At 44.2% G+C, this 72089-nt stretch overlaps 1 protein-coding gene across 1 annotated transcript; it reads right to left on the bottom strand.

Moving 5' to 3' along the window:
* Positions 1-28857: 28857 nt before the first annotated feature.
* Positions 28858-62015, bottom strand: LOC309543318 (receptor-interacting serine/threonine-protein kinase 3-like). The gene is made up of 10 exons (XM_082242776.1): positions 61838-62015; positions 50750-51077; positions 50441-50580; positions 48715-48764; positions 42909-43067; positions 41135-41241; positions 38118-38172; positions 34491-34570; positions 29615-29669; positions 28858-29104 (listed from the first exon to the last, which is right to left on the bottom strand). The coding sequence occupies exons 1-10, from the start codon at positions 61969-61971 to the stop codon at positions 28878-28880; spliced, it is 1335 nt and encodes a 444-aa protein (XP_082098902.1). The 5' UTR covers positions 61972-62015; the 3' UTR covers positions 28858-28877.
* Between the last annotated feature and the right edge of the window lie 10074 nt (positions 62016-72089).

Raw genomic sequence — 72089 nt, 5'->3', positions numbered from 1 at the left:
GGTTTTTGACCTTCACCTTGCATAGAATGCATGAAGGTAAAAAACCTTGTGCCTTTACAACCACTTTAAAGTAATCTCAGCAAACACCAGGGCTGTGTAAATAATCCCCTTAATAAAGTTAAATATGTCACTAATGAAGACCAGTTCGGACAGGGGTGACATATATCCCTGTAAAAAATGTATAAAGTGCAGTGCTGATAGAAAAAACTATAAAAAAGTGCATATATATATAGTGCAATACTAAATAATGTCTATATGGCCAATAGGAGTATTTGTACAATGCACATAAAATAATATAGCCAATAGAATGAATATACTTAAATGTCAACAGCTACAAATACTGTAGCTGCCGAATTTTAATAAAAGGACACTTACCTGTCCAGGGGTCTAGCAATGTCCTCACCTGGGCTGATTCTTCATTGGTCTTCAGGTCCCCAGCGGCGCTATGTCTAGTGTGGGAACCCAGCTGTGACTCCTTGCGTCCTCACAGCCGCCCTCGCACTGTGCATGCGTGAACCCCATTGCACTTTAGTGAATGGTCCCTCAGCCTTCAGGGGCCTGTGATGTGTCCCAGAAGACTGTGGGGAAGGAGAAGGGGCAAAGTACTGCTGTGATCGCCTAGAAGTGGGAGCAGGTAATTATCACAACTAGGTACCAGATGCCCCCCCCCCCCCAAAAAAAATGGGAAAGGAGGCAGAAAAGCAGAAGTTCCCCTTTTGGGTGAAGTTCTGCTTAAGGCACAATACAATTAACATTCCCCAGTAAACTATTTTGTCAGGAAGTGGTTCACCTGCTGGTAGCATTGTGGTCCTCAGACTCGAAGGTTGTAGTTCCAGTGTCCACCAGCAGGTGCCTCCCAGCTGCCAGCAGTTCCTAGCAATTGGTCCTGGTTTACACCTACGCAGTCTGCTATTGATCTGTTTCTGCAGTGCTTTTTGCGATGCAATGTGCATTTTTATGTTTTTTTTGTTTTCATTTTTGGCAAATTTGTTAAGCAGATAAAACAATGCAAATGGCATAAAAAAAACGCATCAAAAATGCACTATATGCTTTTTTGCATCTCCATTGAATTCCATTGAAACAAAAAGCACCGTTTTGTATTTAAAAAAGTCCCGTACCCTTTTAAAAAATGCAGCAGCTGAAAAAAGCAATGATGTGAACGTGTCCCATAGGAAACCATGTTAAATGGATTGTAGTGCGTTTCTGAAAAAAGCACCGAAAAACATGACACAGGCCTTAGCTTCACCTGATGCTGGCTGCTGGGAGGGTATTTAGTCCCTCCTCTGTTAATTAATTTTACTTCAGCTGACTTATCCTGTACCTTGTATCCAGTAACCTGTATCCTGTTATCCTCATCTCCACTGCCCTTGTTTCCAGTCCTAGTACTGCTTATGCTCTGTTTATGTCAGCTCCTCTCTATTTGTAAATAATGTATATAGTTAGATTGTTGGTTTGGGTGTGTTTCACCATCACATTCATTCTTCACTTTTGCTTTGTTTATGATCTGTTGATGTGGGATTGGTGTTGTGTTCATTAATAAACCTCAGGGCCGGTGCAAGGATATTTGTCTACACAGGCAAAGGTGCATTTTGTCACCCACCCCCCCCCCCCACCCCCACTTGAGTCCTAAAACCACTTTTTAAGTTTTTGGGGTGTGGGGGGAAGGGGGCTCTAAAATTTTTACATAAAAAAAAAATGATGTGTCTCTTTATATGCTTAAAACTTTTTTTTGCCATCACTTGTATTGCTATCATATAGGGGGCCAATAGCCTCCTATGTGATAGCATATAGGTGACAGGTTCTCTTTATGGAGACACCTAAGGTCTATAAGACCCTGGATGTCTTCTCTTTACTCCACTGCAGCTGTTGGAACACAAACCGCATTCCCTCAGCTGCTTCCTACAGCACTGATTCTGGAGAATGACAGCTTAGGACCAGGAAGTGACGTCATACACGTCAATTCCTGGTCTGTGTAGAGGAGGTCGGCTGAGCTCCCGCTGCCCATCTCAGCGACAACCGCCATGACAGCACCGGGCCGACAGATGGGACAGCGGAGCCCGGTAAACATGGTGGTGGTGTTGCACATGGCAGCGGTGGTTGTGGAAGTGATAGGTGGCTTCACAGCCACTTGGCACCGGCCCTGCTAACCACACTCTGATTTCAATGATTCAAGTACAGCTACACTGAACTGGCCATCTTTGCTGCTTAATACGTGCATTCAGTATCCCTTACATATTTGTTAAGAATCTTTCCACAGCACTAGCAGGTTACAATTTACAATGCTTCTGGCACTTTCTTTCAGTGCTGCTTCCCTGAACTTCCAATCAAAGTTTGAAACAGTTTAACAGTGGACAGTGCAGTCTCTAGTCAGTCTGTTAGCTTAGAGAGGGAAAGAGGGAAAAACAGGGTTGTGCCTTGCCATCCTAGGTGATGGGGCTTTGTGTTTCTATTAATGCTCACAGTGTACAGAGATACAACTCTAGTCCCTGCGTGTGATGTTGACTCCATAATCACTGAATGGCATTGATAGGCTGCGCTGATGGGCATTGATGAGGCTTCACTGATAGGCACTGATAAGCTGCACTGATGGGCACAGGTAAGGCTTCACTGATGGGCACAGATAAGCTGCACTGATGGGCACAGATAAGGCTTCACTGATGGGCACAGATAAGGCTTCACTGATGGGCACAGATAAGGCTGCACTGATGGGCACAGATATGCTGTGTTGATGGGCACTGATGAGGCTGCACTACTGAGTACTGATGAGGCTGCACTGTTGGGCACTGATGAGGCTGAATTTATGGCCACTGATAGGCTGCACTGATGGGCAGTGATGAAACTGCACTGATGGGCACTGATGAGGCTGCACTGATGACCACTGATGAGGCGGCAATGATGGGCAGTAATAACCTGCACTGATGTATACTCATATGCTTTATGTTAATATTGTTAAAGTTGTTGTTAATATTTATTTTTGTAACTTAATTCTGCATAAAACATTTAACAGTGTAATTTCATGAGATAATTTACAATACTGTGTTTAGGGGTGGAATTAGGGGTGGGGTGGGGCAGGGTAGGGATTGGGTGAGGCAACTGGTGGCTAGTAGCTCAGGACTTGAAATTTTGAGCCCTGGTATATATACGTATAGCAGACGACAAGTAGGTATCTAGTAAACTAGATACAGTACAATATATTATAATTTGGTAATTTCCTTTACCTTTTAGGAGTCACAGTTAGGCATCGGGTGACCATTGTAACAGAACCGCAACCCCACAACGGGTTTGTGAGCTTCAGTCAGTATACGGCTTTCTCCAGTCTTGAACATAGATATCAGATATTACAGCCGCCCCCCATGCAAAACTAGCCTGAACTTAGCTTGTATAGAACTGGAACCTTTATTGAACAACACACACCGAATATATACAGGATGGACATCCCCCCACCTGATCAGATTACCCCACCAGATCAGGTGCCTGATTACATGTGAACAAGGGGCCATTGAAATTAATAGGATTTTGCTTGTTGGGCGTTTTGAGACTTCAGAATGTTTTACAGGCTGAAAAAAGCTCAGGTGTGAACAGGGCATACAAAGGAGATACAGTACAAAACCTGACATATACTTGGTACAGAACAATATATAGATACGCACCTGAAGAGATATTTCAATTCTGTCCACCAAAATATTACACAGGGTCAGGTCGATGGTGAGCTAACAGAATTATTGTCTATTTTAGAAGAACTCCAATCCAAACAAAAAATGTCTTCTATATTTTCTTATGGCATGCTAGACTTGTAAATGTAGCTGTAGAGAAGTAGAGATGTATAGAACTGTTCGCCGGCGAACAGTTCCCGGCGAACTTAGCATGTTCGCGTTCGCCGCTGCCGGCGAACATATGCGATGTTCGGTCCGCCCCCCATAAGACATCATTGAGGCAAACTTTGACCCTGAACTTTACAGTCAGCAGACACATTTCCAGCCAATCAGCGTACCTCCCTCCCACACCCTCCCACCTCCTATAAATAAGCAAGGGCAGCATCCATCTTAGATCATTCTGAAGCAGTGTGTGTAGTGAGAGTAGGGAGAGCTGCTGCTGCTGCTGCTGCTGCTGTTAAGCTAGGGACAGTTAGTCAGTGTTCCTGGTCTTGCAGTGTTCTTGGTCCACTACTGCTGTAATATCAGCACCCCAAAAAGCCCTTCTAAGGGCTGGTATTTGTGGTTTTTTTTTTTTTTTTTTTATATATATATATATATACAGTGGGTACGGAAAGTATTCAGACCCCCTTACATTTTTCACTCTTTGTTATATTGCAGCCATTTGCTAAAATCATTTAAGTTCATTCTTCTTCCTCATAAATGTACACATAGCACCCCATACTGACAGAAAAACACAGAATTGTTGACATTGTTGCAGATTTATTAAAAAAGAAAAACTGAAATATCACATGGTCCTAAGTATTCAGACCCTTTGCTCAGTATTTAGTAGAAGCTCCCTTTTGATCTAATACAGCCAGGAGTCTTTTTGGGAAAGATGCAACAAGTCTTTCACACCTGGATTTGGGGATCCTCTGCCATTCCTCCTTGCAGATCCTCTCCAGTTCTGTCAGGTTGGATGGTAAACGTTGGTGGACAGCCATTTTTAGGTCTCTCCAGGGATGCTCAATTGGGTTTAAGTCAGGGCTCTGGCTGGGCCATTCAAGAACAGTGACGGAGTTGTTGTGAAGCCACTCCTTTGTTATTTTAGCTGTGTGCTAAGGGTCATTGTCTTGTTGGAAGGTAAACTTTCGGCCCAGTCTGAGGTCCAGAGCACTCTGGAGAAGGTTTTTGTCCAGGATATCCCTGTACTTGGCCGCATTCATCTTTCCCTCGATTGCAGCCAGTCATCCTGTCCCTGCAGCTGAAAAACACCCCCACAGCATGATGCTGCCACCACCATGCTTCACTGTTGGGACTGTATTGGACAGGTGATGAGCAGTGCCTGGTTTTCTCCACACATACCGCTTAGAATTAAGGCCAAAAAGTTCTATTTTGGTCTCATCAGACCAGAGAATCTTATTTCTCACCATCTTGGAGTCCTTCAGGTGTTTTTTAGCAAACTCCATGCGGGCTTTCATGTGTCTTACACTGAGGAGAGGCTTCCGTCGGGCCACTCTGCCATAAAGCCCCGACTGGTGGAGGGCTGCAGTGATGGTTGACTTTCTACAACTTTCTCCCATCTCCTGACTGCATCTCTGGAGCTCAGCCACAGTGATCTTTGGGTTCTTCTTTACCTCTCTCACCAAGGCTCTTCTCCCCCAATAGCTCAGTTTGGCCGGACGGCCAGCTCTAGGAAGGGTTCTGGTCGTCCCAAACGTCTTCCATTTGAGGATTTTGGAGGCCACTGTGCTCTTAGGAACCTTAAGTGCAGCAGAAATCTTTTTTTAACCTTGGCCAGATCTGTGCCTTGCCACAATTCTGTCTCTGAGCTCTTCAGGCAGTTCCTTTGACCTCATGATTCTCATTTGCGCTGACATGCATTGTGATCTGGAAGGTCTTATATAGACAGGTGTGTGGCTTTCCTAATCAAGTCCAATCAGTATAATCAAACACAGCTGGACTCAAATGAAGGTGTAGAATCATCTCAAGGATGATCAGAAGAAATGGAAAGCACCTGAGTTAAATATATGAGTGTCACAGCAAAGGGTCTGAATACTTAGGACCATGTGATATTTCAGTTTTTCTTTTTTAATAAATCTGCAACAATGTCAACAATTCTGTGTTTTTCTGTCAGTATGGGGTGCTATGTGTACATTCATGAGGAAGAAGAATGAACCTAAAGGATTTTAGCAAATGGCTGCAATATAACAAAGAGTGAAAAATGTAAGGGGGTCTGAATACTTTCCGTACCCACTGTATATATATATATACCTAGCGTCCCCAAAAGCCCTTTTAAGGGCTGGTAATTGAGTTGTTTCTTCATATATATATATATCTATATCTATCTAGTGTCCCCAAAAGCCCTTTTAAGGGCTGGTAATTGAGGATTTTTTTATTTATATATATACATATATATATATATATATACAGTGTCCCCAAAAGCCCTTTCAAGGGCTGGTAAGGTAATAGATTTTTTTCTTTATATATATATATATATATATATATATATCTATTGTACACTGCAGTTGCCTGCCCGCTGTGTGTGAGAGGCCACAGACCTACCACAGACTGTACTGTGTGCACACCACACTCATTTCGGGTGGCACAGGCACAGTACCTGGCATTTTAAAAAATATTTTTTTTTCCTCTGTCATAATTGCAGTGAGTGCTGTGTCAGGTCCACAGAGTGCACTGTACCCACTGCAGTGCACTGCCCACCACTGATATATATACGTTGGCACAGCATCTTGTTGCAATAAATTGAAAAAAAAAATATTTTTTATTATTGCAGTTGCCTGGGCTGCCAGTGACTGTCAGGTCCACAGAGTGTACTGTGCCCACTGCAGTGCCACTGTGTGCCCACCCACCACTGATATATAAGGTGGCACAGCAGCTTGCAAAGTAAAAAAAATATATATATTTTTTTAAATTGCAGTTGCCTGGGTGCCAGTGACTGCTGTCAGGTCCACAGAGAGTGTACTGTGCCACTGCCCACCCACCACTGATATATAAGGTGGCACAGCAGCTTGCAAAGTAAAAAAAATATATATATTTTTTTAAATTGCAGTTGCCTGGGTGCCAGTGACTGCTGTCAGGTCCACAGAGAGTGTACTGTGCCACTGCACACCCACCACTGATATATAAGGTGGCACAGCAGCTTGCAAAGTAAAAAAATATATATATATTTTTTAAATTGCAGTTGTCTGGGTGCCAGTGACTGCTGTCAGGTCCACAGAGAGTGTACTGTGCCACTGCCCACCCACCACTGATATATAAGGTGGCACAGCAGCTTGCACTCATAGTACAACAGTAACAACACATTAAAAAAAAAATGACAGGCAGAGGCAGGCCACCCCGCAAGGGCCGTCGTGGTCGTGGTGCTGTGATTTCCTTAGGCCCTAGAATAATGCCCAGTGTTCAGAGGCCACCACAGACCCTGAACTCAAAAAATTCTGAGGCCATAGTTGACTGGCTTACACAGGACACCCAATCGTCTACAGCTTCCGCTCGGAACCTTAATGCACCATCCTCCTCCAGCTCAGCTTCGGGCACCTCTCAATTTACCACTCGCCAGCCCGCCGGCACCACCACCAACACTAGCACCACAGCCGCTTCACTTGATCCGTCAGAGGAGTTATTTTCACATCAGTTTGAAGAAATAAGTGATGCGCAACTATTAGTGCCAGAGGATGTAGATAACGGGGATATGTCTCAGTCAGGCAGCATTATACACATGGACGTACATTGTGATGATGATGATGTTGTACCTGCTGCTGCTGCCTTTGCTGAGTTGTCAAGTGAAGCGGCTGATGATGACGATGTGTCTGTGGATGTCACCTGGGTGCCTGCTCGAAGAGCAGAAGAAGAGGGGGAAAGTTCAGATGGGGAGACAGAGAGGAGGAGGAGACGAGTTGGAAGCAGGGGGAGGAGGTCATCGCAAGGAGCTAGTGGCGCAGTCAGACAGCATGTAGATTCGGCACCCGGGGTCAGCCAGACAGCACGCCAATCAACGCAAGCTGTTGCCACCACCAGAATGCCGTCCTTGCAAAGCTCAGCAGTGTGGCATTTTTTTTGTGTGTCTGCCTCTGATATCAGCGATGCCATTTGTAACCTGTGCCAAAAGAAACTGAGTCGTGGGAAGTCCAACACCCACCTAGGTACAACTGCTTTGCGAAGGCACATGATCTCACATCACAAACGCCTATGGGATCAACACATGAGTAAAAGCAGCACACAAACTGAAAGCCACCATCCTCCTCCTGGTCCAGCATCTTCAGCCACGTCAACCACTGCTGTCCTCCATGCCCCCTATCAACAACCCGCCCCTCCGCCTCTCACCTTCAGCAGTTCCTGCTCGTCACCTGCCCACAGTCAGGTGTCTGTGAAGGAAATGTTTGAGCGCAAAAAGCCAATCTCGCAGAGTCACCCCCTTGCCCGGCGTCTGACAGCTGGCTTGTCGGAACTCTTAGCCCGCCAGCTTTTACCATACAAGCTGGTGGAGTCTGAGGCCTTCAAAAAATTTGTCGCTATTGGGACACCGCAGTGGAAGGTACCCGGCCGAAATTATTTTTCACAAAAGGCAATCCCCAACCTGTACTCTATTGTGGAAAAGGAAATCATGTCACGTCTGGCACACAGTGTTGGGGCAAGGGTCCATCTGACCACTGATAGCTGGTCTGCAAAGCACGGTCAGGGCAGGTATATAACGTACACTGCGCATTGGGTAAACCCGCTGGCGGCTGCCAAGCATGGAATGCGTGGCTCTGCTGCAGAGGAGTTGGTGACACCGCCACGACTTGCAGGCAGGCCTGCTGCCACCTCCTCTACTCCTCCTACTCCATCCTCTTTGCTAACCTCCTCGGCTGAGTCCTCTTCTGCTGTTGCGTCTTGCTCCACACCAACTGCACCCCCCCAGCTCCCCAGGGGCTATTCCACATGCCGGATACGACAGTGTCACGCTGTCTTGGGGTTGACTTGCCTGAAAGCAGAGAGTCACACCGGACCAGCACTACTGTCCGCCCTGAATGCACAGGTGGATCAGTGGCTGACCCCGCACCAACTGGAGATCGGCAAAGTGGTGTGTGACAACGGGAGCAATTTGTTGGCGGCATTGAATTTGGGCAAGTTGACACATGTGCCGTGCATGGCACATGTGTTGAATCTGATTGTGCAACGTTTTGTGCAGAAGTACCCAGGCTTACAGGACGTCCTCAAGCAGGCCAGGAAGGTGTGTGGCCATTTCAGGCGTTCCTACACGGCCATGGCGCACTTTGCAGATATTCAGCGGCGAAACAACATGCCAGTGAGGCGCTTGATTTGCGACAGCCCGACACGTTGGAATTCAACACTGCTAATGTTCGACCGCCTGCTCCAACAAGAAAAAGCGGTCAACGAGTATTTGTATGACCGGGGTGCTAGGACAGCCTCTGCGGAGCTGGGTATTTTTTTGCCACGCTACTGGACGCTCATGCGCAATGCCTGTAGGCTCATGCGTCCTTTTGAGGAGGTGACAAACCTAGTGAGTCGCACTGAAGGCACCATCAGCGACATCATCCCATATGTTTTTTTCCTGGAGCGTGCCCTGCGAAGAGTGCTGGATCAGGCCGTAGATGAGCGTGAAGAGGAAGAGGAAGAGTTGTGGTCACCATCACCACCACCAGAAACAGCCTTACCATCGATTGCTGGACCTGCGGCAACACTGGAAGAGGAGTGTGAGGAAGAGGAGTCAGAGGAGGAATGTGGCTTTGAGGAGGAGGAACACCAACCACAGCAGGCATCCCAGGGTGCTAGTTGTCACCTATCTGGTACCCGTGGTGTTGTACGTGGCTGGGGGGAAGAACACACCTTCAATGACATCAGTGAGGACGAGGAATTGGACATGAGTAGCTCGGCATCCAACCTTGTGCAAATGGGGTCTTTCATGCTGTCATGCCTGTTGAGAGACCCTCGTATAAAAAGGCTGAAGGAGAACGACCTGTACTGGGTGGCCACGCTACTAGACCCCCGGTATAAGCAGAAAGTCTGTGACATGTTACCCAATTACCGGCAGTCGCAAAGGATGCAGCAGCTACAAAATAAGTTAAAAACTATGCTCTACACAGCGTATAAGGGTGATGTCACAGCACAACGGGAATCCAACAGGGGAAGAGGTGAAAGTAATCCTCCTCCTACCACCACAACCACGCCGGCAAGGACAGGACGCTTTACAGACGTCTTGTTGATGGAGGACATGCGGAGCTTTTTTAGTCCTATGCATCGCCACAGCCCTTCGGGGTCCACCCTCAGAGAACGACTCGACCGACAGGTAGCAGACTACCTTGCCTTAACTGCAGATATCGACACTCTGAGGAGCGATGAACCCCTTGACTACTGGGTGTGCAGGCTTGACCTGTGGCCTGAGCTATCCCAGTTTGCCATTGAACTTCTGGCCTGCCCCGCTTCAAGTGTGCTGTCAGAAAGGACCTTCAGCGCAGCAGGAGGTATTGTCACTGAGAAGAGAAGTCGTCTAGGTCAAAAAAGTCTTGATTACCTCACGTTTATTAAGATGAATGAGGCATGGATCCCGAAGGGACTGACAGTGGGGGATGCATTTGACTAAAAAAGGCCTGGTGATGACTGAGATGCCTTGGCCTAAAAATGGTCCACACGCTGCTGTATATAATCATTCTCTGCATGCCGGATGACTTACGTGACGTCTCCGCCACCAACTACGGTTCAAGCAGCAATGTTTTAGTGCACTTTCTGCCTTAAAACCTCAATTTTTCAGGCCGCTGCTACAGCAGCGGCTGCAACAATACCTGCTTTTTCATGCATGTGTACATGCCTAATTTTTCTGGCCTCTGGTGCTACACTGTGGCTGCAAAAAAACAAAAAACAAAAAAAAAGGCACATACATGTGTCAATTCCCCTTCGTGATCGTTACCTTGTCGTGGTGAAGGGGCTTGCGTATCACAATGAAGCGATCACCTCTAGGATTGTGTTGGCACACCCCAGATGATAAGGTCGTTGCTTCATTGTGTACAGACCAAAAGCGATCCGCAGGATAATTTTTCATAAAAAAAAACATTCATTTTCTTTCATTCTTTCTGCGGAGCTGGGTATTTTTTGGCCGCGTTACTGAATGCTCATGAACAATGGCTGTAGGCTCATGCGTCCTTTTGCAGAGATGACAACCCTGGTGGTCAGTCGAACCCAAGGCAACATCATCGACCTCATCCCATATGCGTTTTTTCTGGAGCGTGCCCTGCGAAGAGTACTGGATCAGGCTGTAGATGAGCATGAAGAGGAAGAGTTGTGGTCCTCATCACCACCAGAAGCAGCCTTGTCGTTGTCAATTGCTGGACCTGTGGCAACGCAGAGAGAGGAGTCTGAAGAAGAGAAGTCAGAGGAGGAAGGTGGCTTTGAGGAGGTGGAATACCAGCCACAGCAGGCGTCCCAGGGGGCTTGTTCTCACCTTTCGGGGACCCTTGGTGTTGTATGTGGCTGGGTGGAGGAAGAGACCTTCAATGATGTCAGTGAGGACAAGGAACGGGACATGGCTAGCTTGGTATCCAACCTTGTGCAAATTGGGAGTTTGCGGTTGTGCAAATGGACTGACTGACTGTTAAACGGGGAGTTTGGTCTGTCAGAGTTTGGTCTGTCACTGTGAAGCGGGCGACGGGCGTAACCCTTACACTACTTGACCGATAAAACATCATACCTGATCGTATTCACACACTGGATGTTTTAGTGCTGGTTTACACTGCCGCTACCACTAAAGTAGCGTCGCTTCCAGTGCGACTTTGGCGCGACTTAGCGCGACTTTGGCGCGACCTCATCGCGAGGTGACTTTTTATTTGGCCAATCACAATATCATGTTTTGTGACCGTCACCTAATTTCCTTTTCCTGTTTTTTGTTTTACATATTTCCCCATGTGTGCAGTGTTGTCTGTGTCATAGCTCAACTGATAGGCATGTTTGCCTTGGCATATCATATTTCAGCTTGCCAGAAAGAAAAAAAGACAGCTGGAAAGACACTGCATTAGTTTTCTACTAAAAATCATAAGAAAAATGCTGTTTTTTTTGGGTTGTGGACATACTACAGAGCTGAAACTTGACAGGTACACTTTTTAGACCCCCCAGACACTAAATACAAAAAATGACATGCCTGCCTAAAAAAATGCCCGATAAATGCCTGAAAGAGAAAAAGACAGCCGCAGAGAAGCCGTATTCCTGAAAATATAAGAAAAATGCTGTTTTTTAGGGGTTCTGGACATGCTACAGAGCTGAAACTTGACAGGTACACTTTTTAGACCCCCCAGACACTAAATACAAAAAATGACATGCCTGCCTAAAAAAATGCCCGATAAATGCCTGCAAGAGAAAAAGCCAGCCGCAGAGAAGCCGTATTCCTGAAAATATAAGAAAAATGCTGTTTTTTAGGGGTTCTGGACATGCTACAGAGCTGAAACTTGACAGGTACACTTTTGTGACCCCCCAGACACTAAATACAAAAAATGACATGCCTGCCTAAAAAAATGCCCGATAAATGCCTGCAAGAGAAAAAGACAGCCGCAGAGAAGCCGTATTCCTGAAAATATAAGAAAAATGCTGTTTTTTAGGGGTTCTGGACATGCTACAGAGCTGAAACTTGACAGGTACACTTTTGTGACCCCCCAGACACTAAATACAAAAAATGACATGCCTGCCTAAAAAAATGCCCGATAAATGCCTGCAAGAGAAAAAGACAGCCGCAGAGAAGCCGTATTCCTGAAAATATAAGAAAAATGCTGTTTTTTAGGGGTTCTGGACATGCTACAGAGCTGAAACTTGACAGGTACACTTTTGTGACCCCCCAGACACTAAATACAAAAAATGACATGCCTGCCTAAAAAAATGCCCGCTAAATGCCTGCAAGAGAAAAAGCCAGCCGCAGAGAAGCCATATTCCTGAAAATATAAGAAAAATGCTGTTTTTTAGGGGTTCTGGACATGCTACAGAGCTGAAAATTGACAGGTACACTTTTTAGACCCCCCAGACACTAAATACAAAAAATGACATGCCTGCCTAAAAAAATGCCCGCTAAATGCCTGCAAGAGAAAAAGCCAGCCGCAGAGAAGCCATATTCCTGAAAATATAAGAAAAATGCTGTTTTTTAGGGGTTCTGGACATGCTACAGAGCTGAAACTTCACAGGTACACTTTTTAGACCCCCCAGATGCTAAATCCAAAGAAATTTTTTATTTTTATTTTTTTTTAATTTTTTCAATAATTGGCTCTCTATCAAAAAATTATAATTTTTAAGAACTTTTTTTTGCGTGATCCCTCTCCGGCATGCCACAGTCCAGGTGTTAGTCCCCTTGAAACAACTTTTCCATCACTATTGTGGCCAGAAAGAGTCCCTGTGTGTTTTAAAATTCGCCTGCCTATTGAAGTCTATGGCGGTTCGCCCGGTTCGCCGGTTCGCGAACATTTGCCGATGTTCGCGTTCGCCGTTCGCGAACCGCGAATTTTAGGTTCGCGACATCACTATAGAGAAGTAGTTTTTTTTTTTTTTTTTTTTTTTTTTTACACACACTTTTTTTTTTCTGCAAGGAGAGGGAGAGATCTCTCGCCTCCATTCACAGAGGAAGAAAACACCGGGGAGGGCTTCACAGTAACTGATCACTGAGATAGCTAATCAGAGGCTATCCCAGCGATCAGGTGACCCAGTTGTTAGTACGGGGTCCGGGGCTCTCAGTGAGACCCCAGTCTCTGTGCTGAGAGCGCGACCCCATCACAAAGGGAGATACGCAAATATGCGGCCCCACAGAAAAAAAGCCCAGTCCAGTGGGGCCGCAAATTTGCGTACGGTCGACATGAAGGGGTTAAACTTAATCCCATCAGAGTCCACCATCCCCCTTGCATCTGAGTCCCCTTTACATTAACAGGAGTTAATGCTTACATTAGAGGGCCAGGTAAAATCTTGCAGTGTGCCATAGTTTGGGGACCCCTGTTCAATGTGAATGAAGCACCCCCCAGTTGGTTTCGCCCCAAAACTCCTAAACAGAGAAAAAGTTCTGCTCTGAAAAGCGAACCCCTTTGAAGTCTATGGCAGCCGAACTTGAAAAATCAAAAGTCCCCATTTTGAAGGCTTATTTACAAGTAATTGGCCATAAAAAGTGTTAGGCGGTCTGCCGGGTACTGCCCTGGGGTATCAATGCAAAAAATCCTTTAAAAAAAAAAGATTGTTTTTACAGGAGCAATGATTTTAATGATGCTTAAAGTGCAACAATAAAAATGAAAAATTCCTTTAAATATAGTGTCTCGGGGCACCCCCTTAGTCTGCCCTTAAAGTGGTGCATCTGTACCATGTATAGAACATGGTAAAAATGACATTTCTAAAGAAAAAACAAAATGCATGAAATTACATTTAAATTGCTGGCAATACGTTACCATTGCCGGCAATAGAAAAATGTAAAAAAAAAAACAGCGTGGGGTCCCCCCCAGTCCATACCAGGTCCTTATCTGAGTACGCAGCTTGGCAGGCCAGGAAGGGGGGGGGGAGCGAGAGCCCTCTCCTCCTGAACCATACCAGGTTACATGTCCTCAACATGGGGGGTGGATGCTTTGGGGCAGGGGGGCAGAGTTGTTGATGGGGACAAGGGTGTCTTCCCAACAACCCTGGGCTGTGGGGGTCTGCAAGCAGAGGGCTTATTAGAATCTGGAAGCCCCCTTTAACAAGGGGCCCCCAGATCCCGCCCCCCCCCCCATGTGAATGAGTATGGGGTGCATAGTACCCCTACCCATTCACCAAAAAAGTGTCAAAAGTAAAAAAAACCCACAGAGACAGTTTTTTGACAATTCCTTTATTAGAAGATAAAAAAAAAACAGTATCCCCTGATGTAAATCCATCGTCAATCCTTACCTATATAAGAACTGCCAAACGGCAGGACAGCCATTCGGTAGTTTGCCATCACGGCGGACAGAGCAATTTTTTTTCTTTTATTGGGTCGGCGGTGCGGCGGGCATCATGATTGATGATGGATCTACATCGGAGGACATTGTTTTTTTTATTTTTAATAAATGATTTGTCAAAAACCTGTGTACTGTTTTATTTATTTTGCCCCCTTTTTTTGGTGAATGGGTAGGGGTACAATGTACCCCATACTCATTCACATAAGGGGGGATCAGGACCCCTCCCCAAAGCACCCCCCCCCCGGGGCACGTGGCCTGATATGGTTCAGGAGGGGGGGAGCTCGCTTGCCCCCCCCCCTTCCTGACCTGCCAGGCTGCATGCTCAGATAAGGAGACGTTTTTCCAAAGGGTCTGGTTTGGATAGGGGGGGACCCCCACGCTGTTTTTTTTTTTTTTTAAACTGTTTTTTTACTGGCAAATGTTTTTTTTTATTCAGCTGTCAGCGGGGAAGCCCATTGATAGCTGATGACTCATCAGTTGTTAAAGACGCCACGACCAGCTTCCCGGCCCCTCTCCTTACAACCATCTTTTACTGTGCCCTGATTGGGCAAAGCTATGCCCAATTAGGGCTTAGATTTCACTGTGCAGTGAACACCCGCCAAATACCCTGAAATTTCAGGGGTTCGCCGAACACCCAATGTTCAGCCTTAACTTATGCTCCGGCCAAACTGTTCGCCCAACACTATGAATAAAACTGAGCAGTGGGTGTTGCAAATATAATATGAGACAGCTGCTTGGGTGGTGGTCAGAGAATGTGGTAGCTCATAAGCAGCTTTCAGCATCAGAAGATTGTTACAGTAGTCTTTGTCTCTGACACAAAGAGCCAAGTCCCATACTAAGGCCCCCCCCCCCCCCACAGTTATTTTACTTATATTTCTTACATATAAACATCTTTGTTTCCCCCGGATCCACAGAACTGAAGAATCTTCCTAACTTTCTTTTGCTAAAAGAGGGGTTCCTCCTTGTTTTGCCACATGCAGTGCATGCTGTGCTGTTCTGAAAGAAAGCCCAGCACTAGCTCTGCACTTGTTGACTGCTTCTACAGACTGAAGATCTGGGGGGATTGTATCCCTCTTCTGGGTCATTCAGCTGTCTCATTCAGGTGTGTGTGTACCAACTCACACTTGCCCCTTGCTAACACCAAAAGGATAAATGTAAAGCAGCAGAGGCACTCTTGGTTCTTGAGCAGGTGTACTGTATGTGCCACAGTAAGAGGAGTTTATTCTTTCCAATGTTTTGATTGATCATAGTCCAATTTTGTCAACACCTTAACATGTTACTTTGGTAAAGCACAACCAGGCAGATACCAGAACGGTGTGCAAGGCCTAGACATGGATGGACTGCAATTTATTAAATTGAGCTTCCTAGAAAGGTGGGGGGTATTTGAGAAATGACTAGTAAATAAAACATTTACATAAAATCCTATCCCGGTGGAACGGAACCCCAACAATACTCAACAAGTACGACCCTTCCATCTCCTCTATATGCTGGCGCTGCAACAAAGACCATGCTGCACATTTGGTGGTCCTGTCCATTAGTCCAGCTCTTCTGGGCACAAGTATGTGAACTAACTACTTTGATTTCTACATACTCTTTGAACTACACACCAGCCCAATTTCTTTTACACCATTCCGGAACATCAATACCGTAAAACCCTGATCATACCCTTGATTACCGCGGCTAAATTGTGCATTCCTCTATACTGGAGGACAACTCAAATCCCGACTATCCAGGAATGGCTCAATCGAATCTGGAAGATTGCAGAGATGGAAGAGTTAATTTCAATGGCCTGAGATTCACCAGCCAAATTCTCATACACCTGGGCATGCTGGACCAACTTCCAAACTTCAGATAGATATTCATCTCTGATGAAACAAACCTAACTTGAAGAATTTTTACTATCATAGAATTGGCTCTTTACTCACTACATACATAATCCTCTTTGGTAATGAAGGAAACATTCTTCTAAGGATAAGTAATACACCAACTGTTGATCCAATGAGGAATCAGGCCCCTTAGTTTGGAATTGATCCAAGGATGGATCAGAATTCTCCGCAATTATTACAGTGCATTGCGTATTCGGCCCCCTTGAACTTTTTGACCTTTTGCCACATTTCAGGCTTCAAACAAAGATATAAAACTGTAATTTTTTGTGAAGAATCAACAACAAGTGGGACACAATCATGAAGTGGAACGAAATTTATTGGATATTTCAAACTTTTTTAACAAATAAAAAACTGAAAAATTGGGCGTGCAAAATTATTCAGCCCCTTTACTTTCAGTGCAGCAAACTCTCTCCAGAAGTTCAGTGAGGATCTCTGAATGATCCAATTTTGCCCTAAATGACTAATGATGATAAATAGAATCCACCTGTGTGTAATCAAGTCTCCGTATAAATGCACCTGCACTGTGATAGTCTCAGAGGTCCGTTTAAAGCGCAGAGAGCATCATGAGGAACAAGGAACACAACAGGCAGGTCCGAGATACTGTTGTGGAGAATTTTAAAGCCGGATTTGGATACAAAAAGATTTCATAAGCATTAAACATCCCAAGGAGCACTGTGCAAGCGATAATATTGAAATGGAAGGAGTATCAGACCACTGCAAATCTACGAAGACCTGGCCGTCCCTCTAAACTTTCAGCTCATACAAGGAGAAGACTGATCAGAGATGCAGCCAAGAGGCCCATGATCACTCTGGATGAACTGCAGAGATCTACAGCTGAGGTGGGAGACTCTGTCCATAGGACAACAATCGGTCGTATACTGCACAAATCTGGCCTTTATGGAAGAGTGGCAAGAAGAAAGCCATTTCTTAAAGATATCCATAAAAAGTGTCATTTAAAGTTTGCCACAAGCCACCTGGGAGACACACCAAACATGTGGAAGAAGGTGCTCTGGTCAGATGAAACCAAAATCAAACTTTTTAGCAACAATGCAAAACGTTATGTTTGGCGTAAAAGCAACACAGCTCATCACCCTGAACACATCATCCCCACTGTCAAACATGGTGGTGGCAGCATCATGGTTTGGGCCTGCTTTTCTTCAGCAGGGACAGGGAAGATGGTTAAAATTGATGGGAAGATGGATGGAGCCAAATACAGGACCATTCTGGAGGAAAACCTGATGGAGTCTGCAAAAGACCTGAGACTGGGATGGAGATTTGTCTCCCAACAAGACAATGATCTAAAACATAAAGCAAAATCTACAATGGAATGGTTCACAAATAAACATATCCAGGTGTTAGAATGGCCAAGTCAAAGTCCAGACCTGAATCCAATCGAGAATCTGTGGAAAGAACTGAAAACTGCTGTTCACAAACGCTCTCCATCCAACCTCACTGAGCTCGAGCTGTTTTGCAAGGAGGAATGGGCAAAAATTTCAGTGTCTCGATGTGCAAAACTCATAGAGACATACCCCAAGCGACTTACAGCTGTAATCGCAGCAAAAGGTGGCACTACAAATTATTAACTTAAGGGGGCTGAATAATTTTGCACGCCCAATTTTTCAGTTTTTAATTTGTTAAAAAAGTTTGAAATATCCAATAAATTTCGTTCCACTTCATGATTGTGTCCCACTTGTTGTTGATTCTTCAAAAAAAATTACAGTTTTATATCTTTATGTTTGAAGCCTGAAATGTGGCAAAAGGTCGAAAAGTTCAAGGGGGCCGAATACTTTCGCAATGCACTGTATGTTCCTAAGTAATTTTATACATTTAACTCTTCTACCTGCTCTGTACTGTTATGTACCTTGTTTTCGTACAACGTTTGTATTATCTTGCTGTACTTTTACTTACATTTTTTCAATAAAATCTTTATGGAAAAAATAAATAAATAAATAAAACATTTACAATACTTTATCTGTGGAATCCTGCTGGTGAACTTTGGGTAAATATTTTTTTGCATCCCTTTATTAAAAAAAGGCACTGCAAACCCACAGTCCCATGGAGTGGACTTTGTTTATATCTCACTATTGCAAAAAAACAAAAAAATGGGAAAAATATAGCTCCCTAAAAAATTTACTAGAAATTATCAAATAATTAAAAAATAGACCCTGTCGGTAATACAAGCCCATTGCCCACTCTGCTACGCAAGTGTTATACTGCCTGATGTATCTGTGAACTTGTCTATGTTGCAGAACCAGTCTATTAGTTGCAGAGTGAGACAGTGGCCCCCCCACAGAGGAAACCCACACCCAAAAAAAGCAATGCTTTTTCTCCTATTAAAATATGCATTAAAGCATCCCAATGCTCAGCATTTCAATGTCAGCTTGGCAAAATTGCTGGCTTTACAGATTCTCCCATTCTAGAATATGCCCCCTTCTGCAAACTGTACCACAGTGGCAGGTACCCAGTTGTCATTTGTTTGCCCACAAGACCATTCCTGCCCTCCACCACCATGTGGAAGGTAATGTCTCCCAGTGTGTCATGGGCCCTCTATATCAGGGGTTTTAACCCGGGGCCCCATCAAGGAGGTATATTTTAGCTATTTGAGTCTGGAAATATTTGTGTAGTGCCATAAAAGCCTCATTAGTATGTATTAATAAAATGATTTACATCTGATTGATCCAATTTATGTATTTATTTAAAAACAAACAAACATAAAAACACTGAAAAGACTTCACAATATCCTTAAACCGTAGGTTAGCTAGGGCCTGAGAAGAAGGGGGTAGATCCCTAAAATCTTGCCCTGTTAGTGCAAATAAATTTAAAAAAAAAGCACAGTACAGTACTCAACCTTATTAAGGTTAAATATACAAGGCCTGGTTCATTTAAAGAATACTAAACCTGGGGCCTAAGGAGAATTGGTCAAACTGACAAGTTCTCCCAATAGCTTATCTTCCATCACCACTATTGCTCACCTTCCTCATTGCTCTATTTATCCACCAAGGTCCTTAATACTGTGTAAGCTTTGTGTTAGACAGTCTTGGAGTTTACCCTGGGTTGATAACCTGGTTTCCTCCCCAAAGGTAACAGTTTTCCAGGCAGGTGATTGGCAGCTCTGTCCCAAGGACACCCTCTGGGGGAATCAAAAATGGAGAAAGATCTGGGAGTCTTGGTTGATGATAGACTAGGCAATAGCATGCAATGTCAAGCGGCTGCTGCCAAAGCCAGCAGAATATTAGCATGCATAAAGAAAGGGATGTATTCCAGAGATAAGACTGTAATCCTACCACTTTATAAAACTCTGGTCTGACCGCATCTGGAGTATTCTGTCCAGTTCTGGTCGCCAGTCCTCAGGAGGGATGTGTTGGAACTGGAGAGAGTCCAGAGAAGGGCAATTAAACTAATAAGGGGATTGGAGGACCTTAATTATGAAGAGCGTCTGCAATCGCTTGATTTATTCTCCCTGGAGAAGAGATGCCTGAGGGGGGACATGATAGCAATTTTTAAATATCTCAATGGGGATCTCAGCTTAGAAAAAAAGCTGTTCAGTCGAAGGGATTGCATGAGGACTCGGGGGCATACAATGCGATTAGAGGAGAAGCGTTTTAACCTCAGGCAACGTGGGGGGGTTCTTTACGGTTAGGGCTACAAGATTGTGGAACTCTCTACCACAAGAGGTGGTTTCTGCGGGTAGTATGGTGGCTTTCAAAAGACTCTTAGACTTACATCTCAAGGATCAGAACATTCAGGGCTATGTGAGATGATTAAAGCCACACACACCTACTCAGGTTGAACTGGATGGACTATTGTCTTTATTCACCCTCACCTACTATGTAACTATATGTAAGGACTGGATCCTTGGAGGAACAGAGAAGGACACCAGCTCCTCCATATGCAAAAACACCAGGTGTTTGAAATGGCTCCAACACAGGAACAGAGTGGGGGGGGGGGGGGGGTTGTACAGCAAGGATGAGTTAGGTGAGGTGGATGAGCTTTCATGAGAACCCGTCACTTTGCCTTGAATGGATTAAGTGACAGATTCTCTTTAATGTCCATTTATATCAAAGGCATGCAAGCTGTGCAACATATTATAGTGAATACTTCTGTTGCGCCATGGTCGTTGATCAGTTTAAGACCTTGTTAGCAATGCAATTCTAAGTAGAAGTGGCCATGCCCCTAAAATTAAAATTTCTAGACACTTCCCATGGAGAAATCTGTAGGTTTTCTAACCTTAGAAATAGTTCTTTGCAGATTTTTTTTATTTTTATTATTAGCAAAACTGTAGGTCATGTCATCTTCTTTTCAACCGCTTTGACCATTTAGCAAATGTCCTTCTGTAATATTTAGTACAGATCATAAATTAAAGAGTGATTTGAACATCGGTAAAATCTGCGCAGGCTCTTCTTTCACTTTTTTCCCAAATACTTTTGCTGCATTGCGCAAATCCTTCAGATTCTGAGAGGAATTTAGGTTATGCTGATCTTCTTCTGAAAGCACTCCTTCATTGGTCAACTTCCCCATGATCTTTTTGTAGTCACCAGAGTTCTTAAGAACCTCTACAAGCTTATCCTTAGGGTCTCCTGAAGGGAAGAAAAGACATTATTAGCACATACTGTTCTTTCACTGACTTTTACTACCTGCACTCTACTGTATATAATGGCACTTTTCCACTGCAAGTACCGGCTCGGCTCTACTCGGCCCTGCTTGGCCCGGTTTGCTTTTCCACTGCTGGTACCGCGTGGTACTGTGTTGGAACGGTTCGGTACGGTATGGTTTGCTTTTCCACTAAAGTAGTACTAAAGTTAAGTGGGTGGGATAACAACGATTCTCTGATCAGTGGCTAGTAGTGACTGCATGCAAAGGATTGTGGGATATGGTACCGGTATGGTACCTCTTGGAACCACAATCGAGGTGGTACTGTTTTAGAGAGCCGGACCGTTCGGTTCCATGCAGTGGAAAAGCGCCGCCGTACCGTACCGTACTGAACCGTTCCTACACCGTACCATGCGGTACCAGCAGTGGAAAAGCACAAAAGCGAGCTGAACCGTTCGGTTCCATGCAGTGGAAAAGCGTCGTAAGAGTTTACAGACCTGTAGTGGAAGTATCTTCTTCTTTCTTATTGGTTTCTCCAACAGTCTCAAGAGCCTACAAGGCAAAATGAATTTAACGTAAACATCTAGTGTATTTATGTACTCCATTCTTAGTACAATAAGTATCAGAATATAGATACCCCAGTTTAGCCCAGTATATTTTTACTATGAAGAGACATTGCTAGTGTCCTAAAAAACCCAAGTCACCCTTGATCATCTTGATTGTCGTGGTGCTTGAAGCATACCATGATAAAACCCCATCTCTTCCTAGTCTCTTCTCCAGGGGCATAACTACAGGGGTCGCAGTTGCAACCGGGCCCCACGCTCTGGGGGGCCTGTGCGGCTCCCCTGTACACCTGGATAGGAGGGGTGGTGGGGGCAGCATGTAGAGAAATCACTGTCCTCCTTTTTCCTCCTGTAGTTGCAGGAGGAAAATGGAGGAGATTGGTTCCTCTGTATGCTGCCCCCACCACTCCTCCTATCCAGTTCACTTGTGTTCTGCTGTCTCTGGGCCCCTGTGTGCTCCCCTGGTCCCCCCCTACTGTGCTAACCCCCCCACTGTGCTCCCTTCCCTCTCCTGCCGGCTGCTGCAGGGGATGTGTCACAATAGAGAACCAGGAATGGGTCGGTAAATATGTAATTTACGAGCTCCTTCCTTTTCTGAATGGACAGAGTCATAGTCAGTGACATTATAAAAAAATAAAATAAAATGATAAAAAAATAATACAAAATACCAAAAAATAAAAACTACTGATACCAGTGGGTAAACTTCCAGGATTGCAAAGGTCACACTTGCAACCGTGCCCTGGCATTCCACCACCATGGGGAGGACCCAAGATGGCACGAAGGGGGCCCACTGCAGAACTTGTGAAAGGGTCCCGCTGCGGGACCGTAATACAGGGCCCCGCAACAAGAGTAAAGAATCAGAGGGAAGAGCCCCAGACTTGAAGGGAAGGGCCCCAGCCAGGGGTCTGGGGGGCCCTTCATGGTTACTTGCCCGGGGGCCCTGAAGGTTCTAGTTACGCCTCTGCCCTTCTCGTTTATTTTTGCTCTCTTCCTTGTCTTAAGGTAGAGCTACAGGCGGTCCCCAGATTACAAACATTCGACTTACAAACGACTCCTACTTACAAACAGAGGAAGACAACAGGAAGTGAGGAGAAATCTACCCCTAGGAAGGGAAATTCACTCCTGTAAGAGTTCTCATTGGAAAAAGGTGTCTCCACTGAAGCTTTATCACTAATCCTTGTTTCCACAACAACCCAAAATTTTCATAGGGACAGAAAGTGAGGTGAAATCTTCTGACCAGGGGTACAGACAGCAAAACAAATGGGACAGGGGTGTTAACGCTTCGCTATGCTATCCAAAAAACATAAAAATTATTCTTTCGGCTGGAGCTACTCTTAAAAAATATACCTGTTCCGACTTACAAAAAAATTAAATTACAGTTCCTATCTTGTTTGTAACCCAGGGACCGCCTGTATAGGCAAAACTTTTTTTAAATTTTGCATAGAGTAATGGATGGTTATAACCCCTGTCAGTTTATTTTTAGTTATCTGCGTCCCACTGGGGAGATTTACCTTCACTTCTTGTCCCATTGCGAAAACAGGAAGTGAGAGAAAATCCCTGCAAATTAAGGGAATTCCTTGGGGACCCCCCCGGTCACCATAACTAGTGTCCTCAATGTAAAATTACCCCTCTATTACTTTTCTGGGAACAATCCAAAATTTGGGGTTTCTTTTACTTTCGATGATAATGGTAAACCGGACAAATAGAGAGGATGAATCTCCCTGACAAGGGCACAGACAGCTATAAAAACTGACAGGTATTGTGATCTCTCTCCACTCTACCCAAAAGTAAAAAAGGTTTTCCCTTAGTTATACTTTGGGCTTTGTTCCTCTTTCCTACTGCACTCCCTTAGAATTGAGCGGTTAGTACTATGGGTTTTTCTTGGCAAGGATCTCAGGCTGAGAAAGGAAATGTTACCTAGACCTTAGAATGTCATGTAATCTGAAGTTTTGGAATGCTCATCATTGGACTTTGAGTCAAATCTGGGTCTAATATACGAGGTGTGATAATTTAATTCCGGGAATGTCCGCAGCATAATATGGTGGTGAGTCATACAGCCATTCACACTTGTTCTAACTTGCACTTGCATGGGTGGCAGACCAGTCTTAACGGAGTAGTAGAAGTGACAAATCTGGAGCAGCAGATTAACATCAAATTGTGTGTGAAAATTGGCAAAAGTGTGAATGAAACTTTAGCTCTGTTACAACAGGCTTATGGTGAACATTTCATTAGGAAATCAAGTGTTTTTGAATGGCATAGGCGTTTTAACCGGTTGCCGACCGCCGCACGACGATATACGTCGGCAGTCAGCCCCGGCCAGGCAAAGTGACGTATATATATACGTCACTAGCCTGTCACTTGCTAGGGAGCCAATAGCGGGCGAGTGCGCGCCTGCGGAGGCACGCTCCCGCCCCGGCTCGTTCCCCAGCAAGTCCGTGCGTGTGACCGGCGGACCCGATGTCCGCCGGTCACTCGCCGATCGTCGCTGCAGAGGGAGAAAGTCAGGCGGCTGATGTAAACAAGCTGCCTGTCATTCTCCCCTGTGTAGAAACAGTGATCATACGGTTCTACTAAGTAGGACCGTTGATCACTGTTCCTACACTTCAAGCCACAGCCAATCACAGGAAGAATCACGCCCCTAGGGACACACACCACCCCTCCCTCTCAAATAAAGTTAACCCCTTCACTACCAGTGTAATTTTACAGTAACAGTGCATATGTATAGCACTGATTACTGCAGTAATGTCACTGGTAACCCCAAAAGTGTCAAAAATGTCAGTCAAGGGTCCGATCTGTCCGTCGCAATGTCGCAGTACCGCAAAAAAAAAATCGCAGATCGCCGCCATTACGCGTTAAATAAAAAAACACCATAAATGACAGAAATCTTTCCCTTAGTTAGTAAACGCAATAACTTTTGCGCAAACCAATCAAAATACCCTTATTGCGATTTTTTTTTTATTACCAAAAATATGTAGCAGAAAACAAATTGGCCAAAAATGATAAAAATTTTGATTTTTTTTACATTTTTTTGGGGGGGGGGGAATTTCATATAAAAAAATTTGAAAAATATTATTTTTTCAAAATTTTCGCTTTTTTTGTTTATAGCGCAAAAAGTAAAAATCGCACAGGTGATCAAATACCACCAAAAGAAAGTTCTGTTTGTGGGAAAAAAAGGACGTCAATTTCATTTGGGTACGGCGTTGCATGACCGCGCAATTGTCAGTTAAAGTCGCACAGTGCCGAATCGCAAAAAGTGGCCTGGACTGAAGACAGCAAAATCCTCCGGTGGTAAAGTGGTTAAGGAGGGGTGGGAAAATGTCCATGATCACACTAGAAGTGGGCAACCCAAAACCCAAAGGATGGATGCAAATGTGGACAGTTCAAAACAATGTTGGTGTGTTGTTTTTTTTTTTAGAACAAAGGAATAGTTAACTATGAGTTCACAGAACATGGTACAACAGTCAACCAACATTGTTAAGTGGAAATCCTGAAAAGGTTATGGGAATCTGTTTGGAGGAAAAGACCATAACTCTGTCCTGACAAGTTGATTCTCAACCACGACAATGCTTCTGCACATGACGCCTTCGGTGTTCATGGTTTCCTGACCCAGAAATCCATTCTGAAACTTGGCCAACCACCGTATTCCTCTGACTTCGTACCCTGCAACTTTTGGCTGTTTCCAAAAATTGAAAAATGCCTTAAAGTGGAGTTCCACCCATTTTCGTAACTTTAGATGTATGTAATCCCCTTTGAAAATGACTTTTACAAATGGAAACTTTTTTTTTTTTTTGCTAGTAAATACCTTAATTTCTGCTTTATTCCTCCTCTCCTCACTTCCGGGTCCGATCGGCGATGACGTCATTCGGCGATTCGCAGTGTGTGCTGGGATGTATTCCATTGCAGAAATCTCGCAGTATTACCCAGGAGCTGAGCTGTACTGTGTGTATTCAGGCCGTGACCTGCCCCGCCTCCGCCCCGCCTCCTCTCAGTGAGATCAGTGAGGATATCATGCTTTCAGTCCTCGCTCACTGAGAGGAGGCGGGGCGGAGGCGGGGCAGGTCACGGCCTGAATACACACAGTACAGCACAGCTCCTGGGTAATACTGCGAGATTTCTGGCATGGAATACATCCCAGCACACACTGCGAATGGCCGAATGACATCATCGCTGATCGGACCCGGAAGTGAGGAGAGGAGGAATAAAGCAGAAATTAAGGTATTTACTAGCAAAAAAAAAAAGTTTCCATTGGTAAAAGTCGTTTTAAAGGGGATTACATACATCTACGTAATCCAACGTATTAAAAATGGGTGGAACTCCGCTTTAAAAGAATTTGATGACATTCTGGACATTCAGCGCGCCACGACAGAGATACTGTTTAGCGTTCCAGAAAATGAATTTCAGGAATTTTTCCAATCTTTTAGAAAAGTGTGTCACAACTACTTTGAAGGTGAAACAGCCACTAATGTATAGGTAAACAAATATATTTTTTTAGTCCATTCCAGGAACCAAATTGTCACACCTCAACCATTTTTTTCGGGAAAAAGTGCTTTAATCTTAAATGGTACTAACTGTAATTTTAATACATAAGATGATGTGGCTGAAAATGAAAAACAAATGTATTATCATTGCTTATAAAAATACATTTTACACTATAAATACTAAATTTTAAAAAGTATATTGTGTATTGAATGGATATACAAGATACAAACAATCTTAGAACCAAAGGTCAGAGATTGAAGTATGGTTGGCAACAGAATAATACCTGGAATAATGGCAAAGGAGACCCAGGGCACTCAGTAGAAGACCCGGGGTATGTGCTCTGGGTGTCAGTCTAACAACAACCCTTCAATTCGACTAACATATTACATTACTGTATTTCCTATGTGGTCATGTTTGTAAGTCAAAAAGGAACCAATAACAAAGGCTGCCTTTACCACGACAGAAAATTAGCCAAGTTGCTTCTGTCTCAAAATGACTATTGATATCTCATTTGTTATCCTACCACAAGGTCCTCTATGCACAGGTGCTAAGTTCTTTAATGCACCTTCTCCTATCAAAGCTCTCTAGCAATCCTTAGATCAGCGGTTCTCAACTCCAGTCCTCGGGACCCACTAACAGGCTACGCAAGTGTTATACTGCCTGATGTATCTGTGAACTTGTCTATGTTGCAGAACCAGTCTATTAGTTGCAGAGTGAGACAGTGGGCCCCCCACAGAGGAAACCCACACCCAAAAAAAGCAATGCTTTTTCTCCTATTAAAATATGCATTAAAGCATCCCAATGCTCAGCATTTCAATGTCAGCTTGGCAAAATTGCTGGCTTTACAGATTCTCCCATTCTAGAATATGCCCCCTTCTGCAAACTGTACCACAGTGGCAGGTACCCAGTTGTCATTTGTTTGCCCACAAGACCATTCCTGCCCTCCACCACCATGTGGAAGGTAATGTCTCCCAGTGTGTCATGGGCCCTCTATATCAGGGGTTTTAACCCGGGGCCCCATCAAGGAGGTATATTTTAGCTATTTGAGTCTGGAAATATTTGTGTAGTGCCATAAAAGCCTCATTAGTATGTATTAATAAAATGATTTACATCTGATTGATCCAATTTATGTATTTATTTAAAAACAAACAAACATAAAAACACTGAAAAGACTTCACAATATCCTTAAACCGTAGGTTAGCTAGGGCCTGAGAAGAAGGGGGTAGATCCCTAAAATCTTGCCCTGTTAGTGCAAATAAATTTAAAAAAAAAGCACAGTACAGTACTCAACCTTATTAAGGTTAAATATACAAGGCCTGGTTCATTTAAAGAATACTAAACCTGGGGCCTAAGGGGAATTGGTCAAACTGACAAGTTCTCCCAATAGCTTATCTTCCATCACCACTATTGCTCACCTTCCTCATTGCTCTATTTATCCACCAAGGTCCTTAATACTGTGTAGGCGTCATGTTAGACAGTCTTGGAGTTTACCCTGGGTTGATAACCTGGTTTCCTCCACCAAGTCAACAGTTTTCCAGGCAGGTGATTGGCAGCTCTGTCCCAAGGACACCCTCTGGGGGAATCAAAAATGGAGAAAGATCTGGGAGTCTTGGTTGATGATAGACTAGGCAATAGCATGCAATGTCAAGCGGCTGCTGCCAAAGCCAGCAGAATATTAGCATGCATAAAGAAAGGGATGTATTCCAGAGATAAGACTATAATCCTGCCACTTTATAAAACTCTGGTCTGACCACATCTGGAGTATTCTGTCCAGTTCTGGTCGCCAGTCCTCAGGAGGGATGTGTTGGAACTGGAGAGAGTCCAGAGAAGGGCAACTAAACTAATAAGGGGATTGGAGGACCTTAATTATGAAGAGCGTCTGCAATCGCTTGATTTATTCTCCCTGGAGAAGAGACGCCTGAGGGGGGACATGATAGCAATTTTTAAATATCTCAATGGGGATCTCAGCTTAGAAAAAAAGCTGTTCAGTCGAAGGGATTGCATGAGGACTCGGGGGCATACAATGCGATTAGAGGAGAAGCGTTTTAACCTCAGGCAACGTGGGGGGTTCTTTACTGTTAGGGCTACAAGATTGTGGAACTCTCTACCACAAGAGGTGGTTTCTGCGGGTAGTAAGGTGGCTTTCAAAAGACTCTTAGACTTACATCTCAAGGATCAGAACATTCAGGGCTATGTGAGATGATTACAGCCACACACACCTACACAGGTTGAACTGGATGGACTATTGTCTTTATTCAACCTCACCTACTATGTAACTATATGTAAGGACTGGATCCTTGGAGGAACAGAGAAGGACACCAGCTCCTCCATATGCAAAAACACCAGGTATTTGAAATGGCTCCAACACTGGAACAGAGTGGGGGGGGGGGGGGTTGTACAGCAAGGATGAGTTAGGTGAGGTGGATGAGCTTTCATGAGAACCCGTCACTTTGCCTTGAATGGATTAAGTGACAGATTCTCTTTAATGTCCATTTATATCAAAGGCATGCAAGCTGTGCAACATATTATAGTGAATACTTCTGTTGCGCCATGGTCGTTGATCAGTTTAAGACCTTGTTAGCAATGCAATTCTAAGTAGAAGTGGCCATGCCCCTAAAATTAAAATTTCTAGACACTTCCCATGGAGAAATCTGTAGGTTTTCTAACCTTAGAAATAGTTCTTTGCAGATTTTTTTTATTTTTATTATTAGCAAAACTGTAGGTCATGTCATCTTCTTTTCAACCGCTTTGACCATTTAGCAAATGTCCTTCTGTAATATTTAGTACAGATCATAAATTAAAGAGTGATTTGAACATCGGTAAAATCTGCGCAGGCTCTTCTTTCACTTTTTTCCCAAATACTTTTGCTGCATTGCGCAAATCCTTCAGATTCTGAGAGGAATTTAGGTTATGCTGATCTTCTTCTGAAAGCACTCCTTCATTGGTCAACTTCCCCATGATCTTTTTGTAGTCACCAGAGTTCTTAAGAACCTCTACAAGCTTATCCTTAGGGTCTCCTGAAGGGAAGAAAAGACATTATTAGCACATACTGTACTTTCACTGACTTTTACTACCTGCACTCTACTGTATATAATGGCACTTTTCCACTGCAAGTACCGGCTCGGCTCTACTCGGCCCTGCTTGGCCCGGTTTGCTTTTCCACTGCTGGTACCGCGTGGTACTGTGTTGGAACGGTTCGGTACGGTATGGTTTGCTTTTCCACTAAAGTAGTACTAAAGTTAAGTGGGTGGGATAACAACGATTCTCTGATCAGTGGCTAGTAGTGACTGCATGCAAAGGATTGTGGGATATGGTACCGGTATGGTACCTCTTGGAACCACAATCGAGGTGGTACTGTTTTAGAGAGCCGGACCGTTCGGTTCCATGCAGTGGAAAAGCGCCGCCGTACCGTACCGTACTGAACCGTTCCTACACCGTACCATGCGGTACCAGCAGTGGAAAAGCACAAAAGCGAGCTGAACCGTTCGGTTCCATGCAGTGGAAAAGCGTCGTAAGAGTTTACAGACCTGTAGTGGAAGTATCTTCTTCTTTCTTATTGGTTTCTCCAACAGTCTCAAGAGCCTACAAGGCAAAATGAATTTAACGTAAACATCTAGTGTATTTATGTACTCCATTCTTAGTACAATAAGTATCAGAATATAGATACCCCAGTTTAGCCCAGTATATTTTTACTATGAAGAGACATTGCTAGTGTCCTAAAAAACCCAAGTCACCCTTGATCATCTTGATTGTCGTGGTGCTTGAAGCATACCATGATAAAACCCCATCTCTTCCTAGTCTCTTCTCCAGGGGCATAACTACAGGGGTCGCAGTTGCAACCGGGCCCCACGCTCTGGGGGGCCTGTGCGGCTCCCCTGTACACCTGGATAGGAGGGGTGGTGGGGGCAGCATGTAGAGAAATCACTGTCCTCCTTTTTCCTCCTGTAGTTGCAGGAGGAAAATGGAGGAGATTGGTTCCTCTGTATGCTGCCCCCACCACTCCTCCTATCCAGTTCACTTGTGTTCTGCTGTCTCTGGGCCCCTGTGTGCTCCCCTGGTCCCCCCCTACTGTGCTAACCCCCCCACTGTTCTCCCTTCCCTCTCCTGCCGGCTGCTGCAGGGGATGTGTCACAATAGAGAACCAGGAAGGGGTCAGTAAATATGTAATTTACGAGCTCCTTCCTTTTCTGAATGGACAGATTCATAGTCAGTGACATTATAAAAAAATAAAATAAAATGATAAAAAAATAATACAATTAAAATACCAAAAAATAAAAACTACTGACACCAGTGGGTAAACTTCCAGGATTGCAAAGGTCACACTTGCAACCGTGCCCTGGCATTCCACCACCATGGGGAGGCCCCAAGATGGCAGGAAGGGGGCCCACTGCAGAACTTGTGAAAGGGTCCCGCTGCGGGACCGTAATACAGGGCCCCGCAACAAGAGTAAAGGATCAGAGGGAAGAGCCCCAGACTTGAAGGGAAGGGCCCCAGCCAGGGGTCTGGGGGGCCCTTCATGGTTACTTGCCCGGGGGCCCTGAAGGTTCTAGTTACGCCTCTGCCCTTCTCGTTTATTTTTGCTCTCTTCCTTGTCTTAAGGTAGAGCTACAGGCGGTCCCCAGATTACAAACATTCGACTTACAAACGACTCCTACTTACAAACAGAGGAAGACAACAGGAAGTGAGGAGAAATCTACCCCTAGGAAGGGAAATTCACTCCTGTAAGAGTTCTCATTGGAAAAAGGTGTCTCCACTGAAGCTTTATCACTAATCCTTGTTTCCACAACAACCCAAAATTTTCATAGGGACAGAAAGTGAGGTGAAATCTTCTGACCAGGGGTACAGACAGCAAAACAAATGGGACAGGGGTGTTAACGCTTCGCTATGCTATCCAAAAAACATAAAAATTATTCTTTCGGCTGGAGCTACTCTTAAAAAATATACCTGTTCCGACTTACAAAAAAATTAAATTACAGTTCCTATCTTGTTTGTAACCCAGGGACCGCCTGTATAGGCAAAACTTTTTTTAAATTTTGCATAGAGTAATGGATGGTTATAACCCCTGTCAGTTTATTTTTAGTTATCTGTGTCCCACTGGGGAGATTTACCTTAACTTCCTGTCCCATTGCCAAAACAGGAAGTGAGAGAAAATCCCTGCAAATTAAGGGAATTCCTTGGGGACCCCCCCGGTCACCATAACTAGTGTCCTCAATGTAAAATTACCCCTCTATTACTTTTCTGGGAACAATCCAAAATTTGGGGTTTCTTTTACTTTCGATGATAATGGTAAACCGGACAAATAGAGAGGATGAATCTCCCTGACAAGGGCACAGACAGCTATAAAAACTGACAGGTATTGTGATCTCTCTCCACTCTACCCAAAAGTAAAAAAGGTTTTCCCTTAGTTATACTTTGGGCTTTGTTCCTCTTTCCTACTGCACTCTCTTAGAATTGAGCGGTTAGTACTATGGTTTTTCTTGGCAAGGATCTCAGGCTGAGAAAGGAAATGTTACCTAGACCTTAGAATGTCATGTAATCTGAAGTTTTGGAATGCTCATCATTGGTCTTTGAGTCAAATCTGGGTCTAATATACGAGGTGTGATAATTTAATTCCGGGAATGTCCGCAGCATAATATGGTGGTGAGTCATACAGCCATTCACACTTGTTCTAACTTGCACTTGCATGGGTGGCAGACCAGTCTTAACCGGGTAGTAGAAGTGACAAATCTGGAGCAGCAGATTAACATCCAAATTGTGTGTGAAAATTGGCAAAAGTGTGAATGAAACTTTAGCTCTGTTACAACAGGCTTATGGTGAACATTTTATTAGGAAATCAAGTGTTTTTGAATGGCATAGGCGTTTTAACCACTTGCCGACCGCCGCAATTACATATACTGCGGCGGTCAGCCCCTCACAGGCAAAGTGACGTATCGGTACGTCACTAGCCTGTGAGGCTCTGGGGAGCGAGCGCGCGCCGCTGGAGGCGAGCGCGCGACGTTGGAGGCGCGCTCCCGCTCGGTCACGGACCCCCCCGCGCCTGTGCCCAGAGGACCCGATGTCCGCCGGGCACTCGCGATCGTCCGTTAGAGCTGGAGAAAGGCAGGCGGCTGATGTAAACAAGCTGCCTGTCATTCTCCCCTGTGTAGAAACAGTGATCATATGGTTCTACTATGTAGGACCGTTGATCACTGTTCCTACACTTCAAGCCACAGCCAATCACAGTAAGAATCACGCCCCTAGGGACACACACCACCCCTCCCTCTCAAATAAAGTTAACCCCTTCACTACCAGTGTCATTTTGCAGTAACAGTGCATATATATAGCACTGATTACTGCAGTAATGTCACTGGTAACCCCAAAAGTGTCAAAAATGTCAGTCAAGGGTCCGATCTGTCCGTCGCAATGTCGCAGTACCGCAAAAAAAAAAAACGCAGATCGCCGCCATTACTCGTTAAATAAAAAAACACCATAAATGACAGAAATCTTTCCCTTAGTTAGTAAACGCAATAACTTTTGCGCAAACCAATCAAAATACCCTTATTGCGATTTTTTTTTTATTACCAAAAATATGTAGCAGAAAACAAATTGGCCAAAAATGATAAAATTTTGATTTTTTTACATTTTTTTTTGGGGGGGGGGGGGGGATTTCATATAAAAAAATTTGAAAATATTATTTTTTCAAAATTTTCGCTTTTTTTGTTTATAGCGCAAAAAGTAAAAATCGCACAGGTGATCAAATACCACCAAAAGAAAGTTCTGTTTGTGGGAAAAAAAGGACGTCAATTTCATTTGGGTATGGCGTTGCATGACCGCGCAATTGTCAGTTAAAGTCGCACAGTGCCGAATCGCAAAAAGTGGCCTGGACTGAAGACAGCAAAATCCTCCGGTGGTAAAGTGGTTAAGGAGGGGTGGGAAAATGTCCATGATCACACTAGAAGTGGGCAACCCAAAACCCAAAGGATGGATGCAAATGTGGACAGTTCAAAACAATGTTGGTGTGTTGTTTTTTTTTTTAGAACAAAGGAATAGTTAACTACGAGTTCACAGAACATGGTACAACAGTCAACCAACATTGTTAAGTGGAAATCCTGAAAAGGTTATGGGAATCTGTTTGGAGGAAAAGACCATAACTCTGTCCTGACAAGTTGATTCTCAACCACGACAATGCTTCTGCACATGATGCCTTCTGTGTTCATGATTTCCTGACCCAGAAATCCATTCTGAAACTTGACCAACCACCTTATTCTTCTGACTTCGCTCCCTGCAACTTTTGGCTGTTTCCAAAATTGAAAAATGCCTTCAAAGAATTTGATGACATTCTGGACATTCAGCGCGCCACGACAAAGATACTGTTTAGCGTTCCAGAAAATGAATTTCAGGAATTTTTCCAGTCTTTTAGAAAAGTGTGTCACAACTACTTTGAAGGTGATGACAGCCACTAATGTATAGGTAAGCAAATATATTTTTTTAGTCCATTCCAGGAACCAAATTGTCACACCTCAACCATTTTTTTCTAAAAAGGGCTTTAATCTTAAATGGTACTAACTGTAATTTTAATACATAAGATGATGTGGCTGAAAATAAAAAACAAATGTATTGTAATTGCTTATACAAATACATTTTACACTATAAATACTAAATTTTAAAAAAGTATATTGTGTATTGAATGGATATACAAGATACAAACAATCTTAGAACCAAAGGTCAGAGATTGAAGTATGGTTGGCAACAGAATAATACCTGGAATAATGGCAAAGGAGACCCAGGGCACTCAGTAGAAGACCCGGGGTATGTGCTCTGGGTGTCAGTCTAACAACAACCCTTCAATTCGACTAACATATTACATTACTGTATTTCCTATGTGGTCATGTTTGTAAGTCAAAAAGGAACCAATAACAAAGGCTGCCTTTACCACGACAGAAAATTAGCCAAGTTGCTTCTGTCTCAAAATGACTATTGATATCTCATTTGTTATCCTACCACAAGGTCCTCTATGCACAGGTGCTAAGTTCTTTAATGCACCTTCTCCTATCAAAGCTCTCTAGCAATCCTTAGATCAGCGGTTCTCAACTCCAGTCCTCGGGACCCACTAACAGGCCAGATTTTAAATATTTCCTTGAGGAGATGCAGACTAGAATACTGAAACCACTGAGCAGCAAATGATATCACCTGTGATGTATTTCAATTATCTTGCAAACCTGGCCTGTTAGCGGGTCCTGAGGACCGGAATTGAGAACCACTGCCTTAGATAGAAGCTATCTAACTCCGTGTAAAAATCCATTTTACCTTTAGAAGTCTGATTCCAGAGGTGTAAATTGGGCCCTAACAACCTTCATTTAACCTATTATAGACTTCAAAAAAGACTAAGTGCTGGCGAGAATTATTGATGTGTTTTTATCTTACCATAGAAGGCTTTGGATCTTCTCCAGCTGCTTTTGGGTCCAACTGTTGACAGTCCTGACTCATTCCTCCATTTTCTAAGGCTAAAACATGAATAAATATACATGATGTACCAAACTATGCAATCTTTTTCCAGGAAGGTAAGTAAACTCCCAAATAATTCACTTTTGTAACTGTAAAGGCATTTTTTTTTATTTTGGATACAGTTAGAGCAGGGATCTTCAAACTATGGCCCTCCAACTGTTGCAGAACTACAAGTCCCATGAGGCATTATAAAATTCCTTACAGACATTCACTCATTCACTCAGACACTCGTTCCCAGACATGATTAGGCATGATGGGAATTGTAGTTCGTGAACAACTGGAGGGCCATAGTTTGAAGACCCCTGGGTTAGAGCCTTTACTAAATTTGTATTTCTATTGGAGCTTTTCCACTGCATTGAACCGAACGGTTCGGCTCGCTTTTGTGCTTTTTCACTGCTGGTACCGCATGGTATGGTGTAGGAATAGTTCGGTACGGTACGGCGGCGCTTTTCCACTGCATGGAACGGAATGGTACGGCTCTCAAAAACAGTACCACCTCGATTGTGGTTCCAAGAGGTACCATACCCGGGAACCATATCCCACAATCCTTTGCATGCAGTCACTACTATCCACTGATTGGTCAGAGAATCCCACCCACCCCATTGTTATCCCACCCACTTAACTTTAGCACTACTTTAGTGGAAAAGCAAACCATACCGTACCGTACCGAACCATTCCAACACTGTACCATGCGGTACCAGCAGTGGAAAAGCAAACGGGGCCAAGCAGGGCCGAGTAGAGCCGAGCCGGTACTTGCAGTGGAAAAGTGCCATATGTCTCCCAGCTGGAGACATGTACCCTTCTATTTGTCCTGATGACCACTGTCACTGAGACAGAAAGTGAGGGGAAATACAAAATTTTAGATAGCGATGAGGATAAATCTTTCAATGGACACACCAGTTTTGGTGACTAATGTCCCTAATTTTGTAGAGATTTCCTGTCACTTCCTGTTCCCCCTCTAGTGTCCGCATTTAAAGGGAACTCTCCCCAATGGGACACAGACAGCAAAAGCAACCAGACATGGGTATTTAACCCTTTCGTACTCATGTCCTGGACAGGGGGTCTGTCAAGGTCTTGCACTTTGACACTACCCAGCACTTCTCCACTTCCCTTTTCCCCACTCTGTTTTTCTTTGTTGTGTGTCACGTTTGTTCCCTTTTTGGTTGTACTGTCACTGGCACGACAAGTATGGCGTAGGTCCTCGGGCCTGCCCTGAACGTCTTGGGAGGGAGTGAATATGGCCTTTTGGCTTAGTTCGCCCTCTCTCATGGGGTCTCCCTTCGGGGGAGCCCCACCAAGTACTTGGGGTGGGCTGTTTCGGCAGTCCCCCTGGAGAACGGGGTCTGCCTGGCTTTGGCTGGGCAGGCCATTGTGAGTACCTTAGTCCCCGTCAGGAGTCTTGCGCCCCAGGGGATCAGGGTTAGGGCCCTTCCTCTTTGGAGGAGGGCTATGTGTACGCCTTGTGCACTTTTTGTGTGTCTCACGTTTGCGTGTGTGCACTTTTTTATGCACCGGGTGTAAGTCTTTTGAGTGTGTTTCACACACCACGGGAAATAAAAAAAAAAAAACATGTTACATATTTAGGGTGTAACATGTAACATGTTACAAACGGACAGGCCCCTGCACCTCCCCCCCCACCCACAATTCTCCGATCTGGCAGCTAGTGGGGATCTTCTCCCCCCTCCCGTTAGCTGTCACAATTTTTTTAAACTGTGGCTCTGCCCGCATAACTCAGTCACAGTGTCCTGTGAATGGACAATGACAAGGTCCAGCAGCCTTTGCAGCTGTAGTTTTCAATTAACTACCACAGCGCTGTGGAGCGCCATGGTGGTTCATTATCTCTACCTTTCAGATTGTACCTGCTTGCCCATAGGGGATGTACGGGCACACAGATACACTGGCAGGTCTGCTGGAGACCTGCATGGCACCAGTGATCTGCTTCTAGAGTTTGCAGAGGTTTTCATGCAAATACTGGCTTTATAAAAAGTTAGAACTTGCATTGGTTTGGGTACAACCTACACCCCAATTCTCCCTTCAGGTACACGTGTCATGCTCAGGCCCTATGTGCTGTAGAAGAGCAGAATGGGAAGCCAAGGTATTTTAGGGGGCTGCAGCAGTGCTGCCAAATGAATAAAATATTTGCATTCTGACAATATTTTGCAGTCTAGATCTATTGTTAAGTGACCCTTTCCTTAAACCCCTAGAGCAGGGGTCTTTAAACTATGGCCCTCCAGTTGTTCGGGAACTACAATTCCCATCATGCCTAGTCATGTCTGTGAATGTCAGAATTTTACAATGCCTCATGGGATGTGTAGTTCCGCAACAGCTGGAGGGCCGTAGTTTGAAGATCCCTGCCCTAGAAGAATAAACTCACCTTTCCTCCAAACTGACTCATCAGAGCTTACACAAGGCTATGGACCCCTTCCTCGCTCTCATTTGACGGCACTGGGCCAATCATCATTTGAAGCTCGCAGTGTACGGCTATGGACCCCTTCCTCGCTCTCATTTGACGGCACTGGGCCAATCATCATTTGAAGCTCACTGTGTACGGCTATGGACCCCTTCCTCGCTCTCATTTGACAGCACTGGGCCAATCATCATTTGAAGCTCACTGTGTACGGCTATGGACCCCTTCCTCGCTCTCATTTGACAGCACTGGGCCAATCATCATTTGAAGCTCACTGTGTACGGCTATGGACCCCTTCCTCGCTCTCATTTGACAGCACTGGGCCAATCATCATTTGAAGCTCGCTGTGTACGGCTATGGACGCTTTCCTCGCTCTCATTTCACAGCACTGGGCCAATCATCATTTGAAGCTCACTGTGTACGGCTATGGACCCTTTCCTCGCTCTCATTTGACGGCACTGGGCCAATCATCATTTGAAGCTCACTGTGTATGGCTATGGACCTCTTCCTCGCTCTCATTTGATGGCACTGGGCCAATCATCATTTGAAGCTCGCTGTGTACGGCTATGGACCCCTTCCTCGCTCTCATTTGACAGCACTGGGACAATCATCATTTGAAGCTCACTGTGTACGGCAATTGACCCCTTCCTCGCTCTTATTTGACAGCACTGGGCCAATCATCATTTGAAGCTCGCTGTATACGTCTATTTCTCCAATTTCTTTAAGAATTGCTGTGATCTACGGGCCCCCTGGACCGGTGTCAACTTTCTTTGATGAGTCCTCTGCCTGGATACCCTACTTTCTCTCTTCTGAAATTCCCACAATCATTCTTGGTGACTTCAACATCCCTGTTAATACTAACACCCTGCTACACTCCTAATACCTTCGATAAAGAGTAATTGTCCGTTATTTCACTTCTGTCAGGTAACTGGGCATGGGAGCAGTGAATGGTATATGCTAATAAAGAGGGGATGAGTTAAGTAATCCTTTTAACTTTTCCCATCATGGACATAGAAAGGATAATTTTAAGTAATTAAAAAAGTTTTAATTTTTGTCTAAATAATTGCAAAAGTTCAGATTCACAAATGGTATTTTGCACACACAGTATGGTGTTTCTATGTGTTAATCATTTTACTTACCTTTCAGAAATTCATCTGTACCTCCACTAATATAGTCAGATGATAATCCAGCTGCCTGGGGAAAAAAAAAGAAAAAAAAAAGAGTAATGATAAATTATTCCATCTTTTTTGTTGTTAATAATGATGACAAACTAAAAAAAATGATGAGCATGATCATAACAAAAACAATAATAAAACATCAAACCTTATTTATCCACTTGACCTCTGGAAGGGTTTACCCCCTTCATGATCAGGGTATTTTTGCTATTCAACTCTGCACTACTTTACCTGGTAATTGCTTGGTCATGCAACACTGTACCCAAATTAAATTTATATTATTTTTTTCCACAAAAATAGAGCTTTTTTTCTACTATATAAATAAAAAAAATGCAGACAATTAAAAAAAAAAAAAAAAACACTATTTTTCGGTTATTACATTTTGCAAATCAATAATCTTTCTTCATTTATTTAGGCTAAAATGTAGCCTGGTAAAATAACTCAAATCAGTTTATATTCTTTAGTCTGTGTGAAAATTATAGAGCCCACAAACAATGGTATATTAATTTGAAAATTGATCAATTCTGATGTACTGACATCCTATATCATTTTTTGATGCCCTAAAATGCCAGGAGAGTAAAAATACCCCCCAAATGACCCCCTTTGGAAAGTAGACAGTCCAAGGTATGTAGTAGGAGGCGTGACAAGTTTTTTGAAGTTGTAATGTATTGTCAACTGAAAAAAAGATATAAAATTTGTTTTTGTTTTTTTACATGCTATAACCAGTTCAGAAGTGTCATCATATTACTGGTGATCAGAGATACTGTCTGGTGACAGAATGTAAAAAAAAAAAAAAAAAAAACATTTTTATCATTTTTTATTCAATTTGTTAAACATTTTTTTTTACCATTTTTAAACCATTTTAACTGTCTTCAGAGTAGTCCGATGTCACCATAGTGACACTAAACTGTCTTCAGAGTAGTCCGGTGTCACCATAGTGACACTAAACTGTCTTCAGAGTAGTCCGATGTCACCATAGTGACACTAAACTGTCTTCAGAGTAGTCCGGTGTCACCATAGTGACACTAAACTGTCTTCAGAGTAGTCCGATGTCACCATAGTGACACTAAACTGTCTTCAGAGTAGTCCGATGTCACCATAGTGACACTAAACTGTCTTCAGAGTAGTCCGGTGTCACCATAGTGACACTAAACTGTCTTCAGAGTAGTCCGATGTCACCATAGTGACACTAAACTGTCTTCAGAGTAGTCCGGTGTCACCATAGTGACACTAAACTGTCTTCAGAGTAGTCCGATGTCACCATAGTGACACTAAACTGTCTTCAGAGTAGTCCGGTGTCACCATAGTGACACTAAACTGTCTTCAGAGTAGTCCGGTGTCACCATAGTGACACTAAACTGTCTTCAGAGTAGTCCGATGTCACCATAGTGACACTAAACTGTCTTCAGAGTAGTCCGGTGTCACCATAGTGACACTAAACTGTCTTCAGAGTAGTCCGATGTCACCATAGTGACACTAAACTGTCTTCAGAGTAGTCCGGTGTCACCATAGTGACACTAAACTGTCTTCATAGTAGTCCGATGTCACCATAGTGACACTAAACTGTCTTCAGAGTAGTCCGGTGTCACCATAGTGACACTAAACTGTCTTCAGAGTAGTCCGGTGTCACCATAGTGACACTAAACTACTCTGGGGCAGTAATCAGGGATTTTTTTTGTGTACGCTGTTATTGCTTATAACAAAGATAATCACTGTTATAAGCAATCGTTTTACCTGTCATGAATGGCTTTCATTAATGCGGACACTACACTACCTCTGAGCACCACAAACCAAAACTGCTATTTAATTAATTTGTAATATTCAAAACAAACTCCACCAACTTATCCATGTCTCCATGCTTTATTTTGTTGAGAAATCACTTCGAAAAACACCCCCTAGCGCTCCTGGATGTGGCCATCTTTAGTAAGGGTAGATGATTCATGTAGCATTTACTTCCTCGCTGCTGTCTCAGCCAATGAGGAGGGAGAGACCCCGGAGAGCCGAGGGTCTTGTGCACATCTCTAGATCACGATGGGGATCAGGTAAGTATTAGGTGGGGCTGAGGGTGCTACTGCACATTTTTTTACCTTCATGTATAGAATGCATGATGGTAAAAAACCTTGAGCCTTTAGAACAGTTTTAAGGTAGGCAGTCCATCCAAATTTAGTGATAAAGTGCTCAATGTCACTGCAAACAAAAGTCCACTGAAGGGCTAAAGTGCCTCAAATAAAGTGCTCTGAGATGGAGTTCCTCCAACAGCCAAACGGAGTGCCCCTTAAACACTGCACTCACCAGATTAAAGTAACCCCTTGTTTTACCAAGCCAATCAACAAGCGCCCAAATTGATCCAAAGTGGCACGAGATTGGCCCCATTTTTAAGATCACCATCCAGCCTAATAAAATCTTCTGTAATCCCCTTGATAAGCTCTGAACAGAGAGTGCCTCAGGTGGTGCCTCCTCTGCTACCAGTTCCAGCAATGTCTCCTGACAGCAGAGGAGGAGGACTTTATATATCTGTTATATTTCAAATTTTATATTTCATTTTTATATATGTTTATTGGTAATAGTGTTAACACAGGCCACGCTGCTCCCACACACAGTCCGCTGTTGGCTGACATCACAGACCTGCTCCAGTCTCTGAGAAGATCCCGACACTAATGTCGGGCTCAACCCAGATTCCTAAACAGGAGCTGGCTCAGTCTCTCAGTGCGCTGCTTAAAACCTGAGCTAGCTGCTCCCTCCTCAGTCTGGCACTTCATTGAGCACTGGAGGGGCAGAGCAGAGAGCCTGTGATTGACAGTCACCTCTCTCCACTCAGAGTGGACTGAGAACTGAGCGCTCAGTGGTCACTTGATTGCTCAGGTCTCAGGCTTAGAGGCAGCAGGAGTGTACTGTAAGTATGTCTGGGTTTTGTTATTCCACACTTCTCCTTTAACATGTAAAAACAAATGGAGCGCAGCCATTGTGACAATATGCAGTACCTGATCTGAAGAACCCGTATTTATGAAATGATCCTCAACCCGTCGAACAGCACTGACAGCCTCCTTCTCATAAGCTTCATACATCACTGCTGTACATCCACTGCAGTCTTAAAAAAAAGAACTATTATTAATCAATGCCCATGGCACTGCACAGAACATGTTAGAGGGTTTACAAAATTGCAATTATTTAAATTTTTTAGGGTCAACTCCAGCAAAACGTTATCTTTTTTAACAAAAAAAAAACTCACATTTTCATTGCTTTCTAAGTTCTTTTCAAATAGATTTCTCCTTGGTTGGTCCCTATCTTGTATGACGCTCATCACCAGATGGTGGAGAGCTCCACAAAAGACTGTTATAAAAGCCTTCGTTAACCACTTCAGTACAGGGCACTTTCACCCCCTTCCTGCCCAGGCCAATTTTCAGCTTTTAGCGCTGTTGCATTTTGAATGCGCGGTCATGCAACACTGTACCACAAATAGAGCTTTCTTTTCGTGGTATTTGATCACTGCAAGGTTTTTTCTTTTTTGCTAAACAAATTAAAAAAGACCGAAAGTTTGAAAAAAAAAAAAAAGTTTTTTTGTTTATGCTATGCAATTTTGTAAATAAATACGTTTTTTCCTGCACTGATGAGGCTGCACTGACAGGCACTGATGAGGAGGCACTAATGGGGTGGCACTGATATGCGGCACTGATATGTGGCACTGATAGGTAGCACTGATATGCAGCATTGGTGGGCATTGATAGGCGGCACTGCTGGGCACTGATAGGCGGCATTAATGGGCACTGATAGGTGGCACTGATGGGCACTGATAGGCAGCACTGATGGGCACTAATAGGTGGCACTGGTGGGCACTGATAGGTGGCACTGGTGGGCACTGATAGGTGGCACTGGTGGGCAATAATGGGCACTGGTGGGCGGCACTGATAGATGGCAATGATGGGCACTGTGAGGCAGCACTGAAGGGGAGGGCACTGGTGGGCAGCACTGATGGGGAGGGCACTGGGGGGGCTCCCTGAGCCCTGATTGCCATCCCTGGTGGCCATAGTGGGCATCCCTGGGGTCATGGGTGGGCATCCTTGGGGTCATGGGTGGGCATCCCTGGGGTCATGGGTGGGCATCCCTGGTGGTTCTAGTGGCGGCACCCCCCCCCATCCGAGGGTCTGCACTGGTAATCAATGATCTGATTACCAGTGCCAACCCCCCCCTGTCAGGAGAGCCGCAGATCGGCGCTCCTTTACACGTGCCTGTCAGGCACGTACTGAGGAAAGCCGATCAACAGCTCTTCCTGTGTACTATGTGACCAGCCGTGATTGGACACGGCTGGTCACATGGTAAAGAGCCTACGTCAGTAGGCTCCTTACCGAGATCGGAGATGCAGGGAGTCAGACTGACATGCCACATCACCGATCGCCGATCTGCGCGCCCCCCAGGGGCACGCAGAGCGCATTATCCTGCCGTCGTCATATGACGTCCGGTCAGGATAATGCAACCACATTCCCTCCGTCATTTGTCTATAGGGTGGGCGGGAAGTGGTTAAACAAATTCATATGCAAACATTTGGACGCACAACATGGGGAGCATGGGGCCCGGTTGCAATTGCAATTGCAACCCCTGTAGTTACGCCCCTGACCATATAATTTATACCTACAATAATACCTTAAGATAACAATACCAGTAAAATAAACCTACGGGTCCAGCACTATCTTTCCATTTTCCTCCACTTTATTTATGTCCTGCATGCACTTCTATACATTAGGTTGTCATTACACTTACCATGGAAGCTGGGTCTGTTATCTGCATTGTGATCCCAGCATCTGATCATTAACTCTTTGGCTTCAGGCACCATTCTAACATCACTGTACTGGTCTAGGACCTTCACTGCGGGCCTCTGACCATTAGTAACACAGCGCATGATTACTTCTGCAAGAATACCTAAGAAACAGAAGAAGAGATGTATATATGATCACAGTACTATGCACTCCTGGGGAAAAAAGAAATACATATACAGTATATCTCAATACAAACTCTAAACACGGGTTGCTGCTGCTTAATCAAAATACATAGTCCTTATATAGAGCAAAAAGTCAGATCACTCCAGTAGCGCTTCACCAAAGAAATTCAACAGAAGAGCCTTCACCTCCCCGTGTTAGTAGTGCATGTAAAGATCAGAGCAGCCAAATCCCATCCACTGGTACTAAGTAGTCCATAGAAATTAGCTTGTAATACACTTCAACACACCACAAGTGATATAAAGTGTCTCACTCCCCTTAGTATTACCTCTCATCTCTGATCGGCAAACACGCTTAGTGATCCACACCACAGCAAACAGCAATTCAATTGTTTTCAGGGTCCGCTGGAAATGCAAGCATAAAGAACACGGGCAATCCCCATAGCGTAATTCTGTTTCACATACTTTATTCATTGAGCATCAGGCAGCGTTTATTTCAGCCATCTTCTCCTAATAGTCTCTTTCCACTTGGGGTCATTATTACGGACTGAAATGGGATCTCTGTAGTCACCTGCTCTATAGGTACACCTTTACAGGGGAATGGCCTCAATCAGGGAACTTTTGGGCAGGCCAAAAAGGCCTTTTGCAACCCACCCTATCCCTACCTCTATGATGGTCAGGAGGTCCACAGCTGACTCTCCTTTGTGCAAGTCTACCTCTCCCCACAGCCTTCAGCCTTGTCTAGGGCCTACAATCGCTGGCTATATCTGCCTAGATGTGGGGTGTTTGGCTCCCAAGACATGCCCGGAACTTGAAGGAAATGATAAGCATTGGGCATACATGACAGGGTGGAAGGAAAACCAGGTAGTAGGGGGTTAAATTAGTTGTTGGGATATGAGAGGTCAGGACTCTTCCCTTATTGGCAGAGCAGACGAGGTCATGGGGAGGAGCACGAGAGAGAGTAGTTGGAGGGGAGGAGTGAAGGGGCTTCACTTGCAGACTGGAGATCATAGGAGAAACGTCCCGCCGGCCCGCCCTGGTGATGCTGTTTTTCTGTTCTGCTAAGGAGGTTGGACGTTGGCGGTTTGGGTGCTTGACGAGGGTCCAAAACATGGTGTTGAACGATAAAATGGTGGGACCCATCTCAGGTATGGAGTTCTATGGTTGATCTGGTTCAGTCTAGACCTACCGGGTAGTGTACGGTGGTAGGGGTTTGTAGTCAGTTAGGATAGTCCTCGAGGCGGTGTTTTGCCGGCTGGGGACAGAACCTAACTTAATGGTACCACAGACTCCAAAGTTGTGGGAGATGGCATTGTCAAGGATCTGCAACCATTCTTTGATCTGGATTGGTTTGACTGTTTTATGTTTTCTATTATTTATGGTTTTGTTTAATAAAAGGCCGAACCGTCCATTTAATCCCAATGCTGAGTTAGTGTTGTCTTTTAAGAGTCAGTTCACACTGGGGCGACACGACTCCTTACTACTTCGGGGGCGATTTGTACATTACCATGCACCATGACTTCGGAGCGACTTGCAGGAACTTCACATAATGGAAGTCTATGCAAGTCGCTCCAAGGTCGCCCCGAAATAGTACAGGACCCTTTTTTTAAGTCGGAGCGACTTGTGTCGTTCCTATTAGAACGGTTCCTGTAGCGGTCAATGGACTGCGAGGGAGCGTGACTTGTCAGGCTGACAAGTCGCACTAATGTGAACCGGCTCTAAAGGTAAAGGGGGTGGTGTTGGGTACTGATCCCAGTAATATGGTTAAACAGGTGGCATCTGAACTACCCTAGTCATGCCCCAAGTGCACTAGGGCTCCTCCCAACCTGGCTTATATATATGCATTGACTTACCCATGACATCAAAACAGAAGGGCTCTAACTAAAAAGGAATCTAACACCTGATGACACTATCTTGTGTAACCAGACACTATTCTGGAACAGAACCACCGGGCAGACTAGCTAACTGCACCTGCCTACATGTCATCATATATATAATAAATGGCTGCAAAAATTGATCGCAGCTTTGTGTTATGCTGGTTAAACCTTGCATGCAAGCCCGAAACTGTGCTAGCCATGTAAATACACTATTTCTCCTAGTGAGTCCCCCACCAGGAGAGCATTGCCAACACTGGGCCCCATTCACAGAACCAGATCACGTGCGGTATGTAGGTGTATGGACACATTTTCTCTAAATATCACATGGGATCCCGTACCGGTCAATTCACTATACCGCTTTGCGATATTTACCGCAAAGCGCTTAAAACTGTCAGTAAATACCCAAGAAAGTCAATTTACAGAAGGAAATAAATAAGTAAATGTATGCAGTAATTAAGTAGTGGTCTAGGCATGCCGTATTTAACCACTTCAATACAGGGCACTTTTACTCCCTTCCCGGCCAGACCAATTTTCTGCTTTCAATGCTCCAACACTTGAGTTTTATTATTTTTTATTTAAATTTTTTCCCACAATTCTCGGGAAATTGAAGAAATTAATGTTATATATTTATTTATTTTTTTATTTTTTTACTCAAAATCAATGAACAAAAATATTACAAAAAGTTATATGAACAAGCTATTTCTCTCACACTGCATACGCATACTTGCAATTACACTCCAAAACACATTTTTGCTACTCGTCCTGACTATGGCGATACCACATGTGTGAGACTTTTTCACAGCCTGGCCACATACAGAGGCCCAACATCCCAGGGGGGTGTTCGGCCCATCTTTACACAGCGGGAGCTTTTGCAGAAGTTGTCACCATTGTTTGCACATGGGTGGGGACTCTATTACAGTGTGTTATTAAAATTACTGATATGATTCTCACGGATTATTATGATTGTTGGAATTCACACATTTATATTACGCTAGGTTCACACCTATGTGTTCATTTGAATGGGCTGCCGTACCTGTGGGAAGCACAGGAACACTTTTTTTTTTTTTTTAAATGCTGCATCTTCAGATGCTTGGGGTGCCTTTAACCACTTACCGACCGCCTGCCGCAGTTTTACGTTGGTCCTTTGATGCTAAATTCCGGGGTTATGGCAGCAGATAGCTTCCATAACCCTGGTACTTTTGGAAACGGCGGGCGATTGGCTTTCTGGTAAGGGTGGTCCCAGCAGCGGATTCGCCGCAGGATCACCCTTATGGTGCGGTGGAAGAGGTGCCCCCTCACGCCACGTCCTGGCCGTTTTCCCCGCTTACCGGACCCACCGGCAGCGGGGAAAAGGATCCGGTCCCGGATCCTTGGAGACAGGTAGTCGAGTGGGGGCAAGATGGCCCTCACTCGACTCTATGGTCTTGGAGGACCGGAGCGACGTCAAACGTCGTTGCCTAGCAACCGGTTTAAAGGGCCAATTTTTTTTCAACACTTTTTTTTTTTCTTTTTTAGTGTAGTTGTGAGGTCTGAGGTCTTTTTTTACCCCAGATCTCACAATAAATGTCATGTCTATTTCTATTACAAGGGATGTTTATATTTCTTGTAATAGGAATAAAAATGATCAAATTTTTTATTTTTTTTTAAAAACTGTGTAAAAATAAATAGGAAAAAAAAAAATTAAAGCGCCCTGTCCCCGTTAGCTCGCGCACTGAAGTGAACGCATACGGAAGTCCTGTCCACATATGTAAACTGTGTTCAAAACACACATGTGAGGTATCCCCGCCATCTTTAGAGCGAGAGCAATAATTTGAGCCCTAGACCTCCTCTGTAACTCTAAGCTGGTAACCTGTAGACATTTTTAAAATGTCGCATATGGGGTACCAAAGTTTGTCGCCATTCCGTGAGCGTGAGCAATTTTGAAGCATGACATGTTGGGTATCTATTTACTCGGCGTAGCATTATCTTCCACATTATGGGAAAAAATTGGGCTAACTTTACTGTTTACTTATTTTTTAGTTCAAAAAAGCAAATTTTCCCCCCAAAAATTGCGTTTGGAAGACCGCTGCGCAAATACGGTGTGATAAAAAATATTGCAACGATCTCCATTTTATTCTCTAGGGTCTCTGCTAAAACAATATATAATGTTTGGGGGTTCTAAGTAGTTTTCTAGCAAAAAAAAATGATTTTAGCCTGTACACACCAAGTGTCAAAAATAGGCCCGGTCTTAAGTATGAATGGTAGCCAAACGCGTCTGCAAAAGAGCAGCACGTTTTGAATGAGGGTGGTTGTGAATGCAGGAATAGGTGCAACTTACAAGTTGTCCTGCAATAAAGAGCCTTAATGCTCTTTATTTGTATAAATATTTCCATTTGTTACACCGAATGGTGTATAAAACGGCCCTACATCTAATGTGAACTGACTTGTAGGCAGGTGCAGTTTATTTTCTCCACTGCAGGTGGCGCTCAATCACAGCAGCAAAGCAGAGAGAGATGAAGTTAGGAGGAAGGAAGTTAGGAACTTTGAATGGGTCAACATTCAGCAAAACTGAAGGCAGTGGAGAGGGTCTGAGAGCCTTTGCTTTGACACTAGGGTTGCCACCTCATCCCTTTAAACCAGGACACATAAATTACACAGGTTCTGAGGCTAATATAATGCACAATAGGCACTAAGTGAGTTTCATTTGCGGGCGCGACTTCCGTATACGTTTTCTTTTGTGCGCAAGCTCATGGCGACAGGGGGCGCTTTAAAATTTATAATTTTTTTCCTATTTATTTTATAAAATTTTTGAAGTTTAGCACAGGTTTTTTTAAAAAAAATATTAAAATCTGATCACTTTTATTGCTGTCACAAGCAATGTACACATCCCTTGTGACAGCAATATGCAGTGACAGGTACTCTTTATGGAGGGATCGGGGGTCTAAAAGACCCCAGACCCCTCCACTGCACTTCAATATATTCAAAATGCCAAAAACTGAGTTTTTGAATACAGTCACTTTTTCAAATTCGGCGCCTTTAGCTGCCGAGTAACCTGAACGTGACGTCATGGCGTGACATCACGTTCGGGTTACTCAGCGGCTCCATAAATAATACCTGTCATTGCCAATTACTGTCACTTACTGCCAATTACTGTCAAAAACGTGAGTGTATTTCGGGTTGCATCATCAGAGACCCGATCTAAGCCAAATTCGGCTTTGTTCGGGACTCCAACCAGCCGGCGGAGGTGTCGGCTGGTTGCTCGGGTCTCCCGGTGGGACGGGAGACCCAGGCAGGGCCGCAGAAGGCGGCGGGAAAGGGGGGCATCCCTCCCCCTCACTCGGGTAACTACTGAGCGGCTCCCGAGCCGCATTGGCCATTACCACCTAAAAGCCGACCGACGGCTCTAAAAAATGGTACTTGGATGAGGCCTCTAGCTGCAGGCATCACCCCGGTACAACCACGTCTTGCAGATCACATAGATCTATATGAGGTTGCGGGAAGTGGTTAATCAGCCTCAGAACCTGTCTAATTAATGTGTGTTCTGGATGAGGCGGCAACCCTACTTGACACGTCAGGGTGATTGGATTAAGGTCACACCTCTGTGGTCATAAATGTTGGGGTATGTTCCTGACATTCATTAAAAAAGGAAAAAACTGCTCTGATAAACAGCAAAAAAAAAAAAATATACTTTACAGTACATGTCCAGGTGAATGTGAATAATTACTGCTGGCTATATGAGAAACATAACAAAAGAACGGGGTCTACAAGGACTTACCTGGGTAAGGCTCTTCCCCTGAAAATACTGTCCACATTAAGATTCCGAAACTACAACACAGCAAAACAAAACGGAGGGTCAGTGTCTAAAATATGGTAAAACCATACAAAAAAAACACAGCATACAACTCACTAATATTTCATAATACTACATACATTTCCAGTTACGGCTATTATTCCTTATAATTTCTGGAACACTATATTCCTAGCAAGTTCCTTTTTCTTAAAACAAGTACTGAGTTATGAAGAAGAGGAAATGAACTGCAATATGGAAGGATCAGTTAAGCTTCCATCAACTATAAATTAAACAAGAACTTCAACCTGTGTCTCCTGTGTTAATTTAAGTTTCAACTTATGCTTTATCCTGAATTCACATACTTACTAGCCCAGCTGATATAGTATTGTCCTGCTGTGACCCATGTGGCGCCCCCCCTGGAAATTTCCTGGCCTGCTCTAAGATGGGAATTTACCTACACTACCAAAAGCCTATTTACACTAGCACGCTAAGCTAGGGGGTGCTACAACTACATACATTTCTCTGCCCCTCCCGCTATTAGCTTCATCCCCTCCTTCATTGGAGAGGATTGGCAGTTTGCTATCTTTGCCTTGGGCACGAGATGACCTTGTCCCACAGATATAACAAAACACTTTCATCGTTATATATTTAGCAGACCCAATAATCAAACAAAAGTAGTTCATATTTGGGGTTTACATGCACTTTAAAGTGCAACTAAACACCACAGTGTGTAAAGTATACAAGTCAATATAAAATGTAACCAAAGGATTAGAATTTAGGTTCTCACATACCTATATCTTCTTAAGTACCTTAGGAGCCCCAGATCATTGAGTGCTTTATTATGACCAATTTTATCACTTTCTTGCATCTCCTGTACCATGCCCGCAGCCCCTGCATCTCCTGCACCATGCCCCCAGCCCCTGCATCTCCTGCACCATGCCCGCAGCCCCTGCATCTCCTGTACCCTGTTCAGAGCCCCTGCATCTCCTGTACCATGTCCGCAGCCCCTGCATCTCCTGTACCATGTCCGCAGCCCCTGCATCTCCTGCACCATGCCCGCAGCCTCTGACATGTCCTCCTGTACCATGTCCGCAGCCTCTGACATCTCCTGTACCATGCCCACACAGCCTGCACTGCACTTTTACCACTTTTAACCCGAATTTGTTCATATATATATATATATATATATATATATATATATATATATATATATATATATATATATAGCCTTATGCGTTTTCATATCTATATATAATTCACTCTTCAAATGTGCTTTAAAATGCATAGTTTCACCTTTTATGAACAAGAAAATAATGGCGTTATGCTGTTGGGCCGGTATAATAATGCTATGGGGCTGGTATGAAATTATTTCCAGGGCTGAGTTTTATTCGCAGTCCGGCCACGGAGATGGGGATGGATGGAATTTTCTTTGAATATTAAAAATGAAGAAAAGCAAAAAATAATTAAATCATGCTTTTGGTTTGTGGTGCTCAGATGCAGTAATGATCTGCTTTAAGAAATCTTTTTTTATGTATAATTTGTAACTACATACCGTACATATATATATATATATATATATATATATATATATATATATACGTACATATACATATACATACACACACACGGGGCTGTAAATATGGTTCATTATGTACGCAGATTCAAAATACAATTAATAAAATTCATAAATCCATGGCCATCTTCTTCTTACCTGTAAACATCATGCGATTTTGAAACCTGATAGTTAATGTCATTTAGAGCTTCAGGCGGCATGTAGGGCAATGTCCCTGCAAACGATGGCACGGCAGAAGACGTAACCCCTATAATTTTTGACAATCCAAAATCTGTGATCTGTTAAAGAAGAATTATAATTCATTTGGTATGAGTTGTCAGACAGTGGCATCAAAAAGAATTTCCAGATGGTTTCATATTCAGAGATGGTGGTGGTGGGATTCATTTTCCCTACCTTTTCCAGTCTTAAATAGCTACTACTGCATTATTCATGTCACAGGTCACTTACCTGAACATCTAAATGCTTATTCAAAAGGACATTGCAGGGTTTTAGATCCCGATGGATTATTGGAGGATCCAGACTGTGAAGGTAATTCATTCCAAGGACCACTTGATGAAGAATCTGGAACCTCAAAGCCCATGGGACATCTGGGATATTGTCAAAGACAGTGCGTAGAGAACCATGAGGCATATACTCCATGACCAGTCCATGCTCTACAAGACTGCCTTCCACCTTCTCATATACTCCAAGGAGACGGAGAACATGGGGGTTGCTCGCTTTCTGCATCACATCTCGTTCCTTCATTAGATCCTTCATCAGCTTTTTTAGGTTGGAACTGAAATGAAGAATCCCAAAGCTATTGTTAGCCTGTTACTGGTGCAGTATTACTCTATACATTTGTCCTCCATTACGGCTTCTGGACATTAGGCAGTCGGTTTCTAACACAGGATAGGTGCCTTAGCTGTGCCAAGTAACAGCCATGCAGGCACATGTTCTATTTAAAGCTTAATATTTATTGCAGAATGACAGGGAATAAAGGGTGAGAGGAAAAAGGGTAGTTTTGAAGGTTTTGGCATAAGAAAAAAATAAAATAAAATAGTATACCATTGTTAGTATGGTATTGTATAGTATACAGTATATTAAAGAGAAACTCCAGCCTTATTGTCCGCTCAGTGTCCACCACTCCTCTCTGCTAATTCCTCCACTGGCTTCCAATCATTCAAGCAATAAAATAAAGCCTTGTACTCACTTCTCCTAAGACATCCTTCTCTCTAGCGCCCTCGTCACTTTCTCCCATGCTCATCTCTAGCGCCCTCGTGCCCTCTTTCCATGCTTATCTCTAGCACCCTCGTCATCTCCTTCCATGCTAATCTCTAGAACCCCCGGTCACCTCCTCATCTCCAGCACCCTTCCTCTAATGCTCATCTCCAGGACTTCTTCAGAGACTCTCCCATCCTCTGGAAATCCTTACCCCAATCTGTCTATCTCTTACTCTGTCCGCTTTCAGGCAATCCTTGAAAACTAATCTCTTCAGCCAAGCCTATCCTGTTTCTAGCTACCAACCAAATTTTACTTTCTCAAACAACTCATTCCTGCACAATTTCTATCGTATCACTTGCCCCTCTCTTTAGATTGTAAGCTCACGAGCAGGGACTCTTCTAAGGCTGGACATGCACATGTAGCGATTCCTCCATCTATGCTTTACAACAAGGATGGAGGAATCTCCCACTGTGGCTACTGTATTTTTGTTATACCTGAAGGGTTTCACATGTACTGTCACTTTAAGGCTGGCTCCACCCAGGAGTGATGACAGGGGTCAAGGAGCAGAGTGGCCATCTTGGAGACATGTAGGAGATGTGTGGATATACAGAGCTGTCCTGTAATGCCTGTTGTAGTGTACAGAGAGTCCTGAATAAACAACCGTTGTTCCAGACCAGAGTCCTGTGTCTCTCACAACACGGAGAATATAACAGTGGCAACGAGGATGGGATTCACAAGGTTACTATCCGTGTGAGAAAAGAAAAGAAGGAAAAAAAACTCTGGATTGTCAGCTGGATACAAACACCCACAGAGCTCAGCAGGAAAATGTCATTGATCGGGACATTAAGTGAATTTGATGGAGAACAACAGACAACGTGGAGTTCCTGGATTGAGAGACTAGAACAGTATTTTTATGCAAATGCCATCCCAGGCGACAGGCAAGTAGCAGTATTTCTGACACTGGTTGGTGCTAGGACATATGACACTCTTAGGGATCTCCTTTTCCCTCAAAAACCAGCAACTAAGACTTTGGCAGAGCTCCTGACACTGTTAGGGAATCACTTCCAGCCTAAACCACTAGAGATTGCAGAAAGATTCTGGCTCTATCAGTGGCAGCAGCAGCCAGGTGAAGATATTAAGGCTTATGTGCTCGCCCTTCGCAGACTAGCCTCAACCTGTTCTTTTGGGGAGTACTTTCCGACTGCACTGAGGAATAAGTTTGTCATGGGACTAAATAGTGAGTCTAGCCAAAAGAGACTGTTAACAGAGAAAGACCTTACCCATACAAAGGCAATTGAGATAGCTTCAGTGATGGAAATGGCTGTGAAAGATACAGAGGCATTGAACCCCCAGAGCAGAAGGGAAGAGGTTAAAGAGGAAGTTTTCAGAACAGCAGTCAAGCCAACTGCAGCTAAATGTAAATATAGACCCTCACCAACCCGGGAGTCAGCTTGCTACCGTTGTGGGAATACAGACCATGATCACAAAGTCTGCCGGTTTAAGGATCAGCTCTGTCATAATTGTGGTAAGGCAGGTCATCTGAAACAAGTCTGCCGTAGTAAGAAGGTGCAAAATAAACAACCTCTGAACACCAGGACAAAAGCATATATGGTGGGAAGATATACATCGTCATCGGAATCAGGGGATGAGGAATTGCTCCACAGATTGGACATACATCATATGCATTCAGCACCCTCAGCAATGACTGTAGAGGTAACTGTGGAAGGAAAGAAACTCAAGATGGATGTAGACACAGGAGCAGCAGTTTCAGTTATCACCCAGAAACAATGGAGAAAACTTCTGATCCGAACAATTTTCGTCCAACACCAATCAAACTGCAGACATACTCAAAGCAGATACTCCACCCACTGGGTTACGTGAAAGTACAGGTATCCTACAAGGGTCAGACAAAGAAAATGCCATTGTATATCCTAGAACATGGGGGACCCCCTCTCTTTGAGAGAGACTGGATTGCTCACTTTGGCATGCCAGACATCGCCATTAACCCCTGCAACACCGTGACCATCCCATCAAGAGATAACGAGGGATGGGTGGAATCCCTGAAACAGCGATTCCCACAAGTCTTTGATCACCATTTGGGAAAAATAAAGCATGACTGTGTGAGACTCAGGCTGAAACCCAATGCCCAGCCTAGGTTCTTCAAAGCTCAGACGGTACCTTTCGCACTCCGAGCAGGTGTGGAAGCTGTACTAAGTCGGCTGGAGGAACAAGGTGTCATCTCAAAGGTAGAGCACAGCGAGTGGGCATCACCAGTTGTACCAGTAAAGAAAGCGAATGGGGACTTACGCATTTGTGGCGATTTCCGCATGGCACTAAATTCTCAACTGGAGATAGACCAGTATCCCATACCCAGAGTAGATGACATTTTTGCCTCTCTTGCAGGAGGTCAAAAGTTCACCAACCTTGATCTCAGGCAAGCTTATTTACAGTTTGAGGTCCACCCTTCATCTCGCAAGTTTCTAACCATCAACACTCACAAGGGACTGTATGAATACAATCGGATGGTGTTTGGGGTAGCCTCCGCCCCAGCCATTTGGCAACGCAAAATGGATGAGATTTTGGCGGACATTCCTTTCACACAGTGCATGTTAGATGACATGCTCATCACGGGCCTGACAGACCAGGAACACAAGCATAACGTGGAGCTTGTGTTGGCTAGACTCCAAGAGCAGGGTCTAAAAGTGAACTTAGCGAAATGCCAATTCATGGTACCTAAATTGGAGTTTTGTGGCCACCTTGTGGATGCAGAGGGTATACACACCACGGAAGTCAAAGTTGATGCTTTAGTAAAAGCTCCAGCCCCAACCAACGTCCAACAGCTGCGATCATACCTGGGCTTGCTGAACTATTACCACAAATTCCTGCCGGATCTAGCACACACTTTGTTTCCATTAAACAAACTTTTGGAGAAACACTCCAGATGGAACTGGTCGGCTGCATGCCAACGTGCTTTTGAAGTTTCTAAGCGAGAGCTATTGGCGTCACGCATGCTCGTGCACTATGACCTCCAAAGGCCTCTCACCTTGGCTTGTGATGCCTCACCCTATGGTCTAGGGGCTGTACTATCTCACATTTTACCAGATGGGTCAGAGAAACCTGTGGCATTCGCCTCCAGGTCCTTGACAAAAGCAGAAAGCAATTACTCTCACATTGATTAAGAGGCTCTGGCGCTCATATGGGCAATTAGGAAGTTTCATCTTTACCTGTATGGTAGGGACTGACTGATCATAAACCACTCCTTCAGATCTTTAGCCCTGACAAAGGCATCTCCCAGATGACTGCGGCCCGTCTTCAACGCTATGCCCTATTCTTGGGAGCATATAGCTACAAAATCCAGTATTGCAGCCATGATGCTAATGCGGACGCCATGTCCCGTCTGACAAGGACATTAACAGACTCTTCTCCACCTGTCAAGAGTTGTCGTTACACCAGCCTGTCCTTTGTCTTCTGGGGAAGTAGCATCCCATACAGCCAAGGATACCTTCCTTAAGACAATACTCTCCTGGGTACGGTACGGTTGGCCTGCAACTGTCACACAGGATTATGAACCTTACTTCCGTAGGAGTCTGGAATTAACTGTGGCTGGCAACTGTGTTTTATGGGGAGACCGAGTGATCGTTTCACAGACCCTCCGGAGACACATTCTGGACTTGCTACATACTGGTCATCCCGGGGGCACATGTATGAAACAAAAGGCCAGAGGCTATGTGTGGTGGCCGAACCTCGACTCTGATATCACGACATATGTGAATGCGTGTGCTGGATGTGCACAAACTGCAAGAGACCCTCCTCGAGGGTGCGTCCAGCCCTGGACTTGGCCCACAGTTCCCTGGTTTGTTCCCTGGTTTCGCCTACACTTGGACTTTGCAGGCCCGATCAGAGGACACACCTTTTTGATCATTATTGATGCCCATTCAAAGTGGCCTGAGGTCATTCCTGTTACCCAGCCGACGACTAAGGCGACGATTTCCATACTGTTACATCTCGCTGCTACGTTTGGATACCCCAGAGAAATTGTCACAGACAACGGTGCACAATTCACAAGCCAGGAGTTTCAGAGTTTCCTGACTGCCCACAACATCAAACACAAGTTAACCGCACCTTACCACCCGGCTACAAATGGTCAAGCAAAAAGGTTTGTACGGACCTTCAAACGCTATTTCAAAGCTACTGTGGCTACAAGTCAACAACAGTCCCTGTCACCCCAGCAGCTGGACTCCTTCCTTTCTGCTTACAGAACCACACCACATGCAACCACTGGGAAAACTCCAGCTGAACTTCTTTTGGGTCAGCAGCCATGGACTGTTTTGGACATGCTCCGCCCTCAAATGGTCCAGGAACATGTACGGCAGTCCCAAGACAGGAAGGTTGAACACGACGAGATTCCCCGGTTTACAGCCCAGCAAAAGGTATGGGCCCGATCTTATGGCGCTTCCAACACTCGTTGGCTTCCTGCTATCATCGCAGAGACTTTGGGACCCAAAATGTATAGGGTCTGCCTGGGAGATGGTTCCATTTGCAGACGGCATGCGGACCAATTGCGTCCTCGTTCTCAGCTGCCCGAATACCTGACATCGGCTGCACCTCCAGTGTCTCAAGGATCTGCTCCTACCGGATCAGGAGGCATTGAGACTGATGCTTGGGGGGACTCTGAACTTTTGAACTCAGCTCCAACAGAGCCCTCCAGCCCTGGTCCAGAGGTCTGTTCACCCTCTAAGCTAGGGGATCCCCTCTTGGCCCTGCCGGTGTCCATTCCGGCCAGCCCTGCTTCCTCCGGCCCCAAGTCACTGGGAACCCGTCCTCAACGATGCTGTCGCCCTCCTGACCGGTTTCAAATGCAAGAGCGGTTACGAGACTTTCGACTGGCCACTGCCATGTTCTCCCAGTAGCGTCCCTGGAAGTTGTTCTCACATCCGGACGCGGAAGAAGCCATGTAAATCTCCTGAGTTGGAGGACTGTATTGGACATTTATTAGTTACTGTTTTATGCCTGTTCTCGTTTTGTTGTGTTTTTTGTTTTTGTTGTTTTTTTTAGGGATGGATGGAAGGTGTTATACCTGAAGGGTTTCACATGTACTGTCACTTTAAGGTTGGCTCCACCCAGGAGTGATGACAGGGGTCAAGGGGCAGAGTGGCCATCTTGGAGACATGTAGGAGATGTGTGGATATACAGAGCTGTCCTGTAATGCCTGTTGTAGTGTACAGAGAGTCCTGAATAAAAAACCGTTGTTCCAGACCAGAGTCCTGTGTCTCTCACAACACGGAGAATATAACAATTTTGACAGCTGGCCCCACCATCTTATTGGAATACGCTGCTGTTTGGCTGATAATTTTACACCCCAGTTTTTTTGGTCAAAGGATGTTGGGCAGGAGGGTGGCGACAAGGTCACCCACTAATCGAATTTCAGACTGTTCATCAGGAAATTCATACAGTGTATGGCCAGCCTAAAGGAGAAGAATTGCCAAAGCTATTTTGGCTATACTTCTCCCATGGATCCCAGGACTTCGTTCTGCACTCCTGTGACCCATTTCCCTGTGGCATCACTCAGCCAGTTGAAAAGTCGGGATCCACCCAGATGACTGGTTCAGCAGCTGGTTCAGCCTCTCAGCATGCTGTTGAGAGGCTGAGCCAGCTGCTCCTGCCCCCTCCAGAGCTCAGCGGCCCAGTGAGCGCTGGAGGGGCAACTAAAATTCACTGGCTCTCTGCAGACTGAAGACTGAGAACTAAGTGATCAGCGGTGTTCAAACCAGGGCTTTTTTTTTTCTTAGAGAATAGATGCAGGAACTTCCCCCTTCTGAGTCAATTCTTGTTTCTGCCCCCTACCCATTTCTGAGCACTGTCCTTTGATTCCACCCCCTACCCACCTCCCAGTACCGCCCCTTTTAAAGAATACAGAGCCAAGTACCATTTTGTTGTGCTAAGTAATTTGTATGGAATTTGCTAAAGATAATAGAAAAAGCAATAAAATAGATCCCCTGCAGCCAGCAACAATGGACCCCCCCCCCCTCCGCAACAATAGATTCCCTTAGCCCTGGTTAAAACAAACATTTATACTCATTTATGGCGCTTTTCCGCTGCATGGAACCGAACGGTTTGGCTCGCTTTTGCGCTTTTCCACTGCATGGTACCGCATGGTACAGTGTTGGAACGGTTCGGTACGGTACGGCGGCGCTTTTCCACTACATGGAACCGAACGGTACGGGTCACTTAAACAGTACCACCTCGGTTGTGGTTCCAAGAGGGCCGTACAGATACAATATCCCACAATCCTTTGCATGCAGCCTTGACTGTTTGTCACTACTAGCCACTGATTGGTCAGAGAATCGTTGTTATCCCACCCACTTATTACTTTAGTGGAAAAGCAAACTGTACCAAACCGTACCGAACCGTTCCAACACCGTACCATGCGGTGCCATGCAGTGGAAAACCAAACCGAGCCAAGCAGGGCCGAGTGGAGCCAAGCCGGTACTTGCAGTGGAAAAGTGCCATTAGGTGACTCGGTCTTAGAGCCGGAGATGGACAGATGCAGCAAGGATCAATGCTGCATCCCCCCGAGTATAAATGTTTGTGGTTTCCAACTCCCAAACTTCTCTTTTAAACCCTCTATTGTATTAAATTGTACTGTAACTGTATTGTTTGCCTTTATATTGTAAAGCCCGGTCCAAACTGTTGGCGCTAAATAAATCCTGTATAATAATAAATAAAAAAAGGATCACATACAGTCCACCAGAAAATATATATTACACAAGCAGCTGTGTATTTAGCAATGTAATTAGAGTTTCGCTTTCAAATAGGAACTGTATGTAGGACTTATATAAATAGAGTATTTCCTTTTTTTGTCGCGGTCTGGATGTGACTGTAATCAGTTCCCCATCTGTCACAGTTAGCTTCCCATCCAGCTCTTATCGCTCCAGGGTTGCAGCATCTCTGTTACTATATACTTCTACCCCCTGAATTTCCTAGGCTGGGGTTTTCCCAAATTCCTGTGGAAATTTCCACCCAACAAAAGCCACACTGTGATCTATTACACAACAGGGTCTGAGCTCTGTGGCCCCTCTCCATTCAATTATTTGTGATACCCTGCAGTCCATCTATTGCTGATAATTCCCCACATAATCCATCAAGCAAAACATCTACTGTATAATTGGTGTGATGGTAATATCGGCCTTAAGCCCCGTACACACGAGTAGAAATTCGGCCGGGAAATTTCGTCCGACGACCGATCTGCCGATTTTCGGCTTGTTAGTATGGTGCTTCCAACAACCGACTCCGACTTTTCGGCCGAAAAAAACCTGGTGTGCAGGCTATATAATTTTTGTCGACCGTCAAAACACGTCTGATTTTCGTCTCATTAGTACAGATTTCGATGGGGAAAAATCTTATGAGCAAGACTAGGCATGCTCAGAGATGAAAGAACACATAGAAAGCAATCCAACACATGACATCACTTCTGAAGTAGAATTCTGTCGTGCGGGAACATTCGTGTGCAGTCTAGGCACATTCCAACCAACAGACGCCACTCTGGACAAAAGACGGGCGACCGGTCTGCGGAAATTCGTTGCGTGTGTACGAGGCTTTAGGCCTCTTGCACATGATACTCCTGTTTGAGCATCTACTTTTTCAAAATTATTTTTGTATGTATTTGTGCCTATTTACGTGCATTTTCACAATGTATTCTCGCATTTTTGTTCTGCACGTCATGTAAATGGGCAAAAAAGCAGATTTTTCTATTTTTTTTTTTTTTAACTGAAGAATGCACACCCCTTGTTGACTGAGGTATTACAGATATTACGGCTGCTTTACCATTAAAACCCAACTTACGACCTGCAAACCATAAAATGGTAACACTATACTTTTGGATTTTGAAAGGCCATAGCAGCCATTTTATTAAAACAAAATACAATTTTTTATAACAATACATAATATTGTTCTTTTAATTTATTCAACAGTAATGACCCAAAGTCAGTACAGTGACGAACTTTGTCAACTAACCCCGTCAACGTCTAGGGCAAGGGTCTTCAAACTATGGCCCTCCAGTTTTTCAGGAACTACAATTCCCATCATGCCTTGTCATGTCTGTGAATGTCAGAGTTTTGCAATGCCTCATTGGACGTGTAGTTCCGCAACAGCTGGAGGGCCATAGTTTGAGGATCCCTGGTCTAGGGTCTTGGAATGCAACTGGCTGTATCTCCGATCAAAATAGACTTTCAGGCCCTCAGCCGCAACGACACCAGCTTGAGGCCTATTACGATTAGGTACCCCCGATACAGCCAAATGACTCTTAACCATTACTACCTTCAATTGTTACCAGGGTAGGTACACCCATACCTGAGATGGGCCCCACTGCTCCATTTCCAACTTTTTAAACCGCCTTCCAAGACCCTGAGACCCCCTGCTAACTGCTATGGCAAACACCAGAAATTCAACACTCCCACCGAACACAATAATACAGGCGGTCCCCAGGTTACAAACATCCTACTTACAAACGACTCCTACTTCCAAACGGAGGAAGACAACAGGAGGTGAGGAGAAATCTAGCCCTAGGAAGGGAAATTCACTCTTGGAAGAGTTCTTATGGGAAAAGGTGTCTCCATTGAAGCTTTATCAATAATTCTTGTTTCCACGACAACCCAAAATTTTCAAATTCCAATTGTCATAGGGACAGAAAGTGAGGTGAAATCTTCTGAACAGGGGTACAGACAGCAAAACAAATGGCACAGGGGTGTTAACCCTTCTCTATGCTATCCAAAAAACGTAAAAAATATTATTTTGGCTGGAGCTACACTTAAAAAATGTACATTTTCCGACTTACAAATTCAACTTAAGAACAAACCTACAGGCCCTAGCTTTTTTGTAACCTGCCTATAGCCCCAAATCCATCCCCTTCCCGGGTAAACCCCTTGAACAACAATACTAACTATTGACAATACAAATACCAAGAAACCCCCCCCCCCCGGAATAACAGCAATTAATTAGGGAGGGAGGGCAGGAGGAGCTATCTCCACGTTGTGCTGGCTCCAACTGGCTTCTAGAACCCTACTACCACCCCATACTCCCCCAGTGACTCCATCTTGCCCCACCCTTCCTATCCCTAATTAAAGTCAACCTAATTTTATACAAAATTTATATTAAACCTGCAATGCTTCCATCCTATCCTGCTAACCCAGTCATGTCCGGCCTTCCACCTAATGCTGCCCATCCAGCTCCAGGCCTCTTTCTTTACAATGAATGGCGTGTATTTTAGCTCAGTAAAATAAAAAAGCTGTACATAATATAAGGTCAAAGCTAAACAAGACTTTCAATTGTATCCAAACAGGCAGGCTTTTGTACTACATAGTTGAAGGTAAATCTAAAGAAAATTGTATAATGTATTAGGGATCGACCAATTACCATATGAATGGCCTGTATTTTAGCTCAGTAAAATAAAAAAGCTGTAAAGCAAAGCCAATATATTGAGGGCTGATATGCACTTTCCCCGATATATCGGAATCAGCCACCAAGGTGGCCAATTTTGCCGATATTTCGTAAAGTGCTTGTCCATAGCCGACAGTCAGCTGTCTTGTAATGACAACTGATGTGGCTAAGAAGCCGCTCGGCTGTCATTACAAGCAACTGAAGGGGACGTCCCCCCCCTACCGCCGCTTTCCGCGGCTCGTCCGGGTCTCCTGTCCCACCGGGAGGCCCGGGCAACCAGCCTGCACAGCTGCCGAAGACCTGATCAAAGCCGCATTCGGCTCTGATCGGGTCTCCATGCAAAAACCCGGAAGTAATGTCATGTCCGGGTAGATTCAAAAAAATTACAGCATTCAAAACATCCAAACTTGGCGTTTTGAATGCTTTTAAGTGCAGAGGAGGGGTTTGGGGTCTTTTAGACTTTCAGATCCCTCCAAAAGAGTACCTGTCAAGTGATAAAAAAAATTTAAATGTACGAAAATATCGGCCAATATCGATATGCAGTGGCCAAAATATCGGTATCGGCAACGAAAAAACCATATCGGTCAATCACTATAATGTATGGGCAGTCTTATTTATGGAGGTCCTCTGTTGCCGCTCTTCACTTTCACTTTAGATCGGGTTGCTGGGAGTGCGGCGGTTCAATACTACCTATACATGTGACTCCTGGATGAGGGTCTGAGACGCAAGCACCCTTATTCAGTGGAGATCACCGAACCTTGGTGCCTTCAAGTGGTGCTCCGAGCTTTTTAATACAGGTTTTCATTGCTGTCTGTGCCCCTATTAGAGAGATTCATCGTCTTTGTTCTGTTTACCGTTATAAACGAAAGTGAAAGTAAAAGTATATCGTGTTCGACATACCTGCGGGCTCCTTGCACCACTTTGAGCGCTACCTCCATTTTCAGCGTTTGGCTCCATCCTCTATAGACGTTCCCAAATCCTCCATGTCCCACCAGCTTCAACCTCTCCAGATCTCCCGGTGGGAGAAGCAGCATGTTCAAACTTTGAAGACAACACAATAACTGAGCTGTTCCAGGCGTGGAGGGATTTACTGAGTGCTCAGGGGGGGAGGAGACCAGAGCCCATAAGGGACGTCACACTCTGTGTACACAATTACTCTGCAAACTGGGAAATTCTGCTCTTGCTTGACTGATGTTAATTGGCTTATTCAAAGTCTTTTTATCACTTTATATGCAAGGACTTTGTTCTGTGCTGTTGATTTTTGTGTGTATTTGGGCGATACTGCACAAACGATTTCTAGATGGCTGTAACTGACTTACAACTAATGCCTGGTACACACAATGAGATTATCGGCGCATGATTGTCTGTTTGTTTTTTTTTTTGCATGTTAGTCTCATATCGAGTGTAACCTCCGCTACAGACTTCACATCACTATTGATGATTACCATTGCTGAAGTCTGCCAATGACAGAATACAGGAGGGAAAGAGTTACCAGCAAGTGACATCACATTAACCACTTCTGGACCGGAAGGATTTGCCCCCTTAAAGCGGAGTTCCACCCAAAAGTGGAACTTCCGCTCTTTTGCTTCCTCCCCCTCCTTCCGGTGCCACATTTGGCACCTTTCAGGGGGGGGGGGGGGGGGCAGGTACCTGTTTTTGACGTGGGGCCGTGTCCCGGAAGTTCGGCCCTCCTCCTCCTTCCCCCGCCGCCGAGCCAATAAAAATGTGTAGCGTGCTTCGCGCATGCGCAATAGGGACCCGGCCGTGACAATTGTCACAAACGTGCAACGCTGTACCCAAATAATTGTACTTTTTTTCCCCACAAACAGAGCTTTCTTTTGGTGGTATTTGATCACCTGTGCGATTTTAATTGTATGCGCTAAAAAAAACAAAACATGAGTGACAGCTCTTGAAAAAAAAATTAAATATTTTTCACATTCTGCTATATAATATTATCAAAAAATAAAATTAAAAAATCAAACTTTTTCATCCTTTTAGGCCAGTTTGTATTCTGCTACATATTTTTGGTAAAAAAAAAAAATCGCAATAAGCGTATTTTGATTGGTTTGCACAAAAGTTATTGTGTCCACAAACTAGGGGAAAGATTTATGTCATTTTTATTTATTCATTCAATTTTTTTACTAGTAATGGCGGCGATCTGCGATTTTTAGTGGGACTGCGACATTGCGGCAGACAGAACACACCCCTAACTGACATTTTTGACACTTTTGGGGGGACCAATGACATTACTACAGTAATCAGTGCTAAAAATATGCGCTGTTACTGTAATAATGACACTGGCAGGGAAGGGGTTAACCCAGGGGTGATCAAAGGGTTACGTGTGAGCCTAGGGGAGTGTTTTCTAATGGTATGGGGGAGGGGCTTGTGAAATAACCACAGAGACCTGTGATCCTTTATAGCAGGATCACAGGCGCTCTGCGATCATTTTAGAGAGAAGAACGGTCAGCTGTGTTTACCTTCTCTCTCAGCGGGGAGCGGACACACGTCCGCTCTCCTCTCCTTTTTGCTGTGACCCGGAAAGCGACGTCCATGACATCACTTCCGGGTCAGCATCTAAGTGTCACCGGCTAGCTCAGCCAGGGAGTAATGTTTTGCAATGCAATCTGCATTGCAAAACATTCAGTGGAGTATAGGGGAGACATGCAAGCTCTTTTAGACCCTGCATGTCACATTAACCACTTTACCACTGGAGGATTTTGCTGTCTTACGTCCAGGCCACTTTTTGCGATTCGGCACTTTGCGACTTTAACTGACAATTGCGCGGTCATGCAACGCCGTACCGAAACGAAATTTACGTCCTTTTTTTTCCCATAAACAGAGCTTTCTTTTGGTGTTATTTGATCACCTGTGCAATTTTTATTTTTTTGCGATATTAATAAAAAAATGCGAAAATTTTGAAAAAATAACAATATTTTTCTACTTTGACAGTTAAAAAATATCCAATATATTCAATTTTTGTCATATATTTATACCAAAATGTATTTAGCTACATGTCTTTGACAAAAAAATTCTCAATGAGCGTATTTTTAACCGCTTTAAGACTGGAAGATTTTACCCCATTCCTGACCAGGCCATATTTTGTGATTCGGCCTGCGTTAATTTAACAGACAATTGCGCGGTCGTGCGATGCTGTACCCAAATTAAATTTATGTCCTTTTTTCCCCCACAAATAGAGCTTTCTTTTGGTGGTATTTGATCACCTGTGCGATTTTTACTTTTTGCGCTATAAACAAAAAAAGAGCGACAATTTTGAAAAAATAATATTTTTCACATTTTTTTATAGGAAATTCCCCCAAAACAAATGTATAAATCAAAATGTTTTAACATTTTAGGCCAATTTGTTTTCTGCTACATATTTTTGGTAAAAAAAAAATTGATTAGTTTGCGCAAAAGTTATCGCAGCTACTAATTACGGGAAATGTATGTAATTTTTATTGTTTTTTTTTTAACTAGTAATGACAGCGATCTGCGATTTTTTTTTTGCGGGACTGCGACATTGCGGCGGACAGATCGGACCCTTGACTGACATTTTTGACACTTTTGGGGGTACCAGTGACATTACTACAGTAATCAGTGCTATACATATGCACTGTTACTGTAAAAATGACACTGGCTGGTCCCTGGTTATTGGTACACATAACAGGCCTTTTCTTTGGTTGTTGCTCTTAGTGGGCCAGTACATGCTCTTCTGCATATTTCATTGCTACTCTGCATTGTTCAGATTGATCTCTTGTTTCACTGTTTATTACTAGTGACTGCATTCAACAGTTTGTATTGCTTTATTTTCTTCAATAAAAATATTTGAAAGTGAAAAATGACACTGGCAGGGAAGGGGTTAACTTTTATTGGTGATCAAGGGGTTAATGTATGCCTGGTGCTTACTAACGTGTGTGGGGGGAGGGGATTGTGTGACACAGACAAAGATCGCAGGTTCAGCTATGCTGAATCCTGCAATCTGACCCTGCCTGTCACTTAGGAGATCCGCCCGCTTTGTACACAAGCGGACGGATTTCCACACTCGATCCCCGACGATCGGGGAAGAGCGGCGGTGATCACCGCCTCTCTTCCCCTGACCCAACTCCCGCTGTGACTGAAAACAGTGGGAGCGAGCCTCCGGCGGCGCGCGCACGCCGCCCACAAGGGGAGGAGTCCAGCAACGTAGGTCTACGTCGCTGGACGATATCGAGACACTTTGCCGCAGTACGGTCAACGTGACCGGTCGGCAAATGGTTAAAGAGAACCTGTCACCGAAAAATCATTACATAGGGGACTTTTTTTTTACAAAAGAATTAAGTTACACCCAACCACATAAACCCTCCCCCCCCCCCAAATAAAAAATTTTCAGGCCCCCCACCTCCACATATACGCACGTACGAACGTAAACGCATGCATCACGGGCACCTACGTGTAAAAACGTTGATTGCTATACAGATGTTACATATCGCAGCGCACACCAGAATGAGAGCAATAATTCTAGCACAGGACCTCCTCTATAACACTAAACTGACACCTATAGGGGGCTTTTGAAGTGTCGCCTATAGAAAATATAGCGTACTGAAGTTTGTCGCCATTTCACGGTAGCACACAAATTTAAGGTTTGGCATTTTGGGTAGCTATTTACTCAGTGTGACCTTGTCTTTTATATTTTACCCAAAATGTGGGTAATTTATTATGTTTGCCCTAAAATTCGCTTTGCCATGTCTCCCCGAAAATAAGACCTACCCTGAAAATAAGACCTACCCTGAAAATAAGACCTACTGTTATTTTCGGGGAGGGCTGCAATATAAGCCCTACCCCGAAGATAAGCCCTAGTTTAGTGCTTCTAAAATCTGAGAATCCACTTTATTAGTGTTTTATTTGTCCATTGTGTGTTTCTGTAATAGAATAGTGTGAAATACCTTTGTTACAGCGCCGCTCGGCGCTCAGCTTATTCCCCGCTCTGCTCTTCTCCTCCTCTCACAGCTGTCAGCGGGGGATCTCAGCCCCCCCTCTGCAGTGCACAGAGCGGGTCACAGAAGCGCCAAGCATTATATTATAATAGTGTGAAATACCTTCGTTACAGCGCCACTCTACGCCTCCGCGATCCCCAGCTGTCAGCGGGGAAGGACAGTAGCAGGAAATCAGCTGAGCACCGAGCGGCGCAGTAACGAAGGTATTTCACACTATTCTAATCTAATATTCTGTACTTCTGTAATTCGCTCTGAACACTGCAGAGGGGAGAGGCTGAGATCCCCCGCTGACAGCTATGAGAGGAGGAGGAGAGCAGAGCGGGAGATCAGCTACCAAAGGTATTCCACACTATTCTATTACAGAAACACACACTGGACATTATATAAAAAATGAATAAAGTGGATTCTAGGATTTTAGAAACACTAAACTAGGTTCACACTGGGGATTCCTAACAGGAAGGGAGGGAGAGAAGACAGCACATTACAGATAAGACCTACCCCCAAAAATAAGCCCTACTGTGTCTTTTGGTGCCAAAATAATAATAATAATAATATAATAAAATAATAATATAAGACCCGGTCTTACTTTCGGGGAAACACGAATTTTGTGTTTTCTAGACCTTTGCGTTAATATCGTGTGACGTAAAAAATTGGAACTACCACTACTTTATTCTCTAGGGTGTCTGCTTTCATAAAATATACAGTATCATGTTTGGGGGTTTACATCATTTTTAGGGCTAAAATGATTTTTTAAACGTGTGCAAAAAAAGCAGAAACGGCTTTGGCCGCGAAATGGTTAAGGCTCGGTTCACACATCTGCGATGGCAGACATTGCATGTGATTCGGAGCGCACTGCTCTGAAAATCACATGCGATGTCTGTGCAATGCAAATTCAGCCATACAGATTGTATGGCTGAATTCGCATTTGATTCGGCACAAACACGCACAGGACCATTTTTTGGGTCACACCTATGCGATCCGATTCATGTCCGAATGTCAGATCGTGCTGCGTTATGTGAACTGATCTGGGGGTGTCATTAACTTTGAACTGACACCCCCAGCGATTTGCATATGGCGGTGTGAACTGCCTGTGCTGGGAATGCGGTGCGGGAACCCGCAGTAGAATCGCATGGTTCCCACATTGCATAAGTGTGAACCGGGACTCAGGGAATTCCTTAGGGACCCCCCAGCTCACCAGAACTAGTGTCCCCATTGGAAGATTTCCCCTTTATTCGTTTTTGAGGGACAACCCAAAATTTGTGATTTTTTCTTTTACTTTCACTTTCAATGATAATTATGAACAGGACAGATCGGAGGGTGAACCTCCATATTGGGGGGCACAGACCGCAATAATTGCTGGCAGGTGTCCTAATCCCTCTCAACCCTATACAAAACTTAAAAAAAAAAAAGTTTTGCCTTTAGTTATACTTTAAAGCGGCTCTTTAGTATTTTTTTAATCTTTCCATCTATTAAATCTTCTGCCTTTTTGTTTTAACTTTGGATAGTAAAACATTTTTTTTCTGCCAGAAAATACCTTATACAGCCCACTTCCTCTTTCTTGTGTGGTCATTAGCCTAGGCTAATGACATCATGCCCAGCACTCTCTCTCACTCTTGTGAGAGTTTGTCAGTAAGGAAGGAGGGATTAGTAATAGGTGAGCTGCAAAGCTCCTGACCCCTGCATTCTGTACTTAACATACTTCTGCCCCCTGCATTCTGTACATTACATAATCCTGTCCCCTGAATTTTGTGTATTACACACTCCTGACCCCTGCATTCTGTACATTACACACTCCTGTACCCTGCATTCTGTACATTACATACTTCTGCCCCCTGCATTCTGTACATTACATAATCCTGTCCCCTGAATTCTGTGCATTACACACTCCTGACCCCTGCATTCTGTACATTACACACTCCTGTACCCTGCATTCTGTACATTACATACTTCTGCCCCCTGCAATCTGTACTTTACAATGAAGAGAAATTACACCGCTCAGGCTAGTCAAAGTCCACGATTTAAGGTGGGTGCTGAACCTCGGCTCGCCACTAGGAGAAGCATAAAAGAAGAAATTGGTCGCACACCACCACGGAATCCAATGAAGAAAAGTTCCTTTATTTACATAAGTGGTACAAGGTACAGAAGGGTAGGACAGTAGATGGGTTTCACAGGACTGCTACGTGCTTGTTCACTACCAGGGTGGTGGATAGAGCCTGGATGAGATTGGGGGGAATGGATGGAGCTGGGATGGGATTGGGGGGAAAGGATGGAGCCACCCCCTGAATTCTGTGCATTACATACTTCTGCATCCTTCATTCTGTACTTGACACACTCCTGTCCCCTGCATTCTGTGCATCACACACTCCTGTCCCCTGCATTCTGCACATCACACACTCCTGTCCCCTGCATTCTGCACATTACATACTCCTGTCCCCTGATTCTGTACATTACATACTCCTGTCCCCTGCATTCTTACATACTCATTTCACCTGCATTCTATACATTACATACTACTGCCCCCCTCATTCTGTACATTACATACTTCTGCCCTCTGGATTCTGTACATTACATACTTCTGCCCCCTGCATTCTGTACAACACATATCCCTGTCCTCTGCAGTCTGAATTACATACTCCTGTCCCTACATTCTGTACATTACATCCTCCTGTCCCTTGCATTCTGTACATTACATACTCCTGTCCCTTGCATTCTGTACATTACATACTCCCGTCCCCTGCATTCTGTGTGTATCATGTACTCCTAAACTCAGCACTGACTACAGCCCCCTGTGCGTTACATACTCCTGATTCTTGAACACATTGCATTTCACACCCCTGACCCGGCAGCCTACATTATGTATCCTAAACCCGTCACTGACTGCAGCACTCCCCAATCCCTGTGCTCTGCACTACACACTCCTGCACAATATACACAATACTGTACATTGTATATTTCTCACCAAAGTCTTCATTGTCTCAACAGTTGCTGGTTGCTATGCAGTCCCTGACTATTTTAATGAAGTTCTTCTTTAAGGTAGGCTCAGACAAAGCAATCAAAGCATATTTTTTAGGTACAAGGAAGCCTGGGTTTTGTTTAACCACATTCCTTAAGCCCCTCCCACTGCTAAGCAATTGACCACGCCCACATTTTATCACGGCACGCTGAGCGTGCCACAGGTTTTTCCCTCCTCAAGTGTCTCTCATTCTGAGGTTCAAATGTTGGGAGGTATTAGTCTGTTCACATATTCTAACACTGGGAACTTCTCTGCTATCAGAATGCACTGATTTGGTGCTGCAGCTGCTGATCGAATGAAAAATTTCCAACATCCCGTCTGACTTCTGTCTAATGCGAATGGCCATAGATAAGTCACCGCTGAACTGGCCAAATTCCGATTCCTCTATGGTCAGCTAAAAAGAGAAGTATGGCCAAAGTTCTTTCGCCCATACTTCTATTCTGCATCATAGGAGTGCACTTAGGGCTAATTCACATATAATGCTGTGACACGTGTTTTACGGCATTGTAAAATGCAGGTCACCACAAAGACAAAGAAAACAATTGTTTTCTGTGTGTCCCATTCACACTGCAATGCAGCCTATCACAGCACACTATACAGAACTGCATGGCACTGTATAGCAGTGCAGCGCATTGCACTGCTGTACAGTGAATGAAGTGTACTTTTGTACACTTGGAACAATGTTTGTAAAGAAAACAAAAAAAAGGAGCTGTGTAATGTGCTTGAATTGCATAACACACTGCTCCCTACTGCAGACAGGAATGGACATGTGCTGGAGAGATAAAACGCCTGCCCATCCTAGTGTGAATTCACACTTAGTTCTGCACTCCAGTATCCCAGATTCAGCCAACAGGGGGCTAAAGTCCGCTGCTGTCTGACGTCACAGAATCAGTCCAGGCTCTGCAGGGATCCCTGCAATAATGTTGGGATACACCCAGATGCCTGACTGGCAGCTTGCTCAGCGTCTCAGCACGGGAGCCGGAGCCAGCCGCTCCCACCCCTTCCTCACATTGGTGCACCATTGAGCACTGGAGGGGCAGAGCAGAGAGCAGGTGACCGAGGAACATTCATACCCTGATCTCCCCTGTACTGAAGGAAACTCGGTGCGATGATGGTTTTGTCACTTCTGGTTTCTGATCCTCTATTTCTTGACCAGTACAGCCAGGGGAGCATCTAACCGAAGAATTGTTTTTTACCATAGTGTCAAAAAAAAAACAATTAAATGGATCAGGATGGACATTTTTTCTCAAACATGCAAAATTCTAACTGCAAACGTAGATTTTGTTCGGGAAAAAATCATACATATTGTAGTAAAACCTGTTTAATACACCTAGGATTCCATTCAAAGATCAGATCTGGCAAAAATTGTAGGGGCTTTCGAACAATAAAAAAAATCTTCAGTTGGACTCAACGATGGCAAGGAAGAACATTCTAAGAACGTTCCGACAAGAGATTTTTGCACAAATGTAGGTATGAAATTCTTTTTTTTTTTTTTAGGTTGACACCATGTGCAATGATAAAAATGAGCACACAAAAAAGCGCACTGGGTGTACTCATGGTCCTCCTCCGCAGAGACAGAACCCTGGCCCTGATCACTTGGTATCTCCTGATGAGGACTGGGGTAATCGTGGGCCACCTAGCTGAAACTAGGTGGAACTGATTCTTCAGGGAGCCGATGTTCACCCAGGTACTTGGTGGTGCTCCCCTGAAGGAAGACCACATGTGAGGGGTAGAACCTGACCATGACCCCCCAAGACTTTCAGGGCAAGTTTGAGGACCTATGTTGGTACGAAATTCTGCTAGTACCGGTATATGTCCAGCTTTAGGGCTAATACACATGGGTTATGGGTATAAAGCATACAATTCACCTATATTTTTGGACCCTGGGAGCCCTAGCTGATTCATAATTCTACCCATATGACTGTATTTGTCTGAATCCAGAGGTTAGGTATTGCTGTTGGGCCAATGAGCTGTGGGTTGGAGATTCCCCACGCTATATCTAAAATACACAAAGGGCTGGGAATGCCCAGCACCTCATTGACCTTAGATGGACACATGGCCATGCTAGGTCTATGATGTCATAAGCACTCCTACCTGTTTGTATGCATTAAGCTGCAGGGTGGGGAATCTCCAGCCCACAGCTCATTGGACCGACATTGGCAGATGACTTCCATCCCTTATCACAACCTATGCACATGTAATGATTGCCACTACAAAATATTGCTGTTTTGGCAAACAATTGTATACAATAATACAATGAGGTGACTATTAGTGCTGGTTCACACTGGCGCAACTTTGGCGCGACTTCAGCGTGAGGCGACTTTTTATTTGGTCAATCACAATATGATGTGTTGTGACCTAATTTCCTAGTAGATAAGAATGCTAATTGAGGTCACTCACATTGAAGGAAAAACATCTTTTGTCTGTCTGTCCAGAAACTTAAAAAAAAGAGCTTTTTTCATATAATTTTTATGAAGCACATGCCTCCAAAGACGCCCAAAAAATGCCCGATAAATGCCTGCAAGAAAAAAAGACAGCCGGAGAGAAGCCGCATTACTGAAATTATAAGAAAAATGCTATTTTTTGGGGTTTTCTGAACATGCTACAGAGCTGAAACTTGACAGGTACACTTTTCAGACCCCCCCGACACTAAATACAAAAAAAGACATGCCTGCCTAAAAAAATGCCCGATAAATGCCTGCAAGAAAAAAAGACAGCTGGAAAGACACCGCATTAGTTTTCTACTAAAAATTATAAGAAAAATGCAGTTTTCTGGGGGTTCTGGACATGCTACAGAGCTGAAACTTGACAGGTACACTTTTCAGACCCCCCCGACACTAAACACAAAAAAAGACATGCCTGCCTAAAAAAATGCCGATAAATGCCTGCAAGAAAAAAGACAGCTGGAGAGAAGCCGCATTACTGAAATTATAAGAAAAATGCTATTTTTTGGGGGGTTCTAGACATGCTACAGAGCTGAAACTTGACAGGTACATTTTTTAGACCCCCCAGACACTAAATACAAAAAAATACATGCCTGACTAAAAAAATGCCCGATAAATGCCTGCAAGAAAAACGGCCAGGTTGACAGAAGACATATTCATGTTTTAATAAAAATTATGCTCTTTTCTTGTTCAATACCATTTTTTTGGAAAGTCGGATGACAAGT

This window comes from Pelophylax lessonae (assembly GCF_965119305.1).
Source record: "Pelophylax lessonae genome assembly, chromosome: 13".
Taxonomy (NCBI): domain Eukaryota; kingdom Metazoa; phylum Chordata; class Amphibia; order Anura; family Ranidae; genus Pelophylax; species Pelophylax lessonae.
This window is presented reverse-complemented; position numbering and strand designations above follow the sequence as displayed.

Excerpts from the sequence above, each read along its gene's own strand:
- LOC309543318 (XM_082242776.1), bottom strand. The coding sequence starts at position 61,971 with ATGCTGCTTCTCCCACCGGGAGATCTGGAGAGGTTGAAGCTGGTGGGA. Across the intron at positions 43,068-48,714 it reads AGGGGAAGAGCCTTACCCAG|GTATTCTTGCAGAAGTAATC; the intron begins GTAAGTCCTTGT and ends TCTGTTTCTTAG. Across the intron at positions 41,242-42,908 it reads TAACAGACCCAGCTTCCATG|ACTGCAGTGGATGTACAGCA; the intron begins GTAAGTGTAATG and ends CTTTTTTTTAAG.